This window comes from Stomoxys calcitrans, chromosome 2 (genome assembly GCF_963082655.1).
Source record: "Stomoxys calcitrans chromosome 2, idStoCalc2.1, whole genome shotgun sequence".
NCBI lineage: Eukaryota > Metazoa > Arthropoda > Insecta > Diptera > Muscidae > Stomoxys > Stomoxys calcitrans.
The window spans coordinates 185,049,117-185,121,205 of record NC_081553.1 but is presented as its reverse complement, the minus strand read 5'-3'; the positions used below and the strand labels follow the sequence as shown (position 1 = coordinate 185,121,205).

Sequence of the window (72,089 nt, the reverse complement as noted above, 5' to 3'; positions counted from 1 at the left end):
TCTCATCGCCTTACTATTTTCCGTTTTCACACAGTGGTTCACCCAAAATTATAGCCTTCCCTAGCTATCGTTTGATTCCGGTCTCATCGCCTTACTATTTTCCATTTTCGCACAGTGGTTCACGCAAAATTTACTTTTTCAGTTTTTTGGGTAATTTTTTCAAGTTTTTGCCTAAAATTCCATAGTTAGACGATTATTTGGAAAATGTGGGCACATGTATAGGAAACTAGGCTTCGCTAGCTGTCGTTTGATACCGGTCTCATCGCCTTACTATTTTCCGTTTTCGCACAGTGGTTCACGCAAAATTTGCCTTTTTAGTTTTTTGGGTAATTTTTTCAAGTTTTTGCCTAAAATTCCATAGTTATTTGGAAAATGTTTGCATATGTATAGGAAACTAGGCTTCGCTAGCTGTCGTTTGATGCCGGTCTCATCGCCTTACTATTTTCCGTTTTCGCACAGTGGTTCACCGAAAAATTTACTTTTTCAGTTTTTTGGGTAATTTTTTCAAGTTTTTGCCAAAAATTCCATAGTTAGTTGATTATTTGAAAAATGTTTGCATATGTATAGGAAACTAGGCTTCGCTAGCTGTCGCCTTACTATTTTCCGTTTTCGCACAGTGGTTCACGCAAAATTTACTTTTTCAGTTTTTTGGGTAATTTTTTCAAGTTTTTGCCTAAAATTCGATAGTTGGACGATTATTTGGAGAATGTTTGCATATGTATGGGAAACTAGGCTTCGCTAGCTGTCGCCTTACTATTTTCCGTTTTCGCACAGTGGTTCACGAAAAACTTACTTTTTCAGTTTTTTGGGTAATTTTTTCAAGTTTTTGCCTAAAATTCGATAGTTAGACGATTATTTGGAAAATCTGAGCATATGTATGAGAAACTAGGCTTCGCTAGCTGTCGTTTGATGCCGGTCTCATCGCCTTACTATTTTCCGTTTTCGCACAGTGGTTCACGCAAAATTTGCCTTTTTAGTTTTTTGGGTAATTTTTTCAAGTTTTTGCCTAAAATTCCATAGTTAGACGATTATTTGGAAAATGTTTGCATATGTATAGGAAACTAGGCTTCCCTGGCTGTCGTTTGATGCCGGTCTCATCGCCTTACTATTTTCCATTTGTGCACAGTGGATCAATCAATTTTACAATCTTCTTTATCTTGTTAGTACACCTTGCGGTTATTGAGGGAACTAAATTTTAATGTTGGATCACCTTATTATTTTCTAGATCTTTTTTTGGTTTTTTGTGTGTTTGAAATTTAATTTTTATGAACAAATACTTTTTTTAAATTAATTAATTGCCTACAAAGTTCCTTAACAGTGTTCTGCTAATGGCAGTAACAGAGGACTGTTAAGTCAGTGGTTTGTGTCTCCACTAGTTAAATTCGGAATTTATCTTCACACACATCTTCCTATTAGTGTAGGTCGCTTGGTATTGTAAATGGGCCATATCGGTCCATGTTTTGATATAGTTGCCATATAAACCGATCTTGGGTCTTGACTTCTTGAGCCTCTAGAGCCTCTAGAAAGCGCAATTCTTATCCGATTGGAATGAAATTTTGCACGACGTGTTTTGTTATGATATCCAACTAATGTGCTAAGTGTGGTTCAAATCGGTCCATAGCCTGATATAGCTGTCATATAAACTGATATTGGGTCTTGACTTCTTAAGACTCTAGAGGGCACAATTCTTATCCGATTTGAATGAATTTTTGCACGAAGTATTTTGTTGTGATATCCAACAAATGTGCCAGGTATGGTTCAAATCGCTTCATAACCTGATAGAGCTGTCATATAACAAATCTGAGCCTCTAGAGGGCGCAATTCTTATCCGATTTGGCTGAAATTTTGCATGACGTGTTTTGTTATGACTTTCAACAACTGTGCTAAGAATAATTCAAATCAGTCTATAACCTGATATAGCTGCCATTAAACCGATCTGGGGTCTTGACTTCTTGAGCCTCTAGAGGGCGCAATTATTATCCGATTTGCCTCGATCCCTCTATTTTACTTCTTGAGCCCCCAAAGGGCGCAATTCTTATTCGAATTGGCTGACATTTTACACAGGTCTCCAACACATATTTTAATTGTGGTCCAAACTGGACCATATCTTGATATCACACTAATATCGCCAGGATTCGAACCCAGGCGTTCAGCGTCATAGGCGGACGTGCTAACCTCTACGCTACGGTGGCCTCTTGTTAGTCATTATTTCCCAAATTTTAGTTTCATATACAAAGTTATTGAAGTCTATTATGCCCTTGCAAATTGTGTCAAAGGTTATGTTCCGCCGCTTCCCAACCAACACCCCACCCTCATTATATACCTACGTATAATTGTTATGGCTCTAATATATGACCATATTCATAAGCATGTTTAACCCTAACCAAAATGACACCAACAATAGCGATGAATGGCAGTAATTCAATACTATTTTTAAGTTTGGCAAATATTCATTCATGCAGAAAACGTGTCTTTCATTTGCAAGCAAAGTCCAGGCACACATACGATATGTGATGGGATAGGCAGGGGTCATATGAAACAAATGTTGCCTTCTCAAAGGGAGACATAGTAACCCCTTTTGGAAAGAACAGTGAACAATGAAACATTATCCACAGGTTCGTATGTTAAGACTCGGGGCTAATAAAGGTCAAAACTTCATTTTAATAAAACTTAATTGACAAGGCCTATTGTCTGACGAGTGGTATTTGTGTGTGTGTGTGAGTGTGTGTCTGTTGATCCTTATAATGCAAAAAGGACATTGTGTAAATGAACTTTAATTTAAATACTTTTAGAAGTCGTAAGTTCTGTCTTGTTTTGAAGGGCAGGTTGAAAACGAAGACATGAGCATCAGCGTTTAGAAAGTTTTCATTGTAAGCTAATAACAATCAAAAGTTATATCTATAATTAAACATTAAAACTATGGCTTTGGTACACACCCATCCTCCTACAGAGACAAAGAAGGAAATCTTATGACAGCTAATGAGCTTAGGATAAGCTGGTATCCGACAACGGCGGTAACGACTGTACTACAAAACCCATCCCTGATAATGCTGTATACCGCCTGGTCAGAACGATCTGTACATAGCAGAAATGCTGCTCAAAAACAACAAGGCAGCTGGTGCCGATGGTTTACCAACAAAACTATATAAGAGCAGAGGTTACTAGCTGAAAAATCATATGCATTGACTGGTTTGCGCGATCTGGCTAGTGGAACGCATACCCGATTATTGGAACTTCAGCACAAATACATTTTGATGCCTGCAACAAGAGGTTTCCACGTGAGTAATCGTGTCACGTGTGAATAACACGTGAGTCACGTGATTCGTGAGTGAGATTCAAATCTTATCACGGATCATGCGTGAGCGTGATTGAATTAAAATTCTTCGTGCATGAGTGTGAATCATGAACCACAAAGCTAATCACGACCCACGAGAAAATCACGAACCATGAGATATCACGACTTATAAGAAAATATAATTTTGTATGCCATTTACCTCACCAAAAAAAAAAGTACTATTTTTTAAATTTTTGTATGTTTTTCTATCGTGACGAGCTCAATGATGGGAGATTTTTTCTTTTTTCAATTGGAAAAGGAATGCCAGAGATCGCAACACACACTAACCACTTTGGGACGCGATTCGTAATTTGATCACCATCCTTTTGTTGATGGGTTGGTTTTGCTAAAGGTTTTCATCCATAGGCCTACGCCTTTTCCCCATCATGGCGGTGCACTGGCACAGCAGATGCTCAACTGTCTCCAACTCCCTCCCTACAGAAATCATCATCTTTTCCATGAAAGCAATCTGACATTGCCGTAGCCGGTCAGAACTCCCACCAACAATCCAAGGTCAAGCTTTCCCTGCTCGAGAACAATCGGTGTCCTCGTTCCGGAGAACCTCGGTCACGGGGCCTTGGCAACCCTGCAGCGTTCAAAGTCAGCCCACTCCGTGTCAGCACATTCCTCATAGTAGGAATACACCATGGCGCGGAACGAACCGTCGGAGGAGATGGCTTAGTTTGCGGATGGATTCTAGGAGTGCGACGCCTATGGTGAACTCTCCATAGGCGTCGCACTCCTAGAATCCATCCGCAAACCAAACCTGGCCAGCTCCTCAGCCGCTTTGTCCCCCATCATCCCTTGATGCCACGGAAGCCAGCGAAGTCCGACAGCAGCCTCTAAACGTTCGAGACCTCAAGCTTCCTCCTAGACAAAACGGCCTCCAGGTCGCCGTGGAAAAAGGATCGACTCGGCACATAGTCCGTCGCCAACGGAAATTAGTCCTACCACGCCAGCGGCCTTCCGCAGAATAAACGAATGCCCGAAAACAAAAAGCGCCATCTCCCTGACCATCTCAGTCAAAGGGCAGTCTTCAATGCCGCTCCCTTCGCGTACAAGTGCAAAGGTTTCAGATCAAATATCCCATTGAGCGCTTAACTTGGAACACTCCTTCTCGCCCCTGATATCAGCACCGCCAAAGCTTATTGCTAGAGTGCCCCTTATGTTAATACTGGTCTCACAATAGCTATGTGCATCCAGTGATTCATTTTTGCTTTAACTTCCCTCATCCTGCCGCACAACCTTCTGCAGGAATAAAATGCGAACACTGTCTTTCCATTTCTTTTTCTCCTTACTTCATTTCCAGGATAGTTACGAATCAAGGACAAGAATCAGGTATTTCGACGCCTTCAACAACTACAGAGTTATACGGGACCAGAGGTGTTATTCAAAAATCCGTTAACTTATATCTCCGAGAGAAAATACCTGCTTTGCCTTCATCGGTTTTGCCTTTTTTGCCATGATCTCGCTGATTGTGAACCGAATCTAGCCTTGGATCTGCTGAACAGATATCGTCTGCATCAGCGAATAATTTCGTGTCATCCCTGTTGAGATTCAAAAGTACTTCGAGGTTTTAGGGAATTAGAGAGAACACCCCCGTTGAGGCATTCCACTAGCCACTCGCATTTTGATCAAATTATCACCCGAGTCTCATATTCGTACTCTGGAAGTAAGTTGAGTGGACAGCTGTAAGATTATGGGTGGCTAATATTCACCTTATCTCCACGTATTTATAAGCTTTGTCAAATGCTGTCATGACGCAGTTCTTTAGGCGAAGAAACTTACTGGTATCTGGTACCACTTCGTGGAGGACCTTTTCTATTAACCTACTTTTAAGGTATGGGTCCGTCCCCTTGAGGTTCCAGGGAATTAGCGAGAACACCTCCGTTGAGGCATTCCCCTTGTCACCCGCTTTTCAGTGTTTTAAGTAAAAACGATGACAGACTGTTGTGTGCACATGATTCTGTGCATCTGTTGGAAGTTGTATTGATGGCTTTGAACGCCAGACAACGGCAATGACTCTCGCCGCTGCTCCGTGCGTCCAGATTCGAATCCCGGCCGGGCTCTGCCGAATTTTTTATTTTTAAGTTCTTTGCCTTTTAGGGCGGAGATTATTAAATTTCGGTTTGTTTCTCTTTCGAGACGAGCTTAATGATCGGAGATTTTTCTTTTTTGAAATTTTTCGCCAATTTTTTCCTACTTTTCACCGACGTATGAAAAAGAAATTATTATTCTCTTCATTAAAAAATATTTTTTCAACTGTGATTCGCAAGCTTTTCGTTAGTCGTGATTTTTCTCGTGAGTCGTGCGTGAGCATGCGTGAGTACAATTTGTGTCTCGTGAGCGTGCGTGAACGTGAGTCGACATGAAAAAGTCGTAAGTGAACTTGTGTAAACAATTTTTTCGTCTCGTGGGAGTGGGTGAAAAATCACTCACGTGCACATCTCTACTAGTAACCTATCGGCCAGGAAGTCTGTTGCCTTTCATCTGTTTACCTGGCATAGGAGGAGAAAGACCCGTCTAACGAGGCAGTGTTAAGGCTAGAGTTCGAGAACAACCGGAAGATGTAACCGATCTTGGTTTGCGGTGCCAATTCGCACCATTCACAATGGCAGAGTATCAACAAAAGTGGTGAGTCGATTTATGATTTTAATCTGATTTCTGTTCATAATATTGACAATGTTACGACTTTTCAGACGTAATAGGTCAAAAGTGATAGACATAGCTTTGACGAATTTCGATGATACTTTTTTAAGGAATTGAATAGTGTCCCAGGAGGAATCCTTTTCTAACCGTAACGAGGAGGTAAGCATGCCCGCCTGTGGCGCTGAACGCCTGGGCCCAAAACCTAGCGAGAATATCAGCAATGGTTATCCCCTCTTAATGCTGGCGACTTTGGAGGCCACCCTAGCGCAGAGGTTAACATGTCCGCCTATGACGCTGAACGTCTGGGTGCGAATCCTGGCGTGAATATCAGAAAAAATTTTCAGCGGTGGTTATCCCCTCTTACATTTGCGATGTAAAAACTTCTTCCCAAAGAGGTGTTACACTGCGGCACGCCGTTCAGACTCGGCTATAAAAACTTGAATCAGCAACAATCATTGATCTGTGAGAAGATTAAATATTAACGCGGAGGCCGTTGAGACATAGCTTCAGACCATCAGCACCTCACTCATTGGTAAAATAAGCTTGAATCAGCAGTTAACCTGCCGGGTAGTTCTCCTCATACGGCCCTCCAATATACCAGGCTAAGAGATCACGCACTGCTTTAAGAGACTTAGACAGATGTTCCATACAAGCATGCTACATAGTAGGTGGAATAGAAACAAGCTGCTTGTGTGCTGAAATTTGTACATGGAATCCCTAATCAAATACAAGTACGATCATCAAGTGTGATCATCAGGTAGGTCCTCCGCCTGGGTTAGGCAGTCAAAAACAGATCTCAGTCCCTGGGTTCTCCTATGTAGACCCCCAGGTCCACTCTGTCTTCTAGCTTTGATCCATCTAGGTAGCATGATCTCCCAGATGGCAATACCAGAGTTCCGTCAATCTAAGACTGTGCCACCAGCATCAGTGACCTCGCACTAGACCTCAAGGTCATCTCAGGTTTCCTATCGTCGTCATACCATCGCAGTATGACCTACCATCGCGGTTTAATCAAGAAACCTGAAATGACCTTGAGGTCGAGTGCGAGGTCACTGACCTGTTCCTACCCTTTATCCATTCTCCCACCGCCTTAAGTCTAGTAGCCTTAGTGGCTGCCTCACACGGGTCGGATTTCTGGAAAAGTCTCCAGTGCCCTAGTGGGCGTGGTCCTCATCGCTCCGCCTATGCCTACGTTGCATTTTTTCTCCATCACAGTTCACCAAACTACTGAGATGTATATCACGCTCTTGTAGAGCCACTGAACTATCTTCAGATGCACGCTCCATATCGAGCCTACGGCACGTCTGCGAGCCTTCTCAGCACGCTCCTGAATGTTACACTTCCAATTCAGTTTCCTGTCCCAGATCACTTCTAAGTATTTGACCTTGTCAGATATCGAAATCATCCTATTGAGGAAACATACAGGCAGTCTTTACTTGTCAACGTGTTAAACGAAGTTTTGACGAAAAGAGATTTCTCGGTTGGGGGTACGCCGCCCTTTCCGGGATCTTCTCTATACACGGGTGGATTTATATTTGATGGGGGTACCGGAGCAGCAGTTATCATACAATTCCTTGGAATCAGGGAATCATACAGGCTTTTGGATGTGCAGTGCAGTGTCATTCAGTCATAGGTATTTACAACTTACAGGCGGGGAAGAGTTCGACTGGGGAATAGTTCGACCGACCCGACCAGTCTGACAAGATATATGTGAACACTCAGACCGCGTTGAAGGCCCTGGCGCCGATCTTATTGAGGTCAAGATCAGCTGGTGCCCATATCATCAAGGGGGTAGTGGGTGGAGGTGAAAGGTAAACAAAGCAGCCGATGAGCTGGCCAGGGTTGGATTGCACTGGTGCAGTGATTTGGAGGGGAACGAAAGCCACGTGGTAACGTATTGCGCGGAAGCGGCAGCTCGGTCAATCTGCCACGATATATGCGGACACTCTGGCGTCGGTACATGTGAAAACAATATCAGAAAGGCTGTTAAGCTATGCTGGGTCCCCTATCATCCAAGTAGGGGGTGGACGGTGATTAAAGGGGCCAACGAGTTGGCCAGGGATGGATTGCAGTGATGCAGTGAAATGCAGGTTGGCTAAGGTCCTGTGGCACAATATTTCGCCGAAGCGGCATCCCGATTAGTCTGCCACGATATATGTGGACACTCAGGCCGCGTTTTCATGCGAAGGCAAGATCGGTCCATATGAAGACAAGATCGGAAAGGTTATTAAGCTACGCTAGGTACGTATCATCCAGTGGGGAGAGGATGGCGAACAAAGCGGACGATGAGCTGGCTGGATGGATTGCACTGTTGCGGTGAAATGCAGTGTGGCTAAGAACCTGTGGTACAGTATTTCGTGGAAGTGGCAGTCCGATTAGTCTGCCACGATATATGTGGACACTCAGCTCTGGCGTCGGTCCATGTGAAAGCAAGATCAGAAAGGCTGTTAAGCAATGCTGGGACCCGTATCATCCAAGAAGGGTGGACGGTGAATAAAGGGGCCAACGAGTTGGCCAGGGAAGGATTGCAGTAATGCAGTGAAATGCAGGGTGGCTAAGGTCCTGTGGCACAATATTTCGCAGACGCGGCTACCCGATAAGTCTGCCACGATATATGTGGACACTTAGGCCGCGCTTTCATGCGAAGGCAAGATCGAAAAGGCTGTTAAGCTACGCTAGGTCCGAATCATCCAGCGGGGAGAGGATGGTGAACAAAGCGGACGATGAGCTGGCTGGAAGGATTGCACTGTTGCAGTGAAATGCAGGGTGGCTATGATCCTGTGGCACAGTATTTGGTAGAAGCGGCAGTCCGATTAGTCTGACACGATATATGTGGACACTCAGGTCGCACTGAAGGCTCTGGCGTCAGTCCATGTGAAGGCAAGACCAAAAAAACTGTTAAGCTCTCACTCACGCTCTTTCTCTCACTCACTCTCTCTCTCTCCCTCTTTGCCTGGGATGGATTGCAGGATGGTGAAGGCTCTGTGGCACAGTATTTCCTTAACAGAAGTCTCGCTTCCTGGGGCTGAGGATGCTAGACTTAGATCGTTGACCCCTCGCTGGATGCAGGGTGAGGCAGACTTCATCAGCGTATACAATGAAGAAGATCAGTTGAAAACGGTAGAGGACTGAGTACACACGGTAATGGGCACAACAGAAATGTGGGACGGGATAACTATGAACGCCACCCAGATTGGAACTTTGAGATCCTACTTGTGTCGTGTTCAGTGTTATGTTGAGAACCTCGGCTGAAAGTAACCGAGCGCGTCCACATGTTGCAGATATTGGAATGCTCCGTATTTGTAGCAGCAACTTAAGTCGTGGAAAATTAGCGGTGTCGAAAGCAGAGACCGCGCGACACTGGCTCTTGCTTTAACTGAGTGCTTAAGGTGCTCGATATGATAAGGCGAAGTCTTGGCGCCATTAAATACCTACCAAGCGGGAAAACTAGTAAGGCCTGCTTGAATCAGGCCTGAAAACAGCGCTTCCAAGCCTTCGAATAGAAGGACCATATGCCTTCTAAAATGCAGCTTCCTTGCAACTTATAAAAGTTTGTCAAGGGATCCTTGCAAGTATCCCATAAAATATGTGGGTCACATGTGTGTGTCTATTGAACTTTTGATGTTTTTATACCCACCACCATAGGATGGGGTATACTAATCTAGTCATTCCGTTTGTAACACCTCGAAATATTGATCAAGGACCCCATAAAGTATATATATTCTTGATCGTCTTGACATTCTGAGTCGAACTAGCCACGTCCGTCCGTCTGCCGAAATCACGATAGCGGCCGAACGCGTAAAGCTAGCCACTTGAAATTTTGCACAGATACTTAATATTGATATATGGCGTTGGGGATTGCAACTGAGCCATATTGGCTCAGATTTGGACATAGCTCCCATATAAACCGATCTCCCGATTTGACTTCAAGAGCCCCTGGAAGCCGCAATTTTTGTCTGATTTGGCAGAAATCTTCCAAAAACTGTGCCAAGTACGGTCCAATCCAAATAAAACCAGATATAGCTCCCATATTTTAGCAGATTCCATGATGGTGGGTTCTCAAGATTCGACCAGGCTGGGAAAGTATCCAAGTAAAGTATCCCAAGGCAAAGGATACATCGCAAGGGAAAGTATCCTTTACCTTGAGAAAGGGAAGTTTAAGTACCCTTTCCCTTATGAAAGAGTAGTAGTGCCTTAATTTCGTTTTTCTGTCGTTTTTGCTGTCTTGAACCGTACTTTGATGTATATCTGTCCGTTCTTCTACCCCTTTTTTTCACTCCTTCCTTTTCTTGGGCAAACACGATGAACCTTAGGTCTCTGAGTAATGCGACTAGTAAACGAGATTGTTAGTCGCGTACCCTTCATCCTAGTCTAACCCAACGGCTCCTGCTGCTTTGTTGTTTTCTGCTGAGATACTGCAATGCTGAAATATTTCTGATTGCAAGGGAAACATAAGACAGATACATGTAAATATACCCCAATTTGAAACAGGTTGACGCTAGCCCTAACAACAGTCCCAGTTCTAGAACAATGAATTTTGCTCTAACAAACCGTTAATGCAAACAAACCATTAAGTTAATGCTTCTAAAATTGCTGTGGTTTTGCAAAGTCAGTTTTGGCATATTGGCCACGCAAAATGACCACAAACAAAACGAATGCTCTCTCTATGATTTTCCCTTAAACACGGCCCTAGACACTGGAACAACTCAATGTCGGAAAAACTATCATAAAAAATTCTCTAATTATTTCTGTTTGATTTGCATAACATTTTGGATTCGATACAAAGGTCAACAGTTATGCTTCAGTGGCAGCATGCCGAATTTACTGCCAGTTTGCCAAATGGCAAAAACCAAAACAGTAGCGATAACAGCGGTGTTACATATACAACAACAACAAAAAAACTGAGTGAAGTTGATATTAGTACACTCTCAATCAAAAAATTTCACTCAAAACAAACCGAACAGCAAAACATTGATAGTCGGTTCCATTAACCCATGTTGCCATAACAACATCGAGGCCTTTTTTTCACCTCCCTTTCATATGACAAGTTTGGATATACAACTCGTATGCTAGAACAAGTAAACTGGCCATGTGGTGACCCTTCCGAAAGCGTGCCTTACTTGGACGTGTTGTTGTTAACGGACACAAGTGACAGATTGTATAAAACTACAGGTGTAAGGCATGAGTGAGTGCGTGTGTGTAGTATGTCCGCATGCAAAGGCCGTATTAAGAAAATGCAATTGTTTTGCTTTTGCTTCCTTCATTTCATGTAAATGGGGGTTGTTTTGCCTATGCTTGCACAAAAAAACATAACCACAGTGACTCAAAGTGAGTGTAGACTTTAAGGGGGTTATTTTTTGATAAATATTTTGAAAAAACGACATGGGAAAAAAAAGTTTCGTGAAATTTTTAACATTTCAAAAAAATATTACATATATAGACTCTGATCACTTCGTGGAGTTAATTATAGTAACTATCATTTACTTTGGCTAAAAATCTAATATGTGATATGACTGACTGGACCTGTCCCAATGAAGTCTTTAAAACAATCCCCATTGATGGCCTTGGTAATTCAGAACAGAACGTAGTTGACATTTTATGAAAATCTAAAGTAGAATCGAAAGAATGGGCATAATGGGACCATATTGAAATTTGTTCACATAAAGGAATACACCTTGCCGAACACAATGCTCCACATTTTAGTGAACATTACACCCCCAGAACGCTACCAACTTGACTGCCGGGTCGTTTCACTCCTCCATCTACATTAAATACAACTACAGTTTATATATTGAAGGCCACCATTGCGCAGAGGTTAGCATATCCGCCTATGAGGCTGAACGCATGGGTTCCAATCCCGGCGAGAGCAACAGAAAAAATTTTCAGCGGTGACTATCCCCTCCTAATGCTGGCGATATCTGTGAGGTACTATGCCATGTTAAAACTTCTCCCCAAAGAGGTGTCTCACTGCGACATGCCGTTCGGGCTTGGCTATAAAAAGGAGGCCTCTTATCGTTGAGCTTAAAATTCGATTTGGACAGCACTCAGTGATATGTGAGAAGTTTGCCCCAGTTCCTCAGTAGAATGTTCATGGGGAAAATTTGCATTTTTATACCCTCCACCATAAGATGGGGGGTATACTAATTTCGTCATTCTGATTGTAACTACTCGAAATATTCGTCTGAGACCCCATAAAGTATATATATTCTCGATCGTCGTGAAATTTTATGTCGATCTAGCCATGTCCGTCCGTCTGTCCACCCGTCCGTCCGTCCGTCGAAAGCACGCTAACTTCCGAAGGAGTAAAGCTATCCGATTGAAATTTTGCACAAATACTTCTTATTAGTGTAGGTCGGTTGGTATTGTAAATGGGCCATATCGGTCCATGTTTTGATATAGCTGCCATATAAACCGATCTTGGGTCTTGACTTCTTGAGCCTCTAGAGTGCGCAATTCTTATACGATTGGGATGAAATTTTGCACGACGTGTTTTGTTATGACATCCAACAACTGTGCCAAGTGTGGTTCAAATCGGTCCATAACCTTATATAGCTGTCATATAAACCGATCTTGGGTCTTGACTTCTTGAGCCTCTAGAGGGCGCAATTCTTATCCAATTTGAATGAATTTTGACACGTAGTATTTTGTTATGATATCCAACAACTGTGCCAAATATGTTTCAAATCGGTTCATAACCTGATATAGCTGCCATATAAACCGATCTGGGATCTTGACTTCTTGAGCCTCTAGAGTGCGCAATTCTTATCCGATTGGAATGAAATTTTGCACGACGTGTTTTGTTATGACATCCAACAACTGTGCCAAGTGTGGTTCAAATCGGTCCATAACCTTATATAGCTGTCATATAAACGGATCTTGGGTCTTGACTTCTTGAGCCTCTAGAGGGCGCAATTCTTATCCAATTTGAATGAATTTTGACACGTAGTATTTTGTTATGATATCCAACAACTGTGCCAAATATGTTTCAAATCGGTTCATAACCTGATATAGCTGCCATATAAACCGATCTGGGATCTTGACTTCTTGAGCCTCTAGAGGTCCCAATTATTATCCGATTTGCCTGCAATTTTGTACGACGGATTCTCTCATGACCATTTACATACGTGCTTATTATGGTCTGAATCGGTATATAGCCCGATACAGCTCCCATATAAATCGATCTCTCTTATTCTTATTCGAATTGGCTGACATTTTACACAGGTCTCCAACATATAATTTAATTGTGGTCCAAACCGGACCATATCTTGATATCGCTCTAATAGCAGAGCAAATCTTTTCTTACATCCTTTTTTTGCCTAAGAAGAGATGCCGGGAAAAGAACTCGACAAATGCGATCCATGGTGGAGGGTATATAAGATTCGGCCTGGACGAACTTAGCACGCTTTTACTTGTCAGTTTTAATATCATCCCCTATTGACAATTGTCAACCCCTATTTTCTTTGGCTTTGAGCCACTGTCTGCTATTTAAGCCCTTCTTGTTTTGGCCAGCACTAAGAAATGGTTATTTCTAATTACTTTTAATGATTGGCTTTTTAGTAGCGTAAATGTGCTTAACGACGGTTGTAGTTTGCTGCGCTAGCTGGCTGTCCGTTATTGTCGTTGTCTAATCATTCAAATCGAGCGTAGTATGAGTGTTCGTTGCTGTAATCAGAGTGCCTTTAGAGAAAAATAAGGGAAATCATTGGAAAATTTAACCGAATTTTCATTCAAGCGTTTATGTCGCAGCGACAACAACAAGAACCACAATAACACAAATCGCGAAGAGAACAAGAACTATTGTGGTAGTTACGCAAAACTGAAAATAGCAACCACTGGCATTAATTATCTGCTTTTTGTTGTTGTCGTCGTTGGGTTTCTGTCTGTCTACTTGGATTGGTTTCACACATGACTATGGGAAAAACAAATGTACAAGGCTTTGGTCAATTTCATAGTTGGAGGCTAGTTTCAGTTCGAAACTATTATCGATAGCGTGTGTATATTGAGCTTTTGGTGTTCCAAGTGTTACCTGTGTGTGCGAATTAACTTCAAGTTGTGATTTGAAAGTTTATGGTCGAAAAAAAAAAACAGCCATCCACTTTCAAATCAATGGAAAAAGTTATGGTGAAAATCTAAAACAAAAATTAAAATTCTTATGGTGGAAAAATTCAAATACAAACAAGCCAGTGTCAAATACAATGAATATAAAATTTCACAATTAAAGAAACCTTAAAAGTTAAAAGAAAATTTTGCTGCATTGTCAGAGAAAAAAAATGTACAATGGCCACAGTCCAGAAGAAAAAAATTTTGGTTTAAAAAATATAAGCAGTTATAATTTCTTGGAAAAATTTTTATTTAATACGATATTAGTGATTAAATGCTACATTTTAAGAAGTTTAAAGCCCGATTTCAAGGAATGATCAAAATTCAATTCACTAAATGTCACAATTGATAATTTATGAACTATATTTCATCGAACAAATTTGGACATATGAAACAAAAGAAAAACCTTAAGGAGCAAAACAGTTCCAATGTTTGCCGCTCTATCCGTGAATGTGATTGAGATTTAACTCAAATCGAATAGCACTCATTAGAGAAGTATCCCCACTGTTCCTTAATGGAATATTCATGGATACATTTGCTATGTGTGTATGTCCTTTTGCAATCTTATGTATGGGTTGCCCAAAAAGTAATTGCGGATTTTTTAAAAGAAAGTAAATGCATTTTTAATAAAACTTAGAATGAACTTTAATCAAATATACTTTTTTTACACTTTTTTTCTAAAGCAAGCTAAATTTAACAGGTGATAACTGACAGAAGAAAGAATGCAATTACAGAGTCACAAGCTGCGAAAAAATTTGTCAACGCCGACTATATGAAAAATCCGCAATTACTTTTTGGGCAACCCAATAATACCAGTTGGTCCAATGTGCTTCCCTGCGCCCTTAGTTGGCCCCCAGTTTAGGTTTAAGTGGCAGTCTGCCATCAGACTCACATAGAAGTTTTCGTCTATTGTGATACCACAGGAACAAGGGCAGGAATATGCCTTCTTCTTCCTACCAATGAACCATCCAGATCACTTTAAAAAGCCCAACAACTTGCGCATGTTCATATCCACTAAATCAGACAAGTGCTCAAAGAAATGAGAACCCAAAGAGGAACTCCTTCTGACTGCCAGAGCGGGGCACACACACACAACAGATGTTCTTAAGTCTTTTCTTCCTCGATGTCGTCACAGCTTCGATAAAAGTTGTTACTGGCAACCTTAAGTCCGTCAACATGTGTATGACTGGTATATCTCTGCGGCCCGGCACCCAGAACAGAGAATTTTGCGACAGTTGAGTACGGTTTTTATACCCTCCACCATAGGATAGGCGTATACTAATTTCGTCATTCTGTTAGTAACTAATCGAAATATTCGTTTGAGACCCTATAGAGTATATATATTCTTGATCGTCGTGACATTTTATGTCGATCTAGTCATATCCGCCCGTCCGTTTGTCGAAAGCACACTAACTTTCGAAGGAGTAAAGCTAGTCGCTTGAAATTTTGCACAAATACTTCTTATTAGTGTAGGTCGGTTAGGATTGTAAATGGGTCATATCGGTCCATGTTTTGATATTGCTGCCATATAAACCGATCTTGGGTTTTGACTTCTTGAGCCTCTAGAGTGCGCAATTCTTATCCGAGTGGAAAGAAATTTTGCACGACGTTTTTCGCTATGACTTCCAATAACTGTGCCAAATTAGGTTTAAATCGGTTTATAAACTAATATAGCTGCCATATAAATCGATCTTGAATCTTGACTTCTTTAGTCTCTAGAGGGCGCAATTCGATTAGAATGAAATTTTGCACGACGTTTTTCGCTATGACTTCCAATAACTGTGCCAAATTAGGTTCAAATCGGTTTATAAACTGATATAGCTGCCATACAAACCGATCTTGAATCTTGACTTTTTGAGCCACTAGAGGGCGCAATTCTTATCCGATTGGAATGAAATTTTGCACGACTTGTTTTGTTGTGATATCCAACAACTGTGCCAAGTCCATAACCTGATATAGCTGCCATATAAAACCTTCATGGGTCTGGACTTCTTGAGCCTCTAGAGGGCGCAATTCTTATCCGATTGGAATGAAATTTTGCACCACGTGTTTCGATAGCACTTCCAACAACTGTGCTAAGTATGGTTCAAATCAGTTAATAACCTGATATAGCTGTCATATAAACCGATCTGGGGACTTGACTTCTTGAGCTTCTAGAGGGCGCAATTTGTATCCGATTTGGCTGAAATTTTGCATGACGTATTTTATTATGATTTTAAACAACTGTGCCAAATAAGGTTCAAATCGGTTCATAACCTGATATAGCTGTCATATAAACCCATCATGGGTGTGGACTTCTTGAGCCTCTAGAGTGCACAATTCTTATCCGAGTGGAAAGAAATTTTGCACGACGTTTTTCGCTATGACTTCCAATAATTGTGCCAAATTAGGTTTAAATCGGTTTATAAACTAATATAGCTGCCATATAAATCGATCTTGGATCTTGACTTCTTTAGTCTTAGAGGGCGCAATTCGATTAGAATGAAATTTTGCACAACGTGTTTCGCCATGATATTCAACAACTGTGCCAAGTATGGTTCAAATCGGTTAATAACCTGATATAGCTGTCATATAAACCGATCTAAGATCTTGACTTCTTGATCTGGGGACTTGACTTCTTGAGCTTCTAGAGGGCACAATTTGTATCCGAAATCCGAAATTTGTTGAAATCGGTTCATAACCTGATATAGCTGCCATATAAACCGATCTTGGGTCATGACTTCTTGAGCCTCAAGAGGGCGCAATTCTTATCCGATTGGAATGAAATTTTGCACAACGTGTTTCGTTATGACTTCCAATAACTGTGCCAAATTAGGTTCAAATCGGTTTATAAACTAATATAGCTGCCACATAAACCGATCTGGGATCTTGACTTCATCAACCTCTAGAGGGCGCAATTCTTATCCGATTTGGCAGAAATTTTGTACAACGGCTTCTCTCATGACCTTCAATATACGTGCCTAATATAGTCTGAATCAATCAATAGCTTGATACAGCTCCCATATAAACCTCCTCTCCCGATTTTGCTTCTTGAGCCCCTACAAGACGCAATTCTTATCCGAATGAACTGAAATATTACACAATGACTTCTACAATGTTCAGCATTCATTTATGGACCGAATCGGACTATAACTTGATATAGCTCCAATAGCATAATAGTTCTTATTCAATATTCGTTGTTTGCCTAAAAAGAGACACCGAACATAGAACTCGACAAATGCGATCCATGGTGGAGGGTATATAAGATTCGGCCCGGCTGAACTTAGCACGCTCTAACTCGTTTGATTTTCAACAGGCTACTAGCTGAACGCGACCCACTTCGCTGCGCCTTCTTTTATAGAATTCATAGAACAAAATTATCCTGCGAATATTTATTGGGTTGCCAAAAAAGTAATTGCGGATTTTTCATATAGTCGGTGTTGACAAATTTTTTCACAGCTTGTGACTCTGTAATTGCATTCTTTCTTCTGTCAGTTATCAGCTGTTACTTTTAGCTTGCTTTAGAAAAAAAGTGTAAAAAAAGTATATTTGATTAAAGTTCATTCTATGTTTTATTAAAAATGCATTTACTTTCTTTTAAAAAATCCGCAATTACTTTTTGGGCAACCCAATATTTTCGACGATTAAAGAGCTTTTCGTGAAATACCATGCTACTAAAGTGATATATGTATGTAAGTCGCTTGACTTAGAGTATAACAACATAAATGCCTTGATGTGAATCCCATATGATCTTTAGTGGTCTGTGAATTCGCTCGGAGGGCTTAGGGTCCATTCAAAAAGGACTACAGAAAAACCGGATAACCTAATGGGGATTTTGGGAGCGGAAAGGGTCCCAGATTGGTGGTTGGTAATTTAAGGCGTGGTATGGGCTCCAGAATCGTGGTCCCGAATGTGGCTATCAAATTCGTTCTCTACTCCCAAATTCCTTTCATTTGAACCCCATATTGCCATAGCCGGTAAATATGTTTTTCCGATTTAGGAGTGTTTTGGGGGGGTGGGGTGGTCCTCCAGACATTTAGCCTTGAAAAAGTATCAGCATCGAGTTGTACTCTCACCACCATATTGCCTTTAGATTAATGACAGTTTATGGGATGAGTCTAGCCCCCAAACATTTTGCCCCAAAATTGGATATCGAAAACTTTTTCTAATACCAAATACCTTTGATTTGACCCCATATTGCCATAGTCGGTCAACTTGCCCTCATTGGGGTATTTCTTGGGAGGGGCGGTCCCTAAATACTTGGTCCCACATTTGAATATCAGATTCGAATTCTACTCCCAAATACCTTTTAATTGAGCTCCATATTGCCATGGCCAGTAAATAAGTCTGGTATCAATTTCGTGTTCTTCTCCCGAATATCTTTCATTTGAGCCCCATATTGCCTTAGCCGGTAAATATGACCGATTTAGGGGTGTTTTGGGGAGTGGGTGGTCCCCCAAACACTTAGCCCTGAAAAAATATCAGCATCGTGCTCTACTTTCAAATAGCATTTATTTGAACCCCATATTGCCATTGGTTTAAGGAGAGTTTTTGGGATGAGACGTCCCCCAAATACTTGGCCCCAAATTTGATTAACAAATTCGTTTTATGATCACAAATACCTTTCATTTGAGCACCTTATTGCAATAGCCAGCAAATATGTCTGGCCTAAAAATTATCGACATTGTGCTCCACTCTATTTGAGCCCCAAATTGTCATGGTGAGCAAATATGTCCTATTTAGGGGTTGTAATGGGGTTGGGTGGGGCGGGGAGGTGTTGTTTTGGGGGATGGGCGGCTACTGAGTGACTTGGCCCTGAGGATATATATTGCTCTAAAATACCCCCTTTTCGGGGAGGGTTATAGGGGTGGGGAGGCCCCATAGACACTTTTTACCGAATTTTCACGATTCGTGCCCACATTGCTATGGTCGGTAAATTGTTCCCCTTTGGGGAGGTGTTTTTGGGTGGGGTCGATCCGCCCAAACCTTTCATCCAAAATTTGGATATCAGCTTAGTATTCTAGTGATTGACTTCTGGCATATCCTCTCATTTGAGTACAATACATTCTCTGTCATTCTACAGGACTCAAATAAATTACAATTTATTTTAGTCCTTTATTGTCACGATCACTTGCTGAACGACAGGACGACAGAGCGGCTCTAATGACATACCGCTTTCATGATGGCCTAATATGCCCACTTGGGGCAATTTTGATTTTGGGGCGGCCCCCTTGGTAATTACACCCAATTTTTAATATTCGATAATCATCTTCGTACTACTCTCTCGCATACCTTTCATTTGAGTCCCATATTGTCCCGATCGGTCCACTTTGATTTTGAGAGGTTTTGGACTTGGGACGGCTCCCTTGATACTTGTCCTTATCCAATTTTCAGTATCATTTTCATACTCTGCTCTTGAATACCTTTCATTGGGGTCCTATATTGTCTCGATCGGTTCACTTTTTATTTTGGGCGGTGCTCTTGGTGAACGCCCTAGGTATTTGGATCCAATTTTTGATACCATATTCATATTCTACTCGCGGAAACTTTTCATTTGAGTTCCATTGTGTCCCAATCGGACCACTTTGATTTTTTTGCGGTACTTTTGGGGCGATTTTGGACTTGGAACGGCTCACTAGATACTTGGACCCAACTTTAAATATCCTATTCGTATTCTACTCCCGAATTCCTTTCATTTGAGTTCCGTATTTTCCTGATAAGTCTACTCTTGATTTTGGGCGCTACTTTAGGGGGGGTTTTGAGCCTGGGGCCACCCCTAAGTACTTGAACCCAATTTTTAATGCCATATTCGCATTTAACTCCCAAATACCTTTCGTTTGAGTACCGTATTGTCCCAATCGGTAATTATGTCCTACTGGGGGAGCGGAGGGCCCCTCAAACACCAAGGAATAAATTTGTATGTCATATTTGTACTCTACTTTGAAATACTTTTCATTTGATACCCATATTACCAAAAGCGATAAAAGTGTCCCGTTGGGTGGTGTTTATGGGTGGGAAAAAAAAGGCCTAGACCTAATCACTGTTTCAAATTTAAACGAAATTAAGTAATAAATTGGGCTTTTATGGGCTAAAAACTCTAATTCAGGATATCGTATATAACAATTATATCCTAACATGTACCGAACTGTACCATATTCGGTTTGGATGTCGACGATCATGATAAAACTCACTGTTCCAAGCTTGATGGAAGCCTAATAATAAGACCCTTGATAGACAGATTGGTCTATAAGCCAACTATATCTTAAAACAGTCCGATCTGAAGCATACTCTTTCTGTATGTCGACAGGCCAAATAAAACTCACTTTTCTAAATTTCAATAAAGTCGGGTGCGTCTGTTATGGGCTTAAGATCCAAAATCGGTAACTCGGTTATAGGCTGATTTGCACCGTACTTGGTTTTCGTCCATTGTGATACCAAAGGAACAGAAGAAGAAAGATGACTTCTAGTTCCTACCTTGAACCATCCAGATCGCTTTAAAAAGCGGGTAACCCGCACAGAAGGTGGTCCATAGTCTATTCACAGCACAGCTTCGGCAAAAGTCGTTTCTGGCAACCTTTAGTCTGTCATGTTTTCCGATTATACAGTGACTTTTCATAACGGACACAATGACTGAGACGTCTGTTCTAGCCAATGACAGCAAAGTGGTAGACCTCTTCAAATCTAGATTAGGCCAAATAGTTTTGAAATGCTCACAGCCCCCTCTTTGTGACCATCTATCATTCTTTGGCCTTCGAGCTTGATACTGAAGACTTAGCTTACATGTCGCTAGAGGCATACCCACAGATATAGTTTCCCTGGAATGTGTAAGGTAATTCCTAGTCTCGCATGCTCGTCCGCTTTACAATCCACTGGGATATTTCTGTGGCCCGGCATCCAGAAAAACAGAAATTTGAAGTGTTCAGCCAACTCGTTGAAAGAACTGCAACAGTCGAGGGTGGTTTTTGTGTTCAGAAAGAAATTCTCTAGGGATTTATTGGCTGCCTGGCTGTCTGAGAAGATATCTTAGCCATTCCACCACTTCCTTCATTGGAAGGATTTCCTCTTGAAACATACTGCAGTGGTCGAGTAACCTTTTCGATATAACCAGTTCTAGATCTTTAGAGTACACCCCAAAGCCCACCTAGTCGTCTAGTTTGCAACCATCCGTATAGATCTATCCGTATAGTCTATGTACTTTCTATTAACAGGGATATCGTAGTTCCAATCGGTTCTATCTGGAATAGTGGTACAGTATTTTTTTTTATTAAAAAGCGGCTTAGGTAGTGTGTAATCCACACTACCTGGAACATTGGACATTGTACCAGGATTGTACCATTGTACACAGTGTCCGTAGCCGCCACATGGCCAAAGAGAAAGCTCCCTTAACCTCAAGGCACTGGTCGCTGCAATTTCTCTAGCCACAATGTCCAGAGACATTAGATGTAGAATTGAATTCAGTGCATCAGATGGTGTCGTTCTCAGTGCTGCTGTGATGAACAAACAAGCCATCCTTTGGATCCGGTTAAGTATTGAACAATAGGTGGACTTTTGAAGCACCGTCCACCAGACCACAACACCATATAGCATTATAGGTCTGACAACTGCCGTATATACCCAATGGATGACGCGCGGTCTAAACCCCCAACTTTTGCCAATGGCTCTCTGTCAGGTGTACAGGGCAAGAGTCTTTCTTGCCTTTTCCAAAATATTGGATTTAAAGTTCAATTTCCTGCCCAGCAAAACGCCACAGGTATATTGCATGCATAATGGAAGCGATTCCAAGAGCGACATTGCCTTAAAATTTCACCAGTGTATTAAGTGCACCATTAGCGCTGAGCAGCTTGAACTTCTCTTACAAAGGAGCTCAAAATGCAGCAGGTTATTGCTGGGATAACTTAAATCAACAAGGCAATGTCTAGCAAAATGGCTTCTAAAAAATCAATACCAAACTATTGCAAAAAGAGAAAGAGAAGAATAGGAATATTGGTTAATCTCTTATATGGGTCGCTGGCAGTATTTAGGTTTGTTTGAATCTCTTTTCCAAGCAGTAATGCAGATTTCAGCATGTTTCCCCTTTTTTTTAGGCATATCCAACACCTAAGTCAATTAGAGGTGACAGCAGGAATATAACACAAAGTACCAACTAAGAAACCTAGTTCTACCCGCCCATATTCAACTCAATCTCAGGTTTAACAAGAGTCAAAACAGAAAATCAATATTTGCAATAAAAACTAAAAGAAAATCTAGGGGAAGGAACGTCCGTAAACATCACTCATGTGGAAATTTAAAAAAAACACAAAACAAACAACACCTTTTTTTGTGGCAGCTGAATGGACATGTGAACTACTTTTCATTGAGAAAAGACGCACGAAATCGCAAGAAAATTAGGAAAAAAAAAACGAAAAAGGAAATCATTTAAGTGAAATATGAAAAATAAGAAAATTATGTGTAAATACTCGACAAGGGTTTACAGAGGCAATAGGAAAGGCCAAAAAGAAAACCTTGCAAAAGACCGCGAATGAAAGTGAAACCGGAAAAATGAAAACAGCCTTAGGTGGACAGAAATGTTGGCACTTAATGCAGCAACTTGCAGTGACTTGGCTGACTTTGTAATGAACCATTGTTCAATGCCTGTACTGACCCAATGAATTTTAATTTCTTCTAATATCTGTGCCTGCACAGTGGGTGTAAAAGTGTAAGTAAAGGCAAGTTGAAGCTTATTTTTGATTTGGGGTTTATTACCCGGAGATAACTTGAGAAGGAATTTTCATACGCCTCAATAATGCTGGCAACTTTTGCAAGGTTTACAGCCACAGGGGATTCTTCTCTTATATGTTGAAGGGAAATTTTATTTTTTTAAATATTTTTAAGTCTGTAGCGGAATGCAAAATGCTTTTTCAACATAGGGGCCAAAAAGGCAAAAGACAAATATTTTCTTTTGGCTGAAACACTCCAAACTTATTTACTTAAGTTATCATTGTAGAACATTCCATTCCATTCCAATCGCCTCGATGTTCTGCGCTCCTTGTCCCATATCTGAAGACGTTGGTATTCTTACCACGCCAAGATTCTCCATTAATGCAGATTGTTTTATATATTTTACGAAAGATCTCTCTCTCCCTCTCTCTCTCTGTCTCACTCTCTCTCTCAAACACTCCAAGTACTACTTTATCTGCTTTCACAAGTACCAATGCTTCGAAAACATACAACAGCACGGATAGTATCAGTGTCCTGCATAGGGTGACTTTTTATACCCTCCACCATAGGATGGTGGTATACTAATTTCGTCATTCTGTTTGTAACTACTCGAAATATTCGTCTGAGACCCCATAAAGTACATATATTCTTGATCATCGCGACATTTTATGTCGATCTAGCCATGTCCGTCCGTCTGTCCGTCCGTCCATCCGCCTGTCTGTCGAAAGCACGCTAACTTCCGAAAGAGTAAAGCTAGCCGCTTCAAATTTCACACAAATACTTCTTTTTAGTGTAGGTCGGTTGGTATTGTAAATGGGCCATATCGGTCAATGTTTTGATATAGCTGCCATATAAACCGATCTTGGGTCTTGTTTTCTTGAGTCTCTAGAGTGCGCAATTCTTATCCGATTGAAATGAAATTTTGCACGACGTGTTTTGTTATGATATCCAACAACAGTGCCAAGTATGGTTCAAATCAGTCCATGATCTGATATATCTGCCATATAAACCGATCTTGGGTCTTGACTTCTTGAGCCTCTAGAGTACGCAATTCTTATCCGATTGGGATGAAATTTTGCACGACGTGTTTTGTTATGATATCCAACAACTGTGCCAAGTATGGTTCAAATCGGTCTACAACCTGATATAGCTGCCATATAAACCGATCTTGGGTCTTGATTTCTTGAGCCTCTAGAGTGCGCAATTCTTATCCGATTGGAATGAAATTTTGCCCGACGTGTTTTGTTATGATATCCAAGGACTGTGCCAAGTATGGTTCAAATCAGTCCATGACCTGATATAGCTGCCATATAAACCGATCTTGGGTCTTGATTTCTTGAGCCTCTAGAGTGCGCAATTCTTATCCGATTGGAATGAAATTTTGCACGACGTGTTTTGTTATGATATCCAACAACAGTGCCAAGTATGGTTCAAATCAGTCCATGAACTTATATATCTGCCACATAAACCGATCTTGGGTCTTGACTTCTTGAGCCTCTACAGAGCGCAATTCTTATCCGATTGAAATGAAATTTTGCACGACGTGTTTTGTTATGATATCCAACAACAGTGCCAAGTATGGTTCAAATCAGTCCATGATCTGATATAGCTGCCATATAAACCGATCTTGGGTCTTGATTTCTTGAGCCTCTAGAGTGCGCAATTCTTATCCGATTGGAATGAAATTTTGCACGACGTGTTTTGTTATGATATCCAACAACAGTGCCAAGTATGGTTCAAATCAGTCCATGAACTGATATATCTGCCATATAAACCGATCTTGGGTCTTGACTTCTTGAGCCTCTACAGAGCGCAATTCTTATCCGATTGGGATGAAATGTTGCACGAAGTATTTTGTTATGATATCCAACAACTGTGCCAAGTATGGTTCAAATCGGTCTACAACCTGATATAGCTGCCATATAAATCGATCTTGGGTCTTGACTTCTTGAGCCTCTAGAGTGCGCAATTATTATCCGATTGGAATGAAATTTTGCACGACGAGTTTTGTTACGATATCCAACAACTGTGCCAAGTATGGTTCAAATCGGTTCATAACCTGATATAGCTGCCATATAAACCGATCTTGGGTCTTGATTTTGAGCCTCTATAGTGCGCAATTCTTATACGATTGGAATGAAATTTTGCATGACGTGTTTTGTTATGATATCCAACAACTGTGCCAAGTATGGTTCAAATCGGACAATAACCTGATATAGCTGCCATATAAACCAATCTTGGGTCTTGACTTCTTGAGCCTCTAGAGGTCGCAATTATTATTCGATTTGCCTGAAATTTTGTTCGACGGATCCTCTTATGACCATCAACAAACGTGTTTATTATGGTCTGAATGGGTCTATAGCCCGATACAGCTCCCATATAAATCGATCTCTCTATGTTACTTCTTGAGCCCCCAAAGGGCGCAATTATTATTCGAATTGGATGACATTTTACACAGGTCTCCAACATATAATTTAATTGTGATCCAATCCGGACCATATCTTGATATCGCTCTAATAGCAGAGCAAATTTGTTCTTATATCCTTTTTTGCCTAAGAAGAGATGTCGGGAAAATAAATCGATAAATTCGATCGATGGTGGAGGGTATATAAGATTCGGACCGGCCGAACTTAGCACGCTTTTACTTGTTTATCTTAATGTATTGTCAGACCCACTTGCTCTGACTCTCTTTCGATATTTTCAAAGGCTGCAGTTACTACTTGCGGTGCTCGAATATCGATGTCGTGGGCAGAGGCGTGTAGCATACGTTGTCTTGTAAGTAGTGTGACATGCTTATTCACATCTCGTATACTCTTTTCCTGCAGGATATTAAAGAGATTACTTCATAGGCTGTCTCCTTATCTGAAACATCGTCGCATTGATAGGACCCAATTATCTCATTGACTTTAGATTTTAACCTTCCACACAATACACTCGATGGTATCTTATATGCAATGGAGAGGAGACTTATTCTTCTGTAGTTGGCACATTCCCTCTTGTCCCATTTCTTGTGTACGGGTCATAGTATGCTGCGGTTGCAATCATCGCGTATGCGTTGCTGGATAAGTGTTTTGCTGGAAAGGAAACAAAACTTCAAATCCAAGCGAAAGGGCATGAAAGGAAACTCTTGCCCTATACACCTGCCAGTTGGATTTGAATAAGGAAAGTAATATTTTATTTGTTTTCCATTGTGCTTGATTCACAAGTTGCCTTAAAGAGCCCTGTTCAAATTCAGATGTGAGCTTTACAACCTACTTTAGTTGGGACGGTATGTAAAACACCATGATCCATTTGACATTGTCCATTGATTATATTTCTTGATCGAAATTGGAATCGCGATACGGATAGCCAGTCAAATGCTTCTAGCAACAACACACTTTTGTTGACTTTTAAATGTTTTTTGCTGTAATATTCTTTGAATAGAAAGCATTCAACAATGGTCTATAGCCGGACAATATCCTGCAAAGGAATCTCAATAAGTTTTCATACATCATCAATGAACAGGGGCAAACTCTTACATATCAATGAGTGCTATCTGATGCAAGTTTTACCTCAAAGATAAGGGACATCGGTTTTATAGCCGACGGCGAATGATGTGACGCGTACTCCTGATGGTACTATGGTTTTCCTGGTGAAGGCTTTGGGTACCAAAGTATGGATATCCCTGCATTTTTCATGGAATGTGCAATGCTTTGCCATTGCGCCTTTATTTCATCGAGACAAGGAGTTGCCATCTGATGCGTTTACAGCTTTTCTTTGTCCAACTTCCGTGTAGTGTCTGAATCTACCTTTCTCGCCACGCTTAGACGGATGCGAAACTTTGCTGCAACAAAGAAATGGAAACACTCTGGTTTAATGCCTTCCATCTACAACAACATGATCTTTTTGGTTTCTCGGTTTTTAACCGGCCCCAGCCATGTAGCCGTGTGAATCCTTAGATGTTGAAATCTGATCCTGCTAACCAGTATGTTCTTTGCCGCGGCGAAGTCTATTAGCCTCAATCTATAATCCGAAGGGCCAAAGACATGTTCCTTTCCTATTTTCGCATTAAAATCTCCCAGAACGACCTTAATATCAGGGGCGGGACAGCGGCGGTATTCTCTATCTACGCACTCGTAGATCTTTGGTCTGGTCATTTTTGTCTTACACCAGATCATGGCCACAAATAAGGTTGATGTTGATGAATTGCCATTTATGGAAACAAGGTCTTGCAGTCTCCAACTAACCACAAATCCACAGCCAAATTCATGCTTCATATTAGCGGAAAATTTACCCATGCGCATTCCATTAAGAAACAGGGGCAAACTTCTCACATATCATTATCATATGATAATGGGCCTCCTTTTTATAGCCGAGTTCGAACGGCGTCCCGCAGATCGTCACCTCTTTGGGGGTAAGTTTTTTACGGGGTAAAGTACCTCACAAATGTCGCCAGCACTAGGAGGGATAACCACCGCTGAAATTTGTTTTGAAGTTCCACCAAAATTCGAACGCAGGAGTTCAGTGTCATAGTAGACATGCTAACCTCTGCTCTACGGTGGTCTCCAATTTATGCCACCTATTTTGTCTACTAGAATACAGAAGTTCGCCTTTCGGTGTGTTTGTGTCACCTTTTCCCAAGCCATCGCACTTCCTGTATGGCGGTAATACTGGTCCTGTGCCTCTCAAGTTCATCCGCCAGTGCATATACTGCACCTTCTCTGTAAAGAGCCCGGACGTTACAGTTGCTGGGGACGTTGCTCGACCATACGATGGGGACGTACTAATTTCGTCATTCCGTTTGTAACACCTCGAAATATTCATCTAAGACCTCATAAAGCATATATATGTTGGATCGTCTCTACGTACTGAATCGATCTAGCCATGTCCGTCCGTCTGTCAAAATTACGCAAGCGGACGCATGAATTTTTGCATAGATACTTAATATTAATGTAGGTCGTTGGGAATTGCAAATGGGGCATATCGGCTCAGATTTAGATATAGCTCCCATATAAACCGATCTCACGATTTGACTTCTTGAGCCCCTGGAAGCCCCAATTTTCGTCCGATTTGGCTGAAGTTTGAGACACGTAGTATTCTGTTATAGCTTCCAACAATTGTGCCAAGTATGGTCCAAATCGGTCTATAACCTGATTATAACAATCTCCCGATTTGACTTCTTGAGACTCTGGAAACCCCAATTTTTGCCCGATTTAGCTGTCGATTATCGATTGCTGATTTGACCGAAGTTTGGTATGTTGAATAAAATTGTCCCCTTCAACATAGTTTATTTTGTATAAACTTTTAGCAGAATCCATGGTAGTGGGTTTCCAAGATTCGGCCAGGCCGAACTTAGCATGCTTTTACTTGTTTACAGTCACTGTATCTATAACCTCTAGTATACGCGCCAAATATGGTCTGAATCAGTCCATAACCTGATATTTTTTAGCCACATTTGCATTTGGAGGTAGCGTTCCTCGTCAAGATCTCATAGGTGAGCAAGCTCGTTCCGCTCTATATGACCGATTACCGCGGGAAATGGTGGGTTATTTAAAGGCGCCAATAACTCGCCTTTTCATATCGAGCATCATAGGCGCTCAGTATTTAAGCAAGAGCCGGTGCCATCCGCCCTCTCACTGAGACTCTCCACTCGACAACGCTGATTGTGCAGTTATGTTAAGATCAACTACGCTATGTTTGTTTTTTTGTTTGTTAGTTTGTTTTGTCTGTTCCATATAGACTCAAAAACGGCTATACCGATTTTCATGAAATTTTCACAGATGGTAGAGTTTGAAGCTCCGGTAAAAATAGGGCTCTAAATTATTTGATATCCGAAGCGGGGGCGGAGCCTTCCCCTAACCCCAATTTTCAAAAAAGCTAGATTTCGAAGATTCGTGCACCGATTTGAGCGAACTTTTGTATGCCATCTCATGGTTTCCCAAAAATACGAAATTGGTATACAATTTTGGGGTCAACTAAGCTGGGGGGGGGGCGCCCCACCTCAAAACCTACCAAATATATATATAAACCAATCACGGCAATATGGGTCTCAAATCAAAGGTATTTAAGATTAGAAAACGTATCTGATATCAAATTGTAAGACTTAGTATTTGGGGAACCACCCCAACCCCCAAAACACCCCTTAATCGGACATATTTACCGACGATGGCAATATGGGACTGAAATGAAAGGTATTTGCGAGTAAAATACGAATCTGATATCCAAATTTAGGACAAAGTTCCTGGAGGTCCTCCCCTTCCCCAAAACACCCCCCAAACTAGACTTCTTTACTGACCATGGCAATATGGGGCTTAAATGAAAGGTATTTGAGTGTAGAATACAAATCTGATATTCAAGTGTGGGATCAAGTGTTTGAGGGCCACCCTCCTCAAAAATATCCCCCAAAGGGGACAATTTTACGACCATAGCAATATGGGGCTCAAATGAAAGGTCTTTGGGAGTAAAGCACGAATCTGATATCAATGTTCAGGAAAAGTGTCAATGGGACCACCCCATCCCCATAACACCACCCAAATAGGAAGTATTTGCAATATGAGGCTCAAATAAAAGGGTCTTTAGAGTAAAACACGAATCCGATATATATTTTCAAGGCCAACTCACTCAGTGGCCGCCCATCCCACAAAACACCCTCCAAGCCGGTCATGTATGCCGACTATGGAAATATGGGGTTCAAATTAAAGATATGTGGGAGTAGACCACGCACCTAATATCAACATTAGGGGCCAACTGTCTGGGGGACGTCCTACCACCATATCAACCCCCAAATAGGACATATTTGCTCACCAAGACAATTTGGGTCTTCAAGACAGTGGAACTAAAGATTCATAGTTTTTAGGGCCAATACCCCAAACCGGACATATTTGCTGACTTTTGCATGAAGGAGTTTAAATGAAATTAGAAAAGGAATTTGATATCCAATTTTGAGGCCAATGGCAATATGGGGTTCAAATAAATGATATATGGATATGTGAGAATAGAGCACGTTGCTGATGTATTTTCCGGGCTTAGTGTTTGGGGGAACACCCCAATCCCCAAAACACCCCTAAGTAAGGCATATTTACCGACAATGTCAATGTGGAACTTTAATGAAAGTCATTGGGAGGTAGAGCAAGAAGTGATACCCACTTTCGGGACCAATTTTCTGGGGATCTACCCTGTTCCCAAAATACCCCACAAACAGCAATTTTTTACTGACCATCGCAATATGGGACTCAAATAAAGGTAATTGGGAGTAGAATTCGAATTTAATATCCAAATGTAGGACCATGTATTTGGGGCATCACCCCATACCATGCTATTTTCGTAGCATTGTATTTCACTAAAAGCTCTTTAATTGTCGAAAATAAATATTCCAAGGAATCATTTGTTTCATATAAAGTAAAAGAAGGCGCAGCGGAGCGGGCCCGGTTCAGCCAGTGTTACATAAAGTGTATTCTTCTAAATTTGTTGTGGTATCATAATGGATCTCAATTGGCTAAGTGAAGTAAAAGGCATACAATATTATAATACTTACCCATACCAATCAATGTCTGTTTTTCCATAATTTTCCGCGGGATTATCCTTGAAAATCATGTTTCTTTATGGGAAATACTGTTCATTGTAACACATGTTAGTTACCGTCATTCATTAACAAGACCACATAACATGAATATACAAGAGTATCTGAAAGTACAAGTATCCGATAGATAGATATATGTTATTGGCATTAAGGCGATTAAAATTGTACCACAAAAAGGACATAAAAACTAAATAACAAAATAAGGAGAAGAAAAACACCAACACAGTCATGGCGACATAACCACAAACCAAACAAGCGAAATAACCAAATAAACACCCCACCAACTGACCAAGTGACCATTGACAAAAGAAAGACATTCAACAAATGTTCAACAAGAATGAGAGAAATCACTGGGAAAGAAGAAAAAAAAATAAATAAAGTAAAAACAAGATAAAGAAAAATAAATAAACCAAAAAAAGTCAACAAAAACCAAAGAAATAGCAAAGATGTGTAATCGCTCATTATGGCCAAGACTAAAAACTTATATACCTTGGGAATGCAATAAAAAAAATAACAAAACATCTAACCACAAAACCAGAAACAAAGATATAGAATAACAAAAACGACAAAAACTAAGAGTCAAGAATCATAGAAACTAGTGGCTCATAAAAGTAGAAATTGCTAATTTAGTTAGTGTTGTGTAAAGAACGCAATATTGGCATTACAGTCAGTGAAGTGTTAGCCAAAGTACATACTTTTCAATTCGACTATGAAGAGTTAACATCTACCACAAACTCTCCTTTGTACGGGTTTAATGAACTGAATTTTTTGATTTTGTTTTTCCTTGGATAATGCATCATTAAGTATTTTTTTATGAAATCTACCCACAGTTAATAAACACCCCATTTTAATAAAGAAATTCTTAAATTACAGCTAAGAATTTGCAGTTGTTAAGAAAGTGTTTTTAAAAGCATTATATACAGATATAATATGAAAGTGAATAAAAATTAAGAAAGTCTTGACTAAGAAAAATTTTTAAGAAGGAGTGAATAAAATAAACCGCATACAAATATCACATAAGGATAATGGCTTGGAAATTTCGAAAATCAAAAATACATCAACTTAAGGGTAAGTAAGTGAGAACAAGTAAAAGCGTGCTAAGTTCGGCCGGGCCGAATCTTATATACCCTCCACCATGGAACGCATTTGTCGAGCTCTTTTCCCGGCATCTCTTCTTAGGCAAAAAACAGGATAAAAGAAAAGATTTGCTCCGCAATTAGAGCAATATTAAGAAATGGTCCGGTTCGGACCACAATTAAGTTATGTAATGGAGACCTGTGTAAAATGTCAGCCAATTCGAATAAGAATTGTGCCCTTTGGGGGCTCAAATAGTCAAATAGAGAGATCGTTGAATATGGGAGCTGTATCAGGCTATAGACCGATTCAGACCATAATAAATAAGTATGTTGATAGTCATGAGAGGATCCGTCGTAAAAAATTTTAGGCAAATAGAAGAAGTCAAGTCCCCAGATAGGTTTATATGACAGCTATATCAGGTTAGGGACCGATTTCAACCATACTCATCACAGTTGTTGGATATCATAACAAAACAAGTCGTGCAAAATTTCATTCCAATTTGATAAGAATTGCGCCCTCTAGCGGCTCAAGAAGTCAAGACCCCAGATCGGTTTATATGACACCAACACCAGCTTATAAACCGATTTGAACCATACTTGGCACAGTTGTTGGAAGTCCTAATAAAACAGCTCATGCAAAATTTCAGCCAAATCGAATAAGAATTGTGCCCTCTATCGGCTCAAGAAATCAAGACCCAAGATCGGGTTATATGGCAGCTATATCAAGTTATGGACCGGTTTGAAGTATTCTTAGAACAGTTGTTGGAAGTCATAAAAAAACACCTCATGCTAAATTTCAGCCAAATCGGATAATAATTGCGCCCTCTAGTGGCTCAAGAAGTCAAGTCCCCAGATCGGTTTATATGACACCAACACCAGCTTATAAACCAATTTGAACCATGCTTGGCACAGTTGTTGGAAGTCATAAAAAAACACCTCATGCGAAATTTCAGCCAAATCGGATAAGAATTGTTCCCTCTAGCGGCTCAAGAAGTCAAGACCCCAGATCGGTTTATGTGGCAGCTATATCAGGTTATGGACCGATTTGAAGTATTCTTAGCACAGTTGTTGGAAGTCATAAAAAAACACCTCATCTAAATTTCAGCCAAATCGAATAGGATTTGCGCCCTCTAGTGGCTCAAGAAGTCAAGCCCCCAGATCGGTTTATATGACACCAACACCAGCTTATAAACCGATTTGAACCATACTTGGCACAGTTGTTGGAAGTCATAAAAAAACACCTCATGCGAAATTTCATCCGAATCGGATAAGAATTGTTCCCTCTAGCGGCTCAAGAAGTCAAGACCCCAGATCGGTTTATATGGCAGCTATATCAGGTTATGGACCGATTTGAAGTATTCTTAGCACAGCTGTTGGAAGTCATAAAAAAAACACCTCATGCTAAATTTCAGCCAAATCGAATAGGAATTGCGCCCTCTAGTGGCTCAAGAAGTCAAGCCCCCAGATCGGTTTATATGACGGCTATATCAGGTTATGGACCGATTTCAACCATACTCCGTACAGTTTTTGGATATCATAACAAAACACCTCATGCAAAATTTCATTCAAATCGGATAAGAATTGCGCCCTCTAGAGGCTCAAGAAGTCAAGATTCAAGATCGGTTTATAGGCCAGCTATATCAGGTTATATACCGGTTTGAACCATACTTGGCATAGTTGTTGGATATCATAACAAAACACCTCATGCAAAATTTCATTCAAATCGGATAAGAATTGCGCCCTCTAGAGGCTCAAGAAGTCAAGATTCAAGATCGGTTTATATGGCAGCTATATCAGGTTATGAACCGATTTGAACCATAATTGTCACAGTTGTTGGATATCATAACAAAACACTTCGTGCAAAATTTCATTCATATCGGATAAGAATTGCGCCCTCTAGAGGCTCAAGAAGTCAAGATTCAAGATCGGTTTTTAGGGCAGCTATATCAGGTTATTGATCGATTTCAACCATACTCAACACAGTTGTTGAAAGTCATAACAAAACACCTCATGCGAAATTTCAGCCAAATCGGATAATCGGATAATTGTGCCCTTTAGCGGCTCAAGAAGTCAAGACCCCACATAGGTTTATGTGACAGCTATATCAGGTTATGAACCGATTTCAACCATACTTAGCACAATTGTTGGAAGTCCTAATAAAACAGCTCATGCAAAATTTCAGCCAAATCGGCTCAAGAAGTCAAGACCCAAGATCGGGTTATATGGCAGCTATATTAGGTTATGGACCGATTTGTATCATACTTAAAACAATTGTTGGAAGTGACACCAAAACACTACGTGCAAAATTTCAGTCAAATTGGACGAGAATAGCGCCCACTAGAGGCTTAAGAAGTCAAGAGCCCACATAGATTTATATGACAGCTATATCAGGTTATGGACCGATTTGAACCCAATTCACCACAGTTGTTGGAAGTCATAATAAACCACCTCATGCGAAATTTCAACCAAATCGGAAGGGAATTGTGCCCTCTAGCGGCGCAAGAAGTCAAAACCCAAGATAGGTTTACATGACAGCTATATCAGGTTATGCACCGATTTGAATCATACTTGGCACAGTCGTTGGATATCCATTTTCCAATTACTTAATCTAATCGGTGTTATAAGGCGTTGACAACTTTATGGAAAGAGAGATAATTTAAATTTGTATGACAAATAACGCAGGTCCTCGGCCAAGTACTAGTGTTAACATAGAATAATTGATAGCTGATATGGTTCAGTCCAGAATCTTTGTTCCGGGTCGTCCATGGCACCTGAATTAAGGCAATATGAATCTTGCCCTTGTTGATTTTCTTCATCGGTGAGTGAGTAGCTGTCTATCTCCAGTGGAGGTTTATCTGAATGACCTCAATCCTTGGTCCTCTAGCAGATGGGAATCTTTAGAGTAGGTGATGATCTCATCCTCTGCTCCCTGTTCTTTAAGCTGCATTGAGTCTCCACTCACTGCACTGCCTGATGTTTTACTATTAGGATCTTTGCCTAGTCTACCGAATCTTATAAAAGTCGGTAATGGCTCCATCATAGGGTTCCTGTTCCTTAGGCTTTATTGAGTCTACCATCCCTGCCCTACCTGATGTTCCAACATTAGGATCTTTGCCTATACTAGTCTTCCAAATCTTAAGTAAATGAGCTTCTTGGGAGTAGGTCATATAGCCTCATCGTATGCTCCCTTTGCGTTAGGCGGCATTGAGTTCTCTTTCTCTGAACTGACTGATGTTTCAGCATTAGGATCTTTTTTTTTTCCCTCCACCATAGGATGGGGGGTATACTAATTTCGTCATTCTGATTGTAATTACTCGAAATATTCGTCTGAGACCCCATAAAGTATATATATTCTTGATCGTCTTGAAATTTTATGTCGATCTAGCCATGTCCGTCCGTCTGTCCGTCCGTCTGTCTGTCGAAAGCACGCTAACTTCCGAAGGAGTAAAGCTAGCCGCTTGAAATTTTGCACAAATACTTATTATTAGTGTAGGTCGGTTGGTATTGTAAATGGGCCATATTGGTCCATGTTTTGATATAGCTGCCATATTAACCGATCTTGGGTCTTGACTTCTTGAGCCTCTAGAGTGCGCAATTCTTATCCGATTTGAATGAATTTTTGGCACGTAGTATTTTGTTATGATATCCAACAACTGTGCCAAGTATGGTTCAAATCGGTCCATAACCTGATATAGCTGTCATATAAACAGATCTGGGGACTTGACTTCTTGAGCCTCTAGAGGTCGCAATTATTATCCGATTTGCCTGAAATTTTGTACGACGGATTCTCTCATGACCATCAACATACGTGTTTATTATGGTCTGAATCGGTCTATAGCCCGATACAGCTCCCATATAAATCGATCTCTCTATTTTACTTCTTGAGTCCACAAAGGGCGCAATTCTTATTCGAATTGGCTGACATTTTACACAGGTCTCCAACATATAATTTAATTGTGGTCCAAACCGGAATATATCTTAATATCGCTCTAATAGCAGAGCAAATCTTTTCTTATATCCTGTTTTGCCTAAGAAGAGTTGCCGGGAAATAAACTCGACAAATGCGATCCATGGTGGAGGGTATATAAGATTCGGCCCGGCCGAACTTAGCACGCTTTTACTTGTTCCATCCTAGTTTCCTAATCTCGAGAAAGTCGTTGATGGTTCAGTCGTCGGGCCCCGGTTCGTTAGGGTGTGTTGGGTCCTTCGCCCCAGCACATACTGATATTTTAGTATTAGGATATTTTCCTATTCTAGTCTTCCCAATCTTGAAAAAGACGGCCATGCCCCCGTAGTAAGCCAAGCCTTTAGTCTTAGCCAAACTTGTCACGGAGATTTGATCAACGCCTAGCACAAGGAGAGTTCCTTCCTCCTTCTCCTCCCTGTGGAAAACCTCCCATTTCTCCATGACCAAATCTTGGTTATGCTTGTTAAAGACTTCCATCGTGTGTCTTCCTAATCTCGGGTTCCTGTTTGTTAGGCTGTGTTGGGTCTCTCGCCCCTGCACTGCCTGATGTTTTAGTATTAGGATCTTTCTTATCCTAGTCTTCCCAACATTGAGAGAGTTGGTGATTGTCTCGTCGTCGGTCCCCACTCCGTTAGGGGGTATTGAGTGTCATGCCACTGCACCGCCTGATGGCTCAATGTGAGGATATTTGCCTATCCTAGTCTTCCCAATCTTGAAATAGACGGCCATGCCCCAAAACTTAGCCAAACTTTTCACGGAGACTTGATCAACGCCTTGCACAAGGAGAGTTCCTTCCTCCTTCTCCTCCCTGTGGAAAACCTCCTTTTTCTCCATGACAAAATCTTGGTTCTGCTTGTTTAAGACTTCCAACGTGTGTCTTCCTAATCTCGAGAAAGTCGCTGATGATTCCGTCGTTGGGTTCCTATTTGTTAGGCTGTGTTGGGTCTCTCGCCCCTGCACTGCCTGATGTTTGAGTATTAGAATCTTTGCTTATCCTAATCTTCCCAATATTGAAAGCGTTGGTAATTGTCTCGTCGTTGGTCCCCTGTCCGTTAGGCGGCATTTAGCGTCCCGCCACTGCACCGCCTGATGGCTCAATATGAGGGTATTTGCCTATCCTAGTCTTCCCAATGTTGAAAAAGACGGTCATGGCCCCATGCTTTTAGTTTTAGCCAAACTTGTCAGTGAGACTTGATCAACGCCCAACACAAGGAGAGTTCCTTCCTCTTTCTTCGTTAGGGGGTATTGAGTGTCCCGCCACTGCACCGCCTGAAGGCTCAATATGAGGGTATTTGCCTATCCAAGTCTACTCAATCTTGAAAAAGACGGCCATGACCCCATCCTTTTAGTTTTAGCAAAACTTATCACCGAGACTTTATCAACGCCCACCACAAGGAGAGTTCCTTTCTCCCTCTCCACCCTGTGGAAAACCTCCCATTTCTCCATGACCAAATCTTGGTTATGCTTGTTTAAGACTTCCATCGTGCGCCCCCTTGTGATTTCGCTGCCCACATCCTTGTTGAAGACCATCGCCTTTGTGAGCGGTGGGATGTCCATCTTTCTCACAAGGTCGAACTTTACGCCCTAGGGAATGTGGATACTTCCATCGATTAATGGTATCAATACATTCCGCTGACGCAAAGAGCAGCGTTAAGATGTCCCCCTCTATACTCGCAGCTCATAATCCGTATGGGTTGACCCCCTTCAGAGTTCAACACATGTTCGATAACCCGTTCGTTTACCAAATGCCTCAATTGGGACCGACGATCTGGTGGATGCAATGCATCCACGGTATCAAAAAACCCGTTTTTTTACCAGATGCTCCACTTGGGACTGACGATCTGATGGAATCCTACCGGATGTACAGCCAAAATTGATGCCTGCATAAGTCATCTCATATCTGTTGTGCTTCCTTCCCACTCCGGCATAAGAGGGCGGCTTCTTACCTTTCTCAGCGATAATCTTTCCCTTCCGTGATGGCTGTGGCATCCTTTTGGAAGTCACAGTCATTGATGAAGACTCAGGCGATTCCTTCGTTGCATTTCCGACTTTGTCTCCCTCCGCAGGACACTGTCTGGGGTCTCCATTGCGGGAAGACTGGCTTGGTCTTCCCAGAGTACTTGAAAGCGGGGAGCTCTTTTTCTTCTTCAGCGTTTTGGCAATGTTATACGGAAGATCTGATTATCTAGTGGCAAGGATCTTCCCTAGCCTAGAGGCATAGAATGTATATTCCACAGAGCTATTGAGTTCCATCAAGGATTTATTCTGAGCCTTTTTTAGCTGGCTCTTGCATTTTCCTAACTCTACCTTGTGGATGTCCTTGGCCCTGTAGAGTCCTTTTTGCTTTCGCCATATTGACGAGACTTTGTAAACCTATCATAGACAAGATAGTCTTATGGAACACCATGGTGGTCCTTGTATGCCCCCTGGTTTGGTTCTGGGACATGCAGACTAATACCAAACTTACGAAAATACTTTCTAGTGTCTTAGCAAAGGCTGACCTCTAATGTAACAATGATTGGCGAAACTTTTCTAACCCAAGACATTCCAGTGACATTATCTACGATACAAATATGATCACTTATAAGGCGCCGCGGTAGCCGAGTTGGTAGCGTGCTTGCCAGTTCAGGGGTCGTAGGTTCGATTCCCGCCAGAAGTCTTGGTCTGTCGCTACTGTGGTATCACAATGGACTTAAAATTGTCCTAATGAGTCTGTAAATTACTGCCACTTTTACCTAACCTAACCTAACCTATTGCCTTTAAGGATATTTTATTTGATGATATTATTAGAAAATTTGATGCATACCTTATATGAAGTAAAACTCTTCCTCTGCAAAAATTCATTATCCCCAATTTTTATAATTTTCACATTTTCAGTTTTCTGCGTTCTCACCATTCTCTGCTGCTGTGCCTTACCCTTAACAATGGCAGATGAAGGGGAGACAACAAAAGAATCCTCATCACCAGCGCCGCCACCCGCTAAAGCCGCGCCAAAAATAACCAAATCACGATCCCTATCAACAAGACGACCTCCACCAACTACAACAACCACAACCACGACGACCACAACAACAGAGGAACCGGAGCCGGAACCAATGGAAACGACCACAAGTGCCAATGACATTTGTATGCATGGCATTCATGCCATTATACCAAATTCCGAAGAAGATTTAACGGTGGTTAAAACGGAAAATGATTTTGTCCATGACATGGAGGGTGATCTGTTACTGAGTGTGATGACAACAGATCCAGCATCGGCAATGTTTGTTATAAATCGCATGAATGTGGCCAATCTGTTGGAGGCAAATTTTGAAATAGGTGAGATATAGATAGAGAGACAGAACTAAAAGGATGTTTAATTATTGTGTGTGTGTGTGTTTTTTTTTATACAGGTATACGTGCCATACACCTGGAAGCCGATCATTTGGTGGAGAACATCATATTGCAAGAAATCAAATATCAGCAACAATGCACCACCCATGCCTTGGGCATATTCATCGACTTTGACTACTACATGATGTTGCAGGATTTCATCGATGATCTGGATTACAACATTTGGCCCATACCTTCCACACGCGATGATTTGTTTCCCAAAGTTGCCCATTTGCTGCATCAAATGCCTTGGGGCGATCAAATTGCCTCGGTGGAGATTTTAACTGAAAATTTGAATGTCTATAATGATTTTATGGATGCCACGCGCAAGGAGCATATGTGCCTTATGCACTTCAAGAGTGATAGTAACATTTATATACTATTTGGTAATAAAATGGCTTCACATTTTAAGGAGAATGGAACGATATTTGCCGTGCCTACGGAAAGGACAGATCGTCATTTTATAATGGGTAAGAAAAAAAAACTTAAAAATGTTTACAGTTGAAACCGCATGAGTGAAATGCCAAAACTACATCGCCTAGGTTTCACTTATCCGTAATTTTCACTTAAGCGTAATTCGGATAAGAGAAATTAATTGTCACTTAAGCGATATACGCTTAAGTGCAAGCCAATTTTCATATCAAAGTTCTAATTACATATGAAACAACTTGAGTTGAAAAAGAACAATGTTCAGTAGTTCTCAGTTTCATACAACAATGGAATTGGGGGTGTAAAAATTCTCAGTTAAGCGATTTTCACTTAAGCGAACTTAAATGCATTGAACAACACCAATAATGGTTCTTACCATCAAGTTTCACAAAAGCGGGATTTTTCACTAAAGCGTATATCAGTTATGCGGTTTCGACTGTACAATGGTATAAAACACTCGGTAAGTTGGTTTGGACAATCATGACTGCAAACAGCCTTTTGAAACGGAAATGTGAGATTACATCACCTCTTGCTCGAAATTTGTCAGTTGTTAGACACGGTTCCTATTTTGTAAAAGAATCCACTGAAAAGCATATACTGGGAGGCCATAGTGTCACTTGTTATGTGTTTGAGTCGACATAGCCATGAGCAGCACAAAAACGAAGGTGACACCCCAGCACACTTTGTCTGTTTCACAAGACTGGTAGCAAATTATTGAGTTTTCGAGAGGATAACCTCAGTGAGGAGTCAGGTGGGAGTCAATGATACTCGAGATGGCAAGGCGATTTATTGGCGCCTTCAAATAACCAATGGCCAACATCAGCGTCTGTTCGCAGGTTAGCGGCGGCTGGAGGCGAGCGTCAAATTTTGGAGCAAACGGGTCGCCACAACGAGGGATATATATGTAATCCCACAAAACCCATGCGGTTGGGGCGCTGGGCCAGTAACCCGCCCTGGGGAAACTGTGAGAAACAAAGCAATAGTAAAAACGGAACTCCTTAACATTGACGACCCACGCAAACGAAAAAAGGACCATGATTTGCGGATCTGCACCTGAAATGTCCGCTCCCTTTATAGAGGAGTTGCAGTATACGCGCTGGCGTACAGCGCGTATGTAAGGTAAGGTGCAACCTTACAGGAAGTGCGATGGACTGGCAATGGCGACACTACAATACCAAACGGTGACGAACTATTCTATAGCTGCCATAACACGAGGTAGGAATAAATTTGGCTGTGGATTTGTGGTAAGTCGAAGACTGAAACAATTTGGCTGTGGATTTATGGTTAGTCGGAGACTGAAACACCTTGTCTCCAGCTTCACTCCGGTGGATGAGAGGCTAGCCACAATCCGCCTAAAAACCAAATTCTCCAACATCAGCCTTATTTGTGCCAATGCCCCGACGGAAGACAAGGACGAGCAGACCGAGGACATTTTCTACGAGCGCCTAGAGAGAGAATATGAGAGCTGCCGCACCCATGATATTAAAATCGTTATGAAAGATTTTAATGCGAAGATAGTGAAGTTAGACATTTTTGGTCCAACAGTCGGAAAGTTTAGCCTCCACGAGCTAACGTCCAGTAATGGGTTGAGGCTGATAGATTTTGCCGTGGCAAAAAACATGGTAGTTAGTAGGACCAGATTTCACAAAGCCACATGGCTGTCGCCCGATCAAAACACTAGGAACCAAATTGATCACGTTGTGATAGATGGAAAACATTCATCCAGCGTGTTAGAAGTACGATCGATCCGTGGAGCGAATATTCGGGTCATTACCTTGTTGCAGCAAAGGTTCGCATCCGTTTGAACAGGGCGAGGAAAGTACGATCTGACACTGCACAGAAGCTGGACATTGAAAAGCTGCAAACACAACAGATGGCAGCGGCATACTCCACTCGACTGACCCAACTGCTTGATGAAAGCACTCCTTGTTCCGATGATATAATGGAGCAGTGGCAAACTATTGCCCACTCCACGAAAAATGCCGCGAAATCTGTTCATGGGTACCGAAAGCCTCCTCAAGAAACCCCTGGTACGACCAAAAGTGTCGAGATGCTACTGAAACCAAGAATGCGGCATATATAACAACACTGCAATCAGTAGCAACGCGCCAGATGAAGGAGAGGTATGGGGAGAAAAGGAGAGGGGAGAAACGTCTACTCCGCAGAAAGAAAAAGGAAATGGAAAGACGTGAGTGTAAGCGAATTCCGATGTACAGGAGTCAGAATGAAGTCCGGAAATTCTACCAAATAATCAAACATCAAACCAATTACCTCCTAGAAGAGTACGATCTGACACTGCATGGAAGCTGAACATTGAAAAGCTGCAAACCCAACTTGGGCAGCAGGTATACTTTATTCGATAATATAATGACGCAGTGGCAAACCATTGCCCATTCCATGGAAAATGCCGCGAAATCCTTAGTTGGGTACCGGAAGCCTCCTCCATGAAACCCATGGCACGACCAAGAGTGTCGAGATGCTACTGAAGCCAAGAATGCGGCATATAGAGCAACCCTGCAATCAGTAGCAACGCGCCAAATGAAGGAGAGGTACCGGTGTAAAGGAAAGAGGAGAAATGTATATTCCGCAGACAGACGGGGAAATGGAAGGACGTGAGTGTGAGCGAATTCAGATGTACAGGAGTCAGAATGAAGTCCGGAAATTCTACCAAAGAATTAAACATCAAACCAATGGCTTTGGTGGAGGCACATTCTCCTACAGAGACAATGAAAGGAAATCTGGCAACTGACCCAGACAACATGCTGAGAATATGGAAAGAACATTTTATCCAACTGCTAATGTCCGACGTTGGCGGCGAAGAGGATACCGCACAACCAATCAATGATGATGGTATGGAATGTTTACCTCCTAGTCAGAATGAGATCCAAGAAGCAGTGATCCGACTGAAGAACAACAAGGCAGCAGGAGCCGACGGGTTACTCGCTGAACTATTTCAAACCCGAGGCGACACGCTGATAAGGCATATGCATCAGCTTAGCTGCGCAATCTGGCTAGAAGAACGCATACCTGATGATTGGAACCTCAGCATACTATGTCCCGAATACAAGAAAGGAGACAAGACGGAATGTACCAACTACAGAGGATTAAATCTCCCTTCCATCGCATACAAGATACTCTCGAGCGTACTGTGCGGAAGATTAAAACCTAAAGTCAATACGATAATTGGGCCCCAGCAATGCGGCTTTAGACCAGGTAAATCCACCCTACACCAGATATTCACACTGCGCCAAATGCTGGAAAAGACCCGAGAAGGACAAATCAACACCTATCAATGCGGCTTTAGACCTGATAAATCCACCCTGGACCAGATATTCACACTGTACCAAATGCTAGAAAAGACCCGAGAAGGACAAATCACCTATTTGTTAACTACAAAGCCGCTTTCTATACCCCTTTACGTTCAACGGTATTGCAAGCCATGTCTGGGTTTGGTATCCCTGCAAAATTAATAAGACTCTGCAGGATGACACTTGCTGATACGCATTCCTCAGTAAGAATAGGAAAGAATCTCTGGGAACCATTTAATACCAAACGGGGTTTCAACCAGAACGACAACCTACCATGTGATCTCTTTAATATCCTACCGGAGAAGATTATACGAGATGCAGGTACGAAACACTACTCGCAAGAGGCATGGAACACTACTCGCAAGAGAACATATCGCCTATGCAGACGACATCGATGCTATGGGTTGGTCCTCGTAAGAAGCAATCGCAGTCTTAAAAATATCAACCCCCACAAAGCCTTGTAAACGCGAGCAAAATAAAGAAAACGAAGATAGTTGGGAACCACAACACTGAGATAGTCAGCAATTTTATCTACCTTGGCACCGCCGTAACCGAAACGAATGGCTAACAGATGCTACCTTGGATTGAGCAAGCAGCTGAGGAACAAAAACACCTGCGACAGACGAAAATTACGCTTGACAAGACACAGATACTACCTGTGCTGTTGTACGGCGCTAAAGCATGAGTACTTGCAAATGAGGTAGTACTTGGAGTGTTTGAGAGAAAAATTCTTCGTTATATATAAATGACTCATTTTGCGTTAATGGAGAATATAGGCGTCGTATGAACCACCAGCTGCATGACGACGACAGCATAGTTAAAGGCATCAAAATTGGCTAGGTCGTGTTTTCAGAATTGATGAAGAAGCTCCGGCAAAGAAGTTCTTGAAGGCGACCATAAAAGAAAACGCAAAACCATAAAATCGATGCAGTGACCAAGTGGAGAGAGACATTTCGAAACTGGGTGTCAGAAATTGGAGAAGAAGCGCAGAAGATCGTTGCGCTTGGGCACGTTCGGCTAGAGGAATAAGTTTTCTGCAATGGCTAATTAAAGTAAAGTAAAGGATCTGGTTCAACGATAGGAACCAGAAGGCATTTTTCTTCTACTGAAAGCTTAAATTTTTGGCTGATTTGACAGAGATTTTGTACGTCAGGTTTAAAATGGACCCTTTGATTAAACTTGGTAAATTTTTAGCAGAAAACATGGTGGTAAGTCCTCAGGATTCTGCACGGGCCATCTTAACTTTTTAACCTAAAGCTTATTCCCTTTCACACTCTTTAATAACGCCCAAAATGTATGTCTCTTGCTTTCTTTCCCTAGATTTACCCAACAAATCCTACATACTGATGGAGAATGAAATCGATCTGCGAGAAATTGATAAAAATGCCACCCAAATGACTTTGGACGAACCGCTGATTGGTAAAACCATACTACCCTCCCGGGTGCTGGCCTTTGCCCGCCCCATGCTGGAGTTGGCCAGATGGCTTAAGTCTTCCATGCAGATTCATTGTAAGCGGGTGCAGGAGTTCTACGCCTTGGAGACCTGTGGCAATGTGTTGGAATTTATAGGAGATTGGGAGAAGCCTGAGAATCGTCTGCCCCACCATGATACCGCCGAGCTGTTGGATTTGTTGCGCATGCGCCAATTGGGGCCATTGATGAATTTTCAAATGTTCCAGAAACAAATGGAAGATCAGTTCCCTCCCCCGGTCTCTTACGAAGAGGAGAAGGCAACAATGCGGGAAATTGCAGCACAGAATTTTGTCACAAATATAACGACCTATTATCACTATAATCGCGATAACCACACCAGTGTGGAGCTCAAAACGAAATTTGGACATGTCTTCAATTGCCAATTGACAACAGGAGAGAATTCACGCTATCCCTTTTTATTCGATGGAGAATCGGTCATGTTTTGGCGCATTAAGCCCGATACATGGGTGGCCACTGGCATGACAGCGGCCATTTTGGGCCTCATATGTACCCTGGCCATTTTGGTGTTCATTGTGGTGCGCATTTCACTGGGCGATGTCTTCGAGGGTAATCCGGTCACCTCCATATTGCTGTTGCTCTCTTTGCTGCTAATGTTCACCTCGTTCATACCCTTCTCGATGGAGTATGTGGGAGAGCATCGCAATTCCCATGTGACCGTTGAAGATGCCGCCACCTTAAATACCCTATGTTCGGTGAGAGTTTTCATTCTCACTCTGGTGTATTGTTTTGTATTCTCTCTTTTGTTGTGCCGCTCGGTAATGTTGGCCTCCATAGGCTCGGAGGGTGGTTTTCTCTCCCACGTCAATGGCTATATACAGGCAGTGATCTGTGTCTTCAGCATTCTGGTGCAGCTGGGCATGTCTGTGCAGCTGCTGACAGCCATGCATCTGGCACCGGATCGGGTGTCCTGTGAGAATATCTACTATGGCCATTGGATGTTTGGCTTGTTGTCCTATGACATGTTGCTATTGCTGAGCATTATTGCCTTGGTGCCATTCATCTATCGATCGCAGAGGAATTACAGGGAGGGAATTCTGATTGTTATAGGCTCAGTGTTAATGCTGATCATTTGGATTGTTTGGATCACATTGTCCTTCTTTGGGGACGAAATGCGTGATGCTGCCTTGCCCTTGGGCTTGCAAGCTTCCGGCTGGGCAATATTGGTGGGCATTTTGATACCGCGTACCTTTTTGATAGTAAGGGGCATAGAGCGTTCTGATATAGCCCAAGCCTTGCCGTCGTTAACATCATTGGCTTTTGCCCAAAACAATCAATACTCCTCGGAACAGGTGAGAAATCAGATGTACAAAGTTGTAGTACAAAATTATTGACATTTTTCCCTTTACCATTTCAGAGTGTCTATGAGTGTGTGAATCCTGCCATGCGTAACATATCCCAGGATGAACTCCACCATCAGTCGCCTAGCGAAATTCCCACATTGCCACTGCGTGGAGGCGGAGCTCCCAGACGCCAGCAATTCTTTGCCAATCTGCGCCAGGCCAACTCCCATATTGGAACACAACGCCAGAACACCACACGAGTCAATCGTGGCAGTCCACCACATTCTGTTCAGTCATCAATATCACCCACAGATTCCCCAGAGAATAGTAAAATTACAAGATTTTAAAAGAGATAGAGAGAGAGAGAGAGAGAGAGTGGGAGAGAGATCTCCTTTAAATGGGGAAAACATCCAAGGTCCTTAAACCCCAAATATGCTTCCATTTCAAAAACATAACCACACCACGGACCCTGAACCCAGTTTTTCCCATGAACAAAAATCTCTCCATTAGATTTAGATATAAGTTTTGAAATATTTGAAAAAAAAAACATATTTTCCCCCCAAAATTTTTAAGTTTACACCATTGTGGAGGATATGAAGTATGTATTTGTGAGTAGTTTACTTATTTTTTTTTTGTAAGTCCTTTTTGAACCTATTCTAGTCAAAATCAAATACCTAAGAACTTGATTGAAATCAAGCGTTGTTTCAACATCATTCAAAAGGATATTTATTAATAAAGATTGATATTTATAAATAATCGAGGTGTGGTTGTTGAACATTTATTTGGGGGGACTTCTAGAAACAAGTAAAACGGCAATCCTATGGTTCCCATTCCCCCTTACTCCCTTATGGTCCGTCACCCAAACGATGCGGATTTTGCCAACCTCAGAGAAGGCGTTAATCTCCTTCTTACACTGCAAGACTGTTTGTGATCCCTTATGAAAATTTTACTGTCCGACAAGATGGAAGATCATGTTGCACGAAGTATCAAAGCTAGACGTCAGAGTGGGCTTGAGAACCCAGGGACTGAGAACTGTTTTAGACTGCCTGACTGCCTTTAGCACCATACCACCTCACGCATTCCGTGATCGCACGGATCTCCGCCTGCAGGACCGTATTATGGTCAGGCAGTCTAAAACAGATCTCAGTCCCTGGGTTCTCAATGTAGACCCCCAAGCCCACTCTGTCGTCTAGCTTTGATACATCTGTGCAACATCATCTTCCAGATGGCAATTCTAGTGTTCCGCCAGACCAAGACCGTGCCGCTGGCACCGATGCATCTCACTCGACCTCAAGTTTCATCTCAGGTATCCAATCGGAAACCTCTTTCCTTCCTTTCATGTTTCCTATCGTCGCCTCGATTATACTGCGATGCTATGAGCTGCTCCCACCCTCAATCCATTCACCCATCGCCTTAAGTCTCATAGCCGCAGTGGCTGCTTCACACTTCATCTGTATGTCAATGGGTCGGATATCTAGAATAGTCTCCAGTGCCCTAGTGGGCGTGGTCCTCATCGCTCCCCCTATGCCAAGACAACATGTTCTCTTAACCTGTTGTATGGTCCTTATGTTGCACTTTTTCTCCATAGCAGTCCACCAAACTACTGAGGCGTAAGTAAGTATTGGTCTAATTACGCTCCTGTAGAGCCAGGGAACTGTCCTCCGGTTCAGGCCTCATTCCGAGCCTACAGCCCGTCTACATAGTGCCCAACATCTGTGAGCCTTCTCAGTACGCTCCTGAATGTGACACTTCCAATTCTGTTTCCAGTCCAAGATCACTCCAAAGTATTTGACCTTGTCAGATATCGAAATCGTCTTATTGAAGAAATGTGCTGCGCTAAATTGGCCCATCTTCGTCTTCCTCGTGAACAGGCATATTTCAGTCTTCTCCGGGTTAACATTGAGACCCCTGGGTCTAGCCCAGTCATGTGCCATATGCAAGACCTTTTCGGCCCTTCTGCATAGCTCGTTCGAAATAAAGCCGAGGATAGTCTACTGGTTCTACGGGAGCATGATTACACCAATACTTTATTACGCCTCACTGCTATGGAGAAAAAGTGCAACGTAAGGATAATACAATATGTTCAGAGAACATGTTGCCTTGCCATAGGCGGGCTATGGGACCACTCCCTCTAGCACACTGGAGGCTATTCTAGATATCCGGCCCCTAGACATAAGTGTAAGGCAGCCACTGCGGCTATGAGACTTAAGGCGATGGGAGAATAGGCAGACATTAGGAGCAGGTCACACCTTCGCGGTAAAGTCGAATAGAAAATAGGAAACCTGGAAGGAATTAGAGAGGTTTCGAAATAGATGGATACCTGGAAACACATTTGAGGTGGAGTGCGAGGCACTCCTGCCAGCGGCACAGTCTTGAACTGATGGAACTTTGGTATTACCATCTGAAGGTTCATGCTACTCAGATGGATCAAGGCCGGAGGACAGAGTAGGCCTGGCGTTCTACATTGAGAACATAAGGACTAAGATATGTTTCCGACTGCCTGACCGCAATATCTTCCTGCTAACGAAGTTACGGTCGATCACGGAATGCTTGAGTTGTTATAGTGTTACGGTGGGGGCATCGATTGTTATCATTTTTACGAGCAGTAAACTGGCCATCAGTGAAAAAACAACCAGGACGGTAAGGTCGCGAACAATCTTGCAGTGAAGGAAGGAGATAAATGTCTTCTCTGAGGATGGCATGATCCACATTGTTTGGGTGCCGGGCCATAGCGGAGGAAATGAAAAAGCAAATGATTTAGCAGTGAAGGCTAGTCAATAATCTTGGTTACACCGTCGCCTCTCGAGTCCACGCAGTCAGAGTGAAGAGCGTGAGCGAATGCACATGAAATACTGTGGAACAGCGAATAAGTTGGTTGAGCGACGAAAATCCTATGGGGATAATCGAATTGTGAGAAGGCGAGCCTATTACTGAAAGGAAGTAAGAAGGAGGTCAGTATAGTTTTCGGTATCATTACGTGACAAATAGGACTACGAGCTCATATATGCAAAATAGATGCGGCAATTGATAGCATGTGTAGGGCATGCGGGAAAGACTATGAGACGTTTGAGAATTTCCAGTGTCATTGACCGGCTAACAGACACCGGAACTAAGGAGGGGACACAATACCAGATATGAAACGACTAAGGGGTGTCGGGCGTAGTGTGGCAATAAGCACCGCTGAAAACTTTTGCTGTTGTTCCCACCAGGATTCAAAACTCGGCGTTCGGATTCATAGGCGGGCGTACATGTAAACTTCTGCGCCACGGTGGCCTACTGTGGAAATAATACCTTCACAACTCAGATGAAAAGTTGTCAAATTTTACATATACCCTTGTCTCAAAATTTCTCGAAATTTTTATACTACATACATTAATATTGGTTGCCCAAAAAGTAATTGCGGATTTTTCATATAGTCGGCGTTGACAAATTTTTTCACAGCTTGTGACTCTGTAAATGCATTCTTTCTTCTGCCAGTTATCAGCTGTTACTTTCAGCTTGCTTTAGAAAAAAAGTGTAAGACAGTATATTCGATTAAAGTTCATTCTAAGTTTTATTAAAAATGCATTAACTTTCTTTTAAAAAATCCGCAATTACTTTTTGGGCAACCCAATAGATTAAAATTTGTGATCTTATTTCCTATTTACTTTAACCATTAAGACCAGTGTGCGGCTATAAAGTGTGTGGAGTTTTGAACCAATATACGCGTTTCAAATTTTGCAAATATTTTTATATTCAAATAAATTTCTTATTCGCCGTCTATTTTCATATCACTTTGGACTAATATTCAGTGAAATGTTGGGGTCGGCTATCCCCGACTATAGGCAGCACACACTTGTCCCCACAATTAACAGTATTACACATTGTTTTCATTCAATGGCTGACTGACTGAGTCTTCAATAACAGGGTGGCTCCACCAATATGCGTTGGTGAATGCTTTTCATAAACTTCTGAAAAGTTCATCTCTACAAATAAGCCCTCAATTAAAGCTCTAAGCTCTTTGAGGCCTTTATCATAGACTACAACCTCATAAACTAAAAAGCACTCAACTCCTCACAACGCTTCACGAAGCTTTTTTAGACCATGTTATTGAAATTTCCTTTTATACACAAACACAAAGGTTAACTACCCCAAATGTAAGTCCATTCATTGGTGAATGGTATATGGCAGGCTTTTTAGTTTGCCGGGTACGCTAACGATGGCCTTAACAGTGAATCAGATAATAAGCATTCTTGACGTCACATCGCATTTCGTGTCCTTGAGGTTTTTGTAAAGAATTGTTGATATATTCTCTGTCAATGAGACACAGTGGAAGAAAAATTTCTTCTTTTTTAATAAAAATAACAGCACAATAACTTGGAGGAAATTAACTGATATGAACATTCAGACAGACGAGTTCCCCAAAAGTTCGTCACAAATTGAGAAACATCTAAAGGGTGATTTTTTTGAGGTTAGGATTTTCATGCATTAGTATTTGACAGATCACGTGGGATTTCAGACATGGTGTCAAAGAGAAAGATGCTCAGTATGCTTTGACATTTCATCATGAATAGACTTACTAACGAGCAACGCTTGCAAATCATTGAATTTTATTACCAAAATCAGTGTTCGGTTCGAAATGTGTTCAAATTTTGACAAATTTTGATCAGCGATGAGGCTCATTTCTGGTTGAATGGCTACGTAAATAAGCAAAATTGCCGCATTTGGAGTGAAGAGCAACCAGAAGCCGTTCAAGAACTGCCCATGCATCCCGAAAAATGCACTGTTTGGTGTGGTTTGTACGCTGGTGGAATCATTGGACCGTATTTTTTCAAAGATGCTGTTGGACGCAACGTTACGGTGAATGAACATATTTCGAACCGAACACTGATTTTGGTAATAAAATTCAATGATTTGCAAGCGTTGCTCGTTAGTAAGTCTATTCATGATAAAATGTCAAAGCATACTGAGCATCTTTCTCTTTGACACTATGTCTGAAATCCCACGTGATCTGTCAAATACTAATGCATGAAAATCCTAACCTCAAAAAAATCACCCTTTAGATAAGGTTGTATTCTCTTAGTATTTTAATATTTTTCCAACATTTTTGGCTAGGACTAACATTTTTGCGAAATCTGTTAATAAATGCACCTGCTGTGGACTTAAGACCCTATACCAGGAGATCGGTTTATATGACAGTTATATCTAAATATGGTCCGGGACTACACTCAACGAACCAAAAAACAGCAAAAATGTTTGCTAAAACAGCAGTTTTTGCCTGCTAAAAATGGAAAGCAGGCATTACTGCGGTTTCAGCAAACATAGCAAACATTTCGGACAGCAAATAAATCAGCAAACAAAATCTGCTGTTTTGAATACACAAGTCTCTTGAAGAAAAATGTGTAGGGTATTTTTTATTGCCTATTACTTGTTTTGATTACTTTAGGCATTTTTTTATACATTTTGTTGGTCTAGATGTTTTTAATTGTGTGGAATATTACTGTAAAGAAGCTACCCGATCAACAGATTACTTGTACTCAAGATATCGCATTCATCGGTAAACATTCCGAAATGAAGTATGCAAAGGCTCCAACCATCGGGTATGCGTTCTTCTAGCCCGATTGCGCAGATAAGCTAATGCATACGCCTTATCAGCGTGTCATCTCCGGTTTTAAATAGTTCAGCGGGTAACCCGTCGGCTCCTGCTGCCTTGTTGTTCTTCAGTCGGGTCGCTGCTTGGACCTCGCTCTTGGACCTCATTCTGACTAGGAGGTAATCATCATTGACTGGTTCTGTGGTATCCCCTTCGCCGCCATTGTCGGACACTAGCAGTTGGGTAAAATGTCTTTTCATATCCTCAGCATGCTATCTGTGTCAGTTACCAGATTTCATTCTTTGTCTCTGCAGGAGGATGTGAGTGCATCAAAGACAGCGGTTTGATGATTAATTCTTTAGTAGAATTTCCGGACTTTATTCTCTCCTTCTGTACATCTCAATTGCCTCACACTTACGTCTTTCCATTTCCTTTTTCTTTCTGCGGAATAGACGTTTCTCCTCTCTCCTTTTTGCAGGGTTGCTCTATATGCCGCATTCTTGGCTTCAGTAGCATCTCGACACTCTTGATCGTACCATGGGTTTCATGGAGGAGGCTTCCGGATTTCGCGGCATTTCCATGGAGTCGATGAACCTAATCCAACACACTGCTCGAAAATTTCAGCTACATCCGATATTCAATGCGTCTATTAGGGGATTAGCATCCAAATACCGGAAGATCGTTCCATATGCCGGCTATACCCAAATATGGTATAGGATTAATACAACTTACTGGCCGAAATCGGGTAATAAAAGTGCCTGTTATGGGCTTAAGATCATAAAATGGCAAAATGGTCCGTATGACAGCTTTACCTAACTTTGATCTCATATTGATCATATTCGGTTCAGACATCGGGGTGCCAAGCACAACTGACTGTTCCAAATTTCATTCCTTGCCCTCATCCAAGGTGGGGTCATTCTATTTATAGTCATTGTAGCATCTTGAAATATTAATCTGCGCCCCAACAAAGTATATAAATTCTGGATCGTTTTGACATTTGAAGTCGATCTAGCCATGCCCGTCCGTCTGTCGAAATCACGAAAGCGGTCGAATAAAGAGATCCGCTTGAAATGTTGCACAGGGACTTCTTATTAAAGTAGGTCGTTGGAGCTCCCATATAAACCGGTTTGAATGTAGCTCCCATATAAACTAATCTCCTAATTTGACTTCTTGAGCCCCTGTAAGCCGCAATTTTCTACTGATTTTACCCAAATTTTTGCACGGAATGCTTTGCTATGTCTTCCAACAGCTGTGCTAAGTATGGTCTACATCGGTCAACAACCTCATATAGCTCCCATATAAACCGATCTCTCTGTTTAATGGATTGATTTATTCGAGGACCAATCATGGAAGTCATCCAGATAAACCTCCACCGAAGCTAGACGGCTACATACGCTCTGATGGAGAAACTGAGCAAGGGCAAGATTCATATTGCCTTAATTCAGGAACCATGGATGACCCGCAACGCAGTTTCGGGACCATCTGAGCCATATCAATTATTCTATGCTAATCTGAGTTATTTGTCATAACAATTTAAGTTATCTCTCTTTCCACAAAGTTGTCAATGGCGGATGCAACACTGCCGAGACAGGGAGACGGTGGAGCATACCTGGCATCGCTATATCTGCCTTTCTCTCTGACACTACCACCCCCGTTGGAGCTGCAACGACTGGTGAGGAAGGCGAAACAATCAGGGTGTAAGGTACCAATAGGGTGCGATGCGAACAGCCATCTCATTTTGTGGGGTATAATCAACAATAATGAGCGGGGCCAAGCCCTGGCAGAATTCCTGAATGCTAAAGACCTAAGACTTAAGGTAATGGGAGAATGGATTGTAGAATAGGAGCAGTTTATACCATCTTGATATAATAGAGGCGACGATAGAATACCAGCAAGGAATGCAAGAGGTTTTCAATCGGATGCCTCAGACGACAATTATAATATCCTCACCTTCTTTTTAGCCTATCCTAACCTAACCTTACCAATCCTAACTAACTAATAACACTTAAATTGGTAACACCGCTACCTTTGTTAGGAAGCGGGCTAGGGAGTAGATTTAAGATGTGACAATATATTCGGAAAATCTAAACGTTGAGGTTCAGGATTGTAGAGTCTCCATGGAAGATTTCTTCTCAGACAAGCACGGCCGAATCCGAAGGCCGAAAGTCGAATCCGATAGCTTCCGTAATGGGATGAAAACCAACTGGCGAAAATTCGGAAGACTACTCAGAAGAAGACTTGGGCAACATAATTTAAATTGTCCAAGCATAGAAGACATTGACGGCAATGTCAACTGGAATTCGACTGCACTAGGGAAGTCTTTCGAATGTAGTTGTCCTCTTCGAGAAAGGAAATCAAGAAAAACCCTGGATGACCAGAAAGATTCGCAGCAGACTTTATAACAGAGCCCGTCGAAAAAAAAAGCGGAAGTATATTGGGATGTGTATTACACACGGCTGAAGGAAAACATTAGGATTACCAGAGCGGCAAAACGTGCCCACTGGAAGTTTCCCTGCGACCAGGTCAAAAGCTTTAATAACGCCCCAAGATAAGAGCGTGCTAAGTTCGGACGGGCCGAAACTTATATACCCTCCACCATGGATCGAATTTGTCGAGTTCTTTGCGCGGAATCTCATTTAGGCAAACAAAGAAAAATAAATAAGAAGAAGTTATAGTCCTTTTCAGACAATAAATGAATTGAATGTTGAACATTACAGAAGTGTAACGTTTCAGTCCATTCGAAAAGGATTTGCGCCTTGTAGGGTCTCAAGAAGCGAAATCGGGAGATTGGTTTACATTGGAATTGCATTAAGCTTTAGATCGATTCAGCCTATATTGGACACGTATGTTGAAGGACATGTTGAAAGCCGTTATGCAAAATTTCTGCCAAATCGGATGAGAATTGCGCCCTCTAGAGGCTCAAGAAGTCAAGATCCCAGATCGGTTTGTATGGCAGCTATATCAGGTAATATACTGATTTGCCTCATACTAAGCATAGTTGTTGGAAGTCATATCACAACACCTCATGCACAATTTCAGCCTAATCGGATAAGAAATGCGCCTTCTAGCGGTTGAAAGTCATAACAAAATACTTCATGCAAAATGTCGACCTAATAGGATAAGAATTGCGCTCACTAGAGGCTCAAGAAGTCAAGATCCCAGATCGGTTTATATGGCAGCTGTATCAGGTTATTAACCGATTTGAACCATACTTAGCACAGTTGTTAAAAGTGATATCAAAACACCACGTACGAAATTGGGCCCACTAGAGGCTCAAGAAGTCAAGATCGGTTTATATAGCCGCTATATCAAAAAATTGACCTATTTGGTCCATTCCCAACCGACCTACACTAATAAGAAGTATATGTGCAAAATTTCAAGCGTCTAGCTTTACTCCTTCAAAAGTTAGCGTGCAAAGAGACGGACAGACATACGGACATGGCTAGATCGACTTAAAATGTCATTGAGATCAAGAGTATATAATGTTACAAACAGAATGATGAAAATATTGGGTTGCCCAAAAAGTAATTGCGGATTTTTCATATAGTCGGCGTTGACAAATTTTTTCACAGCTTGTGACTCTGTAATCGCATTCTTTCTTCTGTCAGTTATCAGCTGTTACTTTTAGCTTGCTTTAGAAAAAAAGTGTAAGTGTAAGTATATTTGATTAAAGTTCATTCTAAGTTTTATTAAAAATGCATTTACTTTCTTTTAAAAAATCCGCAATTACTTTTTGGGCAACCCAATAGTATACTCCTATCCTGTGGTGTAGGGTATAAAAAGTTTCTCACAAAAACCCATGTTCAAACTGAAACGTTAGTAGACGACATAGGAGTGAGATCAGAGCCAACGGCCTTTGATGAAAATCCATGTTCCACATGATACGACAGGACTCACAGAGACACAGAAAAATGTAGTTGAAAAATGTAGTTGATCGAAGGCTTATCATAGCGGAATTTATGGTAAAGGAAGCTCTGAGGAGCTTCCACCCGGACCTGATGGAATATTTCCGGCGTTACCACAGAAGGAGGCCGACTATCTGGCGCTCCATATGGCCGCTATATTCACAGCGTGCCTGGAACTTGAATATACTCTGCAATCATGCAGTAGCCAAGGGTGGTATTTATACCGCAGACCCACAGACCTATAAGCCTTACGTCCTTTCTACTTAAAACCATGGAACGTATTGCCGATACCATGATAAGGAGTTTGATAACCACAAAAGTCTCAAATACAAACAGCAGACCTATGTCAACGGAAGATCGGTGGAGACTGCCGTGGACGATGTGATGCATAAAATATTAGAATCCTTCGATGGCAAGGCGTACGCATTGCCAGAATGCAATGATATCGGAGGGGCTTTTTACAATGTGCAGACCGACAAACTGAATCAATCTTTCGACCAGTACCGGGTGTACTGGGTCCTTGGACTGGATAAACCATATGCTTAGGAGACGGTGTATAAATTGTGGTCTCTATGACATAAAGATAGGGGAGAAAGTGTCACAGTGGGGCATTTTATTGCCACTCCTATCGGTGGCTACCATAAATAATATCATACGGTTGCTGAATGAGGAGGGATTTAAACCCGTCTGCTACGCGAACGATGGTAAAAGAATCAGGTATGCAGGAAGGCCGAAAGGCCGAAAGGGTCTTGCAGGTAACATACTAGTAGGCTAGACCTATGGGTCTGCCTTTTCATGAGAAAGACGAAGGTGGCCCAATTTGACGCACTACATTTCCTCGAGTGAATCTATTATTAAGGGTGATTTTTTAAGAGCTATAGGAAAGTTTTTCAAAAAAAAAATGCATAAAATTCAAAAAAGCGCATGAAATCTTTATTTGAATCCATATTACGGTCCATATAATTGTAATTTTGTAATTGTAATTTGTAATTTATTTATTTACACCCGCACAACAAGAATATAAAATTCTTATAATTAAAGTATGGGTAATATCTCCAACAATTGTACATAGTAAACACTTAAAATTAGTAGAAGAATCTATAGCTATACAATACATCACAGATTTTGAATGAATAACTTACGGAAAAAACTAACAATTGTGGCTTTGTAGATTTGAATTTAAAAGAAAAAAAAAACAAAAGTGAATTTTTCAATTAAAGAGGAATTAGTAGACTTAGTTGATCCGAAAAAAAAGAAATTAAGGTAAGTATAGAAGAATAAAAATAAATATATAAATGAGTCTTAACATTCATCAACTTAATGCAGTAAAATGTTTCCAAAGTCTGGTTTTAAATGTTGCCGAGTTACTGAGTAATTGCAGATCGTTAGGAAGAGAATTCCAGAGACGTACAGCGAATATGAACATATGCCATTCAGAAACAAGCCTCCGATACATTTTGGGAATGATTTTTTTACCTCTAGTAGATCTGGCGAAATCAATAAATCCATACAGATATTGTGGTGCCTGCGTGTAGATCAGTTTATGCAGGAAAGTAAGCGATCTTAGGAACAACAAGTGCTGTAAGGAGACGCCATACAGAGATAAACAGTATTCAGAGATGGAATCGCGCCGTCTCAAGCCAAATACATAACGAGTAACGCTATTAAAAAAGGTGTTTAGCTTACGTCTACTTACCGAGTCGCAATTAGCAAACAACTCACAGCCGTAGAGAATGCTAGGAACAAGATAAGTCTTTGCCAAGAGAGACCTAACCCGCAGCGGAGTAACCGACTGAGTGGCCCAGAGAGCACGCAATTTTGAATACCCTGACCAACGACAGGGTCGATATGATAACTCCAAGTCAGAGTGCTGTTAATAACAACGCCCAAGTTCTTTGCATGAGGAACGATTTCAAATCTAGAGTCGTTAATGAATATACCGACATCACATGAAAAACAAGACAGCCTGTTTCTGATAACCACACACTTGGACTTTACAGGGTTGAGACACAGGCCATTGGCTTTCGCCCACGTGCTGACTCTTGACAGATCATGATTAAGCAGACGTATGTTTTCAGCAATCTCATCCCTCGGACTGCCGATATATATTTGTACATCGTCAGCGTACATATGTACCTCACAATAAGACAATTGACCCGCCAAGTCGTTACTGTACAATGAAAAGAGAAGAGGACCCAGAATTGATCCCTGAGGAACACCTTTTGAAACAAGCAGAAGTGCCGATAGAAAAGACTTATAACTGACGGACTGAGTGCGGTGTGAAAGGTACGACAAAATAAGACGAACGGACGTAGAGGAAAAATTGTAAAGATGTCTCATCTTATCACATAACAAGGAATGATCCACAGTGTCAAATGCCTTAGAATGGTCAAGAAGAACAAGGAAATTTATCTTGTCATTCTCCAAATTGACCCTGATCCTCTCAGTGACCTCTACCAAGGCAGTTACGCAGCTGTGGTAAGGTCGAAATCCGGACTGTCTCACATATAACAAAGAGTTCTCGTTGACAAAAGACGACATTTGCAAATACAACAATTTCTCAAAGACCTTTGAAAATTATTTCATGCAAATGTTGACCGTGACTGCGCCTCAAATGTTGCATCCGCTTAGTCCAATTTTGGCATACTCGTTCCAACATTTCGGCCGGTATCACACTATTGAATGCTTCAATTTTGCCTTCCAATGTGTCAATTGAAGCCCGCTCCATGTCTGTATAGACATGAGCTTTAACATAGCCCCACATAAAATAGTCTAAAGGTGTGAAATCGCACGATCTAGGCTGCCAATTGATCGGACCCGAACGTGAAATAAAATGTTCACCAAACTCACATTTCAATAAGTCCATTGTTATGCGTGATGTGTGGAATGTGGCACCGTTTTGTTGAAACCACATGTCATGCAAGTCAATCTCTTGCATTTTGGGTAAAAAAAGTTGGATATCATCTCACGGTAGCGCTCACCATTCACAGTTACGTTACGATTCGCAACATCTTTGAAGAAGTACGGTCCAATGATGCCACCAGCCTACAAACCGCACCAAACAGTAACTTTTTCTGGATGCATTGCAATGCTTCTCCAAAATCGACAATTCTGCTTATTAAGGTAAACATTGAGCAAAAAACGAGCTTCGTCGGTCAATGGATGAAGCGCGCGATGAATTTTTTTAACAGAGCCCGCATTTTAAAAATAAAGTTCAATATTTGCAAGCGTTGTTAGTTTATAAGACGATTCATGATTAAATTATAGAACAAACTGAAGATGTTTAACAGTGAAACAAAACACGAAATGTGCGTCAGCTTTTTAAACCACTGTTGCCAAAAAGATAATAGCTAAAAAATCACCCTTTATATGATGCTTATTTTCGAATACAACTGAGAGGTTTTCGCAAGTACGTATATTAATGGTTAGGTTAGGTTTAAGTGCCAATCTACCATCAGACGTTTTCGTCCATTGTGATACCACAAGAACAGAAGAAGGAAGATGCCTTCTAGTTCTTACCGTTGAACCATCGAGATCGCTTTAAAAAGCCCAACAACTTGCGATCGTTCACATCCGCTAAATCAAACAAGTTCTCAAAGAAATAAGAACCTAAAGTGAAACTCCTTCTGACTGCCAATGCGGGATACACTCACGCAGAAGGTGCTCTTCTTCTTCGATGTCCTCACAAATTCGTTGCTAGCAACCTTCAGTCTGTCAACATGTTTACCGATTAGACAGTGACCTGTCCTAAAGGACAAAATGACTAAAACGTCTATTCTAGCCAATGACTGCAAAACAGTAGACCTCTTCAAGTCTAGATTAGGCCTCATAGTTTTGAAATGCTTACAGCCCTCTCTTTGTGACCATCTACCATTCGTTGTCCTTTGGGCCAGGTCCGGAAAACATAGCTTACATGTCGCTAGAGGCAGATTCCAGTATCCCTGTGTAGGGTAGTTCCTAGTCTCGCAAGCTCGCCCGCTTTACAATTCCATAACTACATGCTGTCTAAGCAATACCTTTTGGGCTGTTATCGCATAGACCATTCAAATCGTCACCTTGTGGATAGATATCCACCGCCCAGAAACCTTAAGGTAGATCTACATGATCTAGAGCTTGAGGTTCAGCACTACCAGAGAGAACCTCTAGATCAAGCGGCATATCAAACAGGTCTACATAACATTCATGCAGACACGGTAGCAGATGCAGTAAATGGCTACAGGGTGAATGTAGTCCTTGAAGAACGACCACCTCCCATTGCACCTGAAGAAATTGATCTCCCCCGGCAAACCAGAGTAGTTCTGGCTCAATTACGTTCCGGCAGATGCAGCCGCCTCAACTCCTACAGAGCAAGGATTGATGCCGACGTTCAAGATGTATGTCCCGATTGTAACCTGGGACCGCACGATATACGTCACCTGTTTAACTGCCCGTCCAGACCCACTCGACTCAGACCCAGATCAATGTGGACGCACCCCTTCTCAGTCGCAGAGTTCCTGGGTCTTGACACTCAACAGAATCAAGCAGACGAAAGATAGAACACAATAAACATCTACAACAACAACAAAAATTCCCTGGGATATCTCTGCGGCCTAGAACAGGTGAATTTCGAACTGTTCAGCCATCTCGTTGAGAGATCTGCGACAGTCGAGGGCGGTTTTTGTGTTCAGAAATACGTTCTCCAGGGATTTAATGGCTGCCTGGCTGTCATTCCACCACTTTCTTAATTGTAAGGATCTCCGCTTGATACACACTGCAGTGGTCGGGTAACCTTTCCGATATGACCAGTTATAGATCTTTAGAGTACACCCCAAAGCCCAGCTGGTCGTTTAGTTTGAAACCATCCGCATAGATGTCTATGTAACTTCTGTTACCAGGGATATCGTAGTTCCAATCGGTTTCTATATGACCAGTTCTAGATCTTTAGAGTACACCCCAAAGCCCACCTGGTCGTTTAGTTTGGAACCATCCGTATAGAAGCCTGTTACCAGTAGTTCCAATCGGTTCTATCGGGAATAGTGGTACAGTACTTTTATCAAAAAGCGGCTCAGGTAGGGTGTAATCCACACTGCCTGGAACATCGGATATTGTATCAAGGATAACACAGTCTCCGTAGCAGCCACATGAAAACAGAGAAAGCTCTCTTCACCTCACGGCAATGGTCGCTGCAATTTGGGTAGCCACAATATCCAGAGGCATAAGATGTAGCATTAAATGCAGTGCATTAGATGGTGTCGTCCTCAGTGCGGCTGTGATGAACAAACAAGCCATCATTTGGATCCGGTTAAGCATTGAGCAGTAGGAGGACTTTTGAAACGCCGTCCACCAGACCACAACACCATATAGCATTATAGGTCTGACAACTGCAGTATATACCCAATGCATGACACGCAATCTAAAACCCCAACTTTTGCCAATGGACCTCTTGTAGATGTATAGGGCAAGAGTTTTCTTTCTTGCCCTTTCCAAAATGTTGAATTTGAAGTTCATTGAACCTATCCAGCAAAACACCCAGGTATTTGGCGCTTTCTATAAATGGAACATTCTCTCCACCCAAGGAGACAGGTTCCACTGTAAGCAACTTGTATTTTCTGCTGAAAAGAACTACTTCTGTCTTGCAGGGATTTATTCCCAGACCACTTTCGGTAGCCCACTTTAATGCAAAATTTCATTCAAATCGGATAAGAATAGCGCCCTCTAGTGGCTCAAGAAGTCAAGACCCAAGATCGGTTTATATGGCAGCTATATCAGGTTATGGGCCGATTTGAACCTAACTTTGCACAGTTGTTGGAAGTCATAACGTAATACGTCATGCAAAATGTCAGCCAAATCGGATAGAAATAGCGCCCTCTAGAGGCTCAAGAAGTCCAGACCCCAGATCGGTTTATATGACAGCTATAACAGGTTATGGACCAAAAATTTGCAAATTTTGCCCATGAACATTCCATTAAGGAACAGGGGCAAACTTCTCACATATCAATGAGTGCAGTCCGATTCAAGTTTTTTAGCTCAATGATACGGGGCCTCCTTTTTATAGCCGAGTCCAAACGGCGTGCCGCAGTGCGACACCCCTTTAAAAATATCGGAACACAATCTTGAAGCCCAGAAGCAGGGACGAACATATTGTAAAATTTCAATGATTTACCAATGCAACGGTGTTCTAGGATTGCCAGTGCGGGAGTCGTGCGTAAGATTCCCACTATAAGCTTTGGTCTGTCGCTACTCTAGTAGCACAATGGACTTAAAATTGTCTTAACCTGTAAAGGACTGCCACTCTTAACTAATCTTACCCACCAACGCATTCATGTGCAATAGGTTACACAAATAAATCGCCATTGTGTTCTAAAAATTCCCAGAGCTAGCTCTCACTCTGCCCTTTGTTGGCCTATACTTGAAAGTTATCCACAACAAAAAACAAACAAGTCCTTTATCCTTTTTGCCCAAAAGCTAATTAAACCATCATGAATAGAAAAAATAGCTTGACTTTAATTATTCTTACCTGAATAAAAATAGATTCCATGTACTCAGGCTATTCTAAAGGTATTCACCTGTTTTTCATTTTTGTTTTTTTTTTCTTTTCAAAACAACTCTTCCTTGTAGCTTTTGGTGAATCGTCTGACGTCAAAAGGTCTCCATATATATATTTGTGTGAGTAAAGGTGTATGTGTGAATATGTGTGTATTTAAACACCGGTATTTTGTTGCAGATGTTTTGAATTTTTCCTTGCCCTTCGCAATTTAAATGTAACATTCCTTCACTGTAAAAGAAGAGAAAGAGAAAATGTAAAATGAAAACAAAACCCCTATGATTGGTAGAAATGTAAAGCAAGGACGACCTAGCATAGCAAATACACATGTATGAATGGCTGGACAAACTGAGGGATTCTAGAGCATGGATTCATAGCAAAAGGTGCCGGCAGGTATTTGCCAGCCACAACACATGTGGGTGGTCAATGTAGACAAATATAAATAGAATTTAAATGATTTTTTTTGTAAGATGACATTTAATTGCACGTTGCCAAATTAAGAGGAAAATGAGTGTAAAGAATGACGTCATTTGTGTAAGGCCTGGTGTGGAGAAACTGTATTTCAGCAGCATTATGTGGGAAGTCATTAATTATAAAGTATCATTATTGACAGCTAGGAGAAGAGCACGATTTATTAAAGTGGGGTTTTGGGAAAATTTAATTTATTTATCGCAATGTTGTCTGGGTGATATGCTAGAGTTTTATTCATTTCATATAAGTATTGCGCTCTGTAAACTAAGGACAAGAAAAACTAGAAGAAGATCGATATATACATAGACAAGATCGAATCCGTTCAGAAACAATTCCTGAGTTTTGCTCTTAGAGGACTGTTATGTTGAATCATCCCCCCTATACCGACCGTTTAAGGCTCAAGAAGTCAAGATGCCAGATCGGTTTATATGGCAGCTATATCAGGTTATGGACCGATTTGAACCATACTTGGTACAGTTGTTGGATATCATAACAAAATACTTTGTGCAAAATTTCATTCAAATCGGATAAGAATAGCGCCCTCTAGTGGCTCAAGAAGTCAAGACCCCAGATCGGTTTATATGACAGCTATAAAAGGTTATGGACAGATTTGAACCATACTTGGCACAATTGTTGGATATCATAACAAAATACTTCGTGCAAAATTTCCTTCAAATCGGATAAGAATTGCGCCCTCTAGAGGCTCAAGAAGTCAAGACCCCAGATCGGTTTAAATGACAGCTATAACAGGTTATGGACAGATTTGAACCATACTTGGCACAATTGTTGGATATCATAACAAAATGCTTCGTGCAAAATGTCAGCCAAATCGGATAGAAATAGCGCCCTCTAGAGGCTCAAGAAGTCAAGACCCCAGATCGGTTTATATGAGAGCTATAACAGGTTATGGACAGATTTGAACCATACTTGGCACAATTGTTGGATATCATAACAAAATACTTTGTGCAAAATTTCCTCCAAATTGGATAAGTATTGCGCCCTCTAGTGGCTCAAGAAGTCAAGACCCAAGATCGGTTAAATGGCAGCTATATCAAGTTATGGGCCGATTTGAACCTAACTTAGCACAGTTATTGGAAGTCATAACGAAATACGTCATTCAAATGTCAGCCAAATCGGATAGAAATTGCGCCTCTAGAGGCTCAAGAAGTTAAGACCCCAGATCGGTTTAGATGGCAGCTATATCAGGTTATGGACCGATTTGAACCAAACTTGGCACAGTTGTTGGATATCATAACAAAACACGTCGTGCAAAATTTCATTCCAATCGGAGGAGAATTGCGCCCTCTAGAGGCTCAAGAAGTCAAGACCCCAGATTGGTTTATATGACAGCTATAACAGGTTATGGGCAGATTTTAACCTAACTTAGCACAGTTGTTGGAAGTCATAACGAAATACGTCATGTAAAATGTCAGCCAAATCGGATAGAAATTGCGCCCTCTAGAGGATCAAGAAGTCAAGATTCAAGATCGGCTTATATGGCAGCTATATTAGGTTATCATCCGATTTGGATTAAACTTGGCACAGTTGTTGGAAGTCATAGCGAAAGCCGTCGTGTAAAATTGCATACCAATCGGATAAGAATTGCGCCTTCTAGAGGCTCAAGAAGTCAAGACAAAAGATCTGTCCAAGAAGTCAAGAACCCAGATCAGTTTATATGGCAGTTACATCAGGTTATCATCCGATATGAACCAAACTTGGCACAGTTGTTGGATATCATAACAAAACACGTCGTGCAAAATTTCATTACAATCGGATAAGAATTGCGCCCTCTAGAGGCTCAAGAAGTCAAGACAAAAGATCTGTCCATCTGTCCAAGAAGTCAAGAACCCAGATCGGTTTATATGGCAGTTATATCAGGTTATCATCCGATATGAACCAAACTTGGCACAGTTGTTGGATATCATAACAAAACACGTCGTGCAAAATTTCATTACAATTGGATAAGAATTGCGCCCTCTAGAGGCTCAAGAAGTCAAGACAAAAGATCTGTCCATCTGTCCAAGAAGTCAAGAACCCAGATCGGTTTATATGGCAGTTATATCAGGTTATCATCCGATATGAACCAAACTTGGCACAGTTGTTGGATATCATAACAAAACACGTCGGGCCAAATTATATTCCAATCGGATAAGAATTGCGCCCTCTAGAGGCTCAAGAAGTCAAGATCCAAGGTCGGTTTATATGGCAGATATATCAAAACATGGACCTATATGGCCTATTTACAATCCCAACCGACCTACACTAATAAGAAATATTTGTGCAAAATTTCAAGCGGCTAGCTTTACTCCTTCTAAAGTTAGCGTGCTTTCGACAGACAGACGGACGGACGGACAGACGGATGATCGGATACCTGAGACGTCACTTAAAGTTAAGTGCAAGACAAAGCTGCCAGAGGCACAGTCTTGGATTGACGGAACTCTGGTATTGCCATCTGGAAGGTCAGGTTACAGAGTGGCCCTGGGAGTCTATATTGAAAACATAGGGACTGAGATCTGTTTTAGACTGCCTGACCATAATATGGTCCTGAAGGTGGAGATCCAAGCGATCAAGGAATGCGTGAGGTGGTGTGGTGTTAACGCAAGGACATCGATTGTGAACGTCTTTACGGACAGTAAACTGGACATCAGGGCAATAACAACCAGGACGGTAAGGCTACGAACAGTCTTAGAGTGTAAAAAGGAGATTAAAGCCTCGCTGAGAATGGCACGATGCGCATTATTTGGGTGTCGGGCCATTGCGGAGTCAGTGGGAATGAAAGAGCAGATGATTCGGCAGTGAAGGTCAGAGGACTGCCGTCAATAAGCTTGGTTAACCCGAAGCCTTGCGGTCAACGCAGTCCGAGTTAAGGGCGAGTTCGACGAACGCGAATGATAAACTGTGAAACAGCGAAACGGTTGGTAGGGCGATGAAAATCCTATGGAGAGATCCAGATCTCAGCAGCAGACGAGAAATTAAATAAGAAGGAGGTCAGTTTAGATCTTGCTATCATAAAGAGACCCATAGAACTACCAGCGCACTTAAGCAGAATAGGTATGGCCAGTGTCGGCATGAGTAGAGCATGTTTGGAAGATGACGAGACATTGGAACATTTCCTATGTAATTGCCCGGCTTTCGCGGCTAACAGATATCGGTACTTAGGTGGGGATACAATACCAGACATGATCCAACTTAGGGGCGTGGTATGGAAAACATTTCGAAATTTTATACGGACAAGAATTGCGCAATCTAGAGGCTCAAGAAGTCACGACCCAAAATCTATTTATATGGCAGCTATATCAAAAGATGGACCTATATGGCCTATTTACAATCCCAACCGACCTACACTAATAAGAACTTGGGGGCGTGGTATGGAAAACAATTCGAAATTTTATACGAATTTCTGACCTTAGATTTATTTTTCGAAGTTACTTTTTAGTATTTAAAGCGCACAATAAGCCGATTGCAGGCTTAGGTGTATGTCCATAGTAGCATGGAGCGGATCAATATCCGCATCCTCTTTCTAACCTAACCTAATATGCACTAATGCATAAAAAAGTAAGTTTCCAAAAAGCAACAAGGCTTTAAATCGAGATATCGGTCTATATGGCAGCTATATGCAAATCTTGATCGATCTAAACCAAATTGCAGAAATATGTGTAGGGGCTTAACTTAACTCTGTCTCAACTTTCGGCAACATCGTACAATAAATACGCCATTTATGGGCCCAATACCTTAAATCGAGAGATCGGTCTATATGGCAGCTATAGCCAAATCTGGACCGATGTCGAAGGGCCTAAGACAATTCACTGTCCCAAATTTTAGCAAAATCGGATAATAAATGTGGCTTTTATGGGCCCAAAACCTAAAACCGAGAGATCGGTCTATATGGCAGCCATAGCCAAATCTAGACCGATCTGTGTCATAATGCAGAAGTATGTCAAAGGGCTTAACATAACTCACTGTCCAAAATTTCGGCGACACCGGACAATAAATGCGCCTTTTATCGGCCCAAAACCTTAAGTCGAGAGATCGGTCTATATGGCAGCTATATCCAAATCTGGACTGATCTGAGTCAAATTGATGGAGGAAGTCGAAGGGTCTAAGACAACTCATGGTCCCAAATTTCAGCAAAATCTGATAATAAATGTGGCTTTTATGAACCTAAGGCTCTAAATCGGAGGTTCGGTCTATATGGCAGCTATATCCAAATCTGGACCGATCTGAATTAAACTGACGAAGGATATCGAAGGGCCTAACTTACCTCACTGTCCCAAATGTCGGCGACACCGGACAATAATTGTGCCTTTTACGGGCCCAAAACCTTAAATCGAGGGATCGGTTTATATGGCAGCTATATCCAAATCTGATCCGACCAGGGCCAAATTGAAGAAAGATGTCGAAGGGCCCAAGACAACTCACTGTCCCAAATTTCAGCAAAATCGGATAATAAATGTGGCTTTTATGGGCCAAAAACCTAAAACCGAGAGATCGGTCTATATGGCAGCTATACCCAAATCTGGACCGATCTGTGCCATAATGCAGAAGTATATCAAGGGGCTTAACTTAACTCACTGTCCCAAATTTCGGCCACACCGGACAATAAATGCGCCTTTTATGGGCCCAAAATCTTAAATCGAGGGATCGGTCTATATGGCAACTCCCTAATTTCAGCAAAATCGGATAATAAATGCGCCTTTTATAGGCCTAAGACCCTAAATCGGAGGATCGGTCTATATGACAGCTATATCCAAATCTGAACTGATCTGAGCCAAATTGATGGAGGATGTCGAAGGGCCTAACACAACTCACTCTTCTAAATTTCAGCAAAATCGGATAATAAATGTGGCTTTTATGGGCCTAAGACCTTAATTGGAGGATCGGTCAAATCCAAATCTGTACCGATCTGGGTCAAATTGACGAAGGATATCGGAAATGGACCCAAAAACACGTAGACTACATTCTTTTAGCTTGCAACTCGATTTTTGACCTACTCAGAGGAACAGTCAAGACAAACCGAGGTCGTATCGAGCAAAAGGAAATGGTTTCTGTAATGTAGATAACTTCCAAACATTTAGGTCATTTAAATCAACCATAGAAGTGGTTGTTTGAATTGGTAACAATTCGTGTTAGCTCCTTTAAAGCCTGTTTAGGTTGAAAAGTGAAATGCCCATTCATAAAGCTTACATTTATGTACTTCCCTACAGGCTATGGAGGCATAACTCAACCTAAAAATATCCTTTTATGAATGAAGGAGACAAATCATTGGCAATAGCATCAAAACGCACAAAAACAAGCTCATATATACATACATATCAAGTAGATCTTTTGCATATCAAGAATTGGCTCAATAAAGTCATATTTTATGGTTAACATTCACCAATTTTTTACAAGGGGCCCAATGCTTGCTTCCCTTCCCACTGCCACAGCAACAATGCCACCTTCAACTGGCGTTGATTGTCTTCGTTTGTATGGCACTTTTCGAGGGCCTTGTCTTGTTTTTCTTTTGAGTTACAAAACACTGCCTCTGTTCGCAGCATTGGCGTATGTGTTTTCTCTCTAAGGCTATAACCATGACTTTGGTCGGTGGCGTTGCTGCTGATGATGATGAAAGTGAAGCTCTGCTCTTTCAAGGCAATATGTAAATTTTACATGAACTTCAAACACAAACATATGCCCAAACACTCACTCACACATCCTTGTATACGTTCTCTCTTATTCAGCGTCTTGTATGGGTATGTTTTGTGTGCCGTCCATGGTTATTTATCGCGTATAGAGCGCCATGTCAAAGATATGCATCGCAGTGTATTCTCTTTGTAGTTGTTTGTTGCTGAGCAAACATTGGGGTTGAGGTAGAAAAGCGCATACATATAAGGATGGTGTGCCGTTTGTGGGAGAAGGTGTATGTAATTTGTACCAGGTAAAGGATCACGAATTAACCTTACTTTTGCTCTACGAGGCTTAGTTAAGGAGATATGGCCATTTTAAGTTTTCCTAGGGAAAAATTCACTTTTTGGCCGATTCCCATCAATTTTCGAACTTTTTCCTAGGCAAAAAATCATTTTTTGGGCGATTCCCATCAATTTTACCAATTTTTTGAAGTGATCACGAATTAACCTTACTTTTGCTCTACGAGGCTTAGTTAAGGAGATATGGCCATTTTAAGTTTTCCTAGGGAAAAATTCATTTTTTGGCCGATTCCCATCAATTTCCCCAATTTTTGAAGGAATCTGAGGCGAATTAAGGAGATATGGCCATTTTAAGTTTTCCTAGGGAAAAATTCACTTTTTGGCCGATTTCCATCAATTTTTCGAATTTTTAGATGTGATCACGAATCAACCTTACTTTTGCTCTACGAGGCTTAGTTAAGGAGATATGGCCATTTTAAGTTTTCCTTGAGAAAAATTCACTTTTTGGCCGATTTCCATCAATTTTACGAATTTTTGGAAGTGATCACGAATTAACCTTACTTTTGCTCTACAAGGCTTTGTTAAGGATATATGGCCATTTTAAGTTTTCCTTGAGAAAAATTCACTTTTTGGCCAATTTCCATCAATTTTTCGAATTTTTGGAAGTGATCACGAATTAACCTTACTTTTGCTCTACGAGGCTTAGTTAAGGAGATATGGCCATTTTAAGTTTTCCTAGGGAAAAATTCACTTTTTGGCCGATTTCCATCAATTTTTCGAATTTTTGGAAGTGATCACGAATTAACCTTACTTTTGCTCTACGAGGCTTAGTTAAGGAGATATGGCCATTTTAAGTTTTCCTAGGGAAAAATTCACTTTTTGGCCGATTTCCATCAATTTTTCGAATTTTTAGATGTGATCACGAATCAACCTTACTTTTGCTCTACGAGGCTTAGTTAAGGAGATATGGCCATTTTAAGTTTTCCTTGAGAAAAATTCACTTTTTGGCCGATTTCTATCAATTTTACGAATTTTTGGAAGTGATCACGAATTAACCTTACTTTTGCTCTACGAGGCTTTGTTAAGGATATATGGCCATTTTAAGTTTTCCTTGAGAAAAATTCACTTTTTGGCCAATTTCCATCACTTTTTCGAATTTTTGGAAGTGATCACGAATTAACCTTACTTTTGCTCTACGAGGCTTAGTTAAGGAGATATGGCCATTTTAAGTTTTCCTTGAGAAAAATTCACTTTTTGCAAGATTTCCATCAATTTTTCGAATTTTTGCAAGTGATCACGAATTAACCTTACTTTTGCTCTACGAGGCTTAGTTAAGGATATATGGCCATTTTAAGTTTTCCTTGAGAAAAATTCCGATTTCCATCAATTTTTCGAATTTTTGCAAGTGATCTTGAATTAACCTTACTTTTGCTCTACGAGGCTTAGTTAAGGAGATATGGCCATTTTAAGTTTTCCTTGAGAAAAATTCACTTTATGGCCGAATTCAATCAATTTTTCTAATTTTTGCAAGTGATCTCGAATTAACCTTACTTTTGCTCTACGAGGCTTAGTTAAGGAGATATGGCCATTTTAAGTTTTCCTAGGGAAAAAATTATTTTTTGGCCGATTCCCATCAATTTTTAAAATTTTTAGATGTGATTACGAATTAAGGAGATATGGCCATTTTAAGTTTTCCTTGAGAAAAATTCACTTTTTGGCCGATTTCTTTCAATTTTTCGAATTTTTGGAAGTGATCACGAATTAACCTTACTTTTGCTCTACGAGGCTTAGTTAAGGAGATATGGCCATTTTAAGTTTTCCTAGGGAAAAATTCACTTTTTGGCCTATTCCCATCAATTTTTCCAAATTTTGGAAGTGATTCCGAATCAACCTTACTTTTGCTCTACGAGGCTTAGTTAAGGAGATATGGCCATTTTAAGTTTTCCTAGGGAAAAATTCACTTTTTGGCCGATTTCCATCAATTTTTCGAATTTTTGCAAGTGATCTTAATTAACCTTACTTTTGCTCTACGAGGCTTAGTTAAGGAGATATGGCCATTTTAAGTTTTCCTTAAGAAAAATTCACTTCTTGGCCGATTTCCATCAATTTTTCGAATTTTTGGAAGTGATCACGAATTAACCTTACTTTTGCTCTACGAGGCTTAGTTAAGGAGATATGGCCATTTTAAGTTTTCCTAGGGAAAAATTCACTTTTTGGCCGATTTCCATCAATTTTTCGAATTTTCGCAAGTGATCTCGAATTAACCTTACTTTTGCTCTACGAGGCTTAGTTAAGGAGATATGGCCATTTTAAGTTTTCCTTGAGAAAAATTCACTTTTTGGCCGAATTCCATAAATTTTTCTAATTTTTGCAAGTGATCTCGAATTAACCTTACTTTTGCTCTACGAGGCTTAGTTAAGGAGATATGGCCATTTTAAGTTTTCCTAGGGAAAAATTCACTTTTTGGCCGATTTCCATCAATTTTTCGAATTTTTGCAAGTGATCTCGAATTGACCTTACTTTTGCTCTACGAGGCTTAGTTAAAGAGATATGGCCATATTAAGTTTTCCTAGGGAAAAAATTCACTTTTTGGCTTATCTCCATCACTTTTTCCAAATTTTTGAAGTGATCACGAATTAACCTTACTTTTGCTCTACGAGGCTTAGTTAAGGAGATATGGCCATTTTAAGTTTTCCTTGAGAAAAATTCACTTTTTGGCCGATTTTCATAAATTTTTCGAATTTTTGGAAGTGATCACGAATTAACCTTACTTTTGCTCTACGAGGCTTAGTTAAGGAGATATGGCCATTTTAAGTTTTCCTAGGGAAAAATTCACTTTTTGGCCGATTTCCATCAATTTTTCGAATTTTTGCAAGTGATCTCGAATTAACCTTACTTTTGCTCTACGAGGCTTAGTTAAAGAGATATGGCCATATTAAGTTTTCCTAGGGAAAAAGTTCACTTTTTGGCTTATCTCCATCACTTTTTCCAAATTTTTGAAGTGATCACGAATTAACCTTACTTTTGCTCTACGAGGCTTAGTTAAGGAGATATGGTCATTTTAAGTTTTCCTTGAGAAAAATTCACTTCTTGGCCGATTTCCATCAATTTTTCGAATTTTTGGAAGTGATCACGAATTAACCTTACTTTTGCTCTACGAGGCTTAGTTAAGGAGATATGGCCATTTTAAGTTTTCCTAGGGAAAAATTCAATTTTTGGCCGATTTCCATCAATTTTTCGAATTTTCGCAATTAACCATACTTTTGCTCCACGAGGCTTAGTTAAGGAGATATGGCCATTTTAAGTTTTCCTTGAGAAAAATTCACTTTTTGGCCGATTTCCATAAATTTTTCGAATTAACCTTACTTTTGCTCTACGAGGCTTAGTTAAGGAGATATGGTCATTTTAAGTTTTTCTAGGAAAAAATTCATCTTTTGGCCGATTCCCATCAATTTTTCAAATTTTTAGATGTGATCACGAATTAACCTTACTTTTGCTCTACGAGGCTTAGTTAAGGAGATATGGCCATTTTAAGTTTTCCTAGGGAAAAATTCACTTTTTGGCCGATTCCCATCAATTTTTCCAAATTTTGGAAGTGATTACGAATTAACCTTACTTTTGCTCTACGAGGCTTAGTTAAGGAGATATGGCCATTTAAAGTTTTCCTAGGGAAAAATTCATTTTTTGGCCTATTCCCATCAATTTTTCGAATTTTTGGAAGTGATCACGAATTAACCATACTTTTGCTCTACGAGGCTTAGTTATGGAGATATGGCCATTTTAAGTTTTCCTTGAGAAAAATTCACTTTTTGACCGATTTCCATCAATTTTTCAAATTTTTGGAAGTGATCACGAATTAACCTTACTTTTGCTCTACGAGGCTTAGTTAATGAGATATGGCCATTTTAAGTTTTCCAAGGGAAAAATTCACTTTTTGGCCGATTTCCATCAATTTTTCGAATTTTTGCAAGTGATCACGAATTAACCTTACTTTTGCTCTACGAGGCTTAGTTAAGGAGATATGGCCATTTTAAGTTTTCCTAGGGAAAAAATTCACTTTTTGGCCGATTCTCATTAATTTTTCGAATTTTTGCAAGTGATCACGAATTAACCTTACTTTTGCTCTACGAGGCTTAGTTAAGGAGATATGGCCATTTTAAATTTTCGTAGGGAAAAATTCACTTTTTGCCGGATTCTCATAAATTTTTCGAATTTTTGCAAGTGATCACGAATTAACCTTACTTTTGCTCTACGAGGCTTAGTTAAGGAGATATGGCCATTTTAAGTTTGCCTAGAGAAAAATTCACTTTTTGGCCGATTCCATTAATTTTTCCAATTTTTGGAAGTGATCACGAATTAACCTTACTTTTGCTCTACGAGGCTTAGTTAAGGAGATATGGCCATTTTAAGTTTTTCTAGGGAAAAATTCAATTTTTGGCCGATTTCCATCAATTTTTCGAATTTTTGCA

At 41.1% G+C, this 72,089-nt stretch overlaps 1 protein-coding gene across 5 annotated transcripts; it reads left to right on the top strand.

The window, feature by feature from the left end:
• Window positions 1–13,543: 13,543 nt before the first annotated feature.
• On the top strand, window positions 13,544–45,999 carry LOC106089473 (protein bride of sevenless). Of its 5 annotated transcripts, none has more exons than XM_059363094.1 (6): window positions 13,544–13,629; window positions 31,191–31,385; window positions 38,238–38,678; window positions 38,753–39,202; window positions 43,790–45,252; window positions 45,318–45,999. In XM_059363094.1, the coding sequence occupies exons 2-6, from the start codon at window positions 31,343–31,345 to the stop codon at window positions 45,588–45,590; spliced, it is 2,670 nt and encodes an 889-aa protein (XP_059219077.1). In that variant the 5' UTR covers window positions 13,544–13,629; window positions 31,191–31,342; the 3' UTR covers window positions 45,591–45,999. The 5 variants fall into 5 exon arrangements, with proteins under 5 accessions (XP_059219077.1, XP_059219078.1, XP_059219076.1 ...); XM_059363095.1 differs by lacking the exon at window positions 13,544–13,629 and adding an exon at window positions 13,940–14,011; XM_059363093.1 differs by lacking the exon at window positions 13,544–13,629 and adding an exon at window positions 13,950–14,098.
• Window positions 46,000–72,089: the final 26,090 nt, after the last annotated feature.

Bases quoted from the DNA above. Each gene is read 5' to 3' on its own strand.
- LOC106089473 (XM_059363094.1), top strand. From the start codon at position 31,343: ATGGCTTGGAAATTTCGAAAATCAAAAATACATCAACTTAAGG. The intron at 38,679-38,752 runs GTGAGATATAGA...TTTTTTATACAG, and splicing joins GGAGGCAAATTTTGAAATAG to GTATACGTGCCATACACCTG. The intron at 39,203-43,789 runs GTAAGAAAAAAA...TTCTTTCCCTAG, and splicing joins AGATCGTCATTTTATAATGG to ATTTACCCAACAAATCCTAC.